General features: G+C 45.6%; 3 protein-coding genes across 3 annotated transcripts; all 3 read right to left on the bottom strand.

Annotated features, from left to right (window-relative positions):
• Nucleotides 1–37,978: 37,978 nt before the first annotated feature.
• Nucleotides 37,979–39,332, bottom strand: LOC123130354 (eukaryotic translation initiation factor 5-like). Its single transcript, XM_044550269.1, has one exon. The coding sequence runs from the start codon at nucleotides 39,281–39,283 to the stop codon at nucleotides 37,979–37,981; it is 1,305 nt and encodes a 434-aa protein (XP_044406204.1). The 5' UTR covers nucleotides 39,284–39,332.
• Nucleotides 39,333–40,214: 882 nt separating this feature from the next.
• LOC123129476 (uncharacterized) lies at nucleotides 40,215–41,546 on the bottom strand. The gene is made up of 2 exons (XM_044549626.1): nucleotides 40,813–41,546; nucleotides 40,215–40,687 (listed from the first exon to the last, which is right to left on the bottom strand). Exons 1-2 carry the CDS (start codon nucleotides 41,444–41,446, stop codon nucleotides 40,215–40,217), a joined length of 1,107 nt encoding a protein of 368 aa, XP_044405561.1. The 5' UTR covers nucleotides 41,447–41,546.
• A 1,294-nt stretch (nucleotides 41,547–42,840) lies between these two features.
• Nucleotides 42,841–58,657, bottom strand: LOC123132210 (phosphoglycerate mutase-like protein 4). Its single transcript, XM_044551985.1, has 7 exons — nucleotides 58,370–58,657; nucleotides 57,358–57,490; nucleotides 44,882–44,932; nucleotides 44,585–44,695; nucleotides 44,303–44,434; nucleotides 43,618–43,693; nucleotides 42,841–43,213 (listed from the first exon to the last, which is right to left on the bottom strand). The coding sequence occupies exons 2-7, from the start codon at nucleotides 57,457–57,459 to the stop codon at nucleotides 42,990–42,992; spliced, it is 696 nt and encodes a 231-aa protein (XP_044407920.1). The 5' UTR covers nucleotides 57,460–57,490; nucleotides 58,370–58,657; the 3' UTR covers nucleotides 42,841–42,989.
• Nucleotides 58,658–72,089: the final 13,432 nt, after the last annotated feature.

Raw genomic sequence — 72,089 nt, 5'->3', positions numbered from 1 at the left:
ACAAACGCGACGTTATCGGAACCAACCCGAAGAAGCAACACCGGAAAGAAGCACACAACATAGTAAACAACCAACACATGAACATGGTATGATATGCGAGATGCGGTATGTGATGCATATGCATGATTTGGAAAGGAATGATTGAACCTGGCCTCAACCTGGAAATCCAAGAGTTCCACTGGAAAGGTGAGGTGATTTCGGTCAAAATCGATATAAAGATCACCGGAATCGGATGCACGGTTTGGAAATGGCAAGCAAAACAAATATGGCACCGGTCTGCGATAAACAACAAGTAGCGAACTAAATATGGCGGGGATCCACTCAAGATGCTTGAAAAAATATGAACACTGAGATATGGCTAATACACTCATTAACAGGTTCAATCAAGCATGGAAAAAGTGCAAATGATAACAGGTTTCAGACTTAGTGAAATTAACACAAGTCTGGAATTTATCATCAGGAAGCACACTTTAGAGCATGAAAACTACATGCTACAGGAACATATCATGGCAAAGCAAGGCATGACATGAAGCTACTCTAAGCACATAACAAAAGTCCCTTAGTGACCATGAGCCAAAAGGGATCAGAAAATACAATTGCAAGCATGTGAACATAGCGAAAACATAAACAGATTCAGACTTAGTGAAAAACTGGAGCATGCAAAACAGATAACGAGTAGGCATGTTTACGAGCTCGATGCACTCACTACAAAGCATGGAATTACAAACTAAGCATACACCCATCAAGAAGACATGGCATAGAAGCTAGACATGGCAAGAACAACATCATAGCGTGCACGGATCAATAGCGATAACCTCGGCAAAATCGCTAAACAAGTTAACAATCTTCCAGGAACATTTTATAGCAAAAGTAGATCTCGATTGACTCACGCTAGGGTGCTCCATAATTTCAAACAAAGATATGGATGGATAGAGCACCACAATATTAACAAAACATCCTTACTGGTCATCCTCAAAAGAGGCACGAATCACTAGGAAATAACATGAACATATGGCATAAAAACAAAAACAGGACAAGGACTTGGTGAAATTCTAAGTCCCTGAAATCAGCATCATCGAGTAAGCTACTTTGCATGCTTGTGCTAGTCACCACAAAGATCACAAAAATACATGGCATACACCCCTGTAAAGATGGCATGGCATTCTACAAAGTACATGTAGAGCTCAGGATCATAGCATGCGCACATTAATCATGGCAAAAATGACAAAAGGCCATTTGCTGAAACAGATCTGACATAATCATCACATAGCCCTCTTCCAACAACATTTCGGGCATCAAGATGAGCTCAAATGAAAATGATGCAATGAGATGAAATGATGTACTCGTCGAGACGAACATTTTGATATGCTATGCGCATGAAATGGAGTAGTATGCAACAAGTTATGGACATGACAAGATGCACACATGATACTGGAAACTTCGGGGACTTAGTAAAATTCCACGTCTGCGGGTGAGCGCAACATAGTAACAATCGCCCACGGCGATGGATAAGGGAAATGGCGGGGCCTCACCTGATTGGGCTCGGCCTAGGATGAAGGAGAGGTAGGCCGAGGCTGAGGTGGGTCGGACGGGACCCGCGCGGTGCGGTGGGCCGAGGCTGACATGGAGGCCCACACGCGGAGGGCAGCGAGCAGGCCGCTGGGTGGCTTCGTCCCAATCTCTCGATCGAGATAGCGGCCTGGCGACGGCGTACGGCACCGGCGGCGGGAGGCGGAGTTTGCGAGGAGCGGGGACGAGGCCAGATGAGGTCGGGGCGGAGTGGATCTGGTCCGTGGCTGCGAGATCTGGGCGCGGAGTCGCCGGATCTGGGGCAACGGCGCGCCGGACGGAGCCTGCGGCGGCACTGCACAAAGGACGGCCATGGCGGGGCAGCGGCGTCGCGGTTTCCCAGTGAGGAACCACGGTGGAGGACGAACGGCGGCTTGGGCGTGAGGCTGTGGGTGCGGGCAGGCGCCTGCGGGAGGCGGCGGCGGCGACCGGGCCTGCGCGGGCCCGCGATGGGCTCGGTGGGCCGCGTAGTGGAGGGGGAGTGGCGGCGACAGGTGGCGCAAGGGGAGTGGTCGAGCGAGGCGGCGGAGTTGACGTGGCCTCTCCTGATTGGACGGAGTGAGGTGGCGGTGGGATTTCGTCCGGCGGGCGCGGACATGTCCGGCGGCGGAGTGGGAAGTTTAGCTAGGGTTTCATCTGCGTGGAAATTTCGGAGGAGAGCACATATTTATAGATAGAGGGAGCTAGGAGGCTCCAAATTGAGCACGGTTTTCGGCCACACGATCGTGATCGAACATCCGAGAGGATGGGGGAGGTTTAGGTGGGTTTTGGGCCACTTTGGAGGGGTGTTGGGCTGCAACACACACGAGGCCTTTTCGGTCCCTCGGTTAACCGTTGGAGTATCAAACGAAGTCCAAATGGCACGAAACTTGACATGCGGTCTACCGGTGGTAAACCAAGGCCGCATGACAAGTCTCGGTCCAATCCGAAAACATTTAACGCCCGCACACGAAAGAGGTAGAAAGGGACACCGGGTGACATAGGAGCGCCGGAATGCAAAACGGACAACGGGGAAAATGCTCGGATGCATGATACGAACATGTATGCAAATGAAATGCACATGATGACATGATATGAGATGCATGACACGCAAGCAAAGACAAGGCAACAACAGCGAATAACTGGAGGACACCTGGCACATCGGTCTCGGGTCGTTACATAGCCTTGGAGTGATGCTAACAGGAGACACGAGCATTTACTTAGGTTCAGGCTCACTTGAAGAGATAATACCATAAATCATGCTTGGTCGTATTACACCAGTGCAGAAAAGCCTAGTGTCGGTGTGGCAAAAAGGGCCTTGGTGGCCTGAACACCCGACGCCACCAATATGGCGCATTGTTAAAATATAGTGGTGGCAAGTTGATCTACCACGAGATCGTGTGTGTTTATAAGAGTTGTCGTCGTCTATGGTCCTCACCCCTCGGCTTATATAGATATTAGGGGTGCCTATGGTTTACACATAGGTTGGTTATCTAAGGGTAATCATGACGATGACCACTAAGTCTTGGAGTAGGCGCCATGTCTTCAGAACCTTCCATCTTGGCTCTCCTTGGCCCGATGAACGTAGCCCACTGGTTGATAATCTTAGGGGTCCTCTGCACGACCCATACGTCAGGGAGCCGACATGCCTAGCACCCCCTAGTCCAGGACACCATATGAAGGAAATATGCCCTAGAGGCAATAATATAGTTATTATTTATTTCCTTATATCATGATAAATGTTTATTATTCATGCTAGAATTGTATTAACCGGAAACATAATACATATGTGAATACATAGACAAACAGATTGTCACTAGTATGCCTCTACTTAACTAGCTCGTTGATCAAAGATGGTTATGTTTCCTAACCATACACATGAGTTGTCATTTGATTAACGGGGTCACATCATTAGGAGAATGATGTGATTGACATGACCCATTCCATTAGCTTAGCACCAGATCGTTTAGTATGTTGGTATTGCTTTCTTCATAACTTATACATGTTCCTATGACTATGAGATTATGCAACTCCCGTTTACCGGAGAAACACTTTGTGTGCTACCAAACGTCACAACGTAACTGGGTGATTATAAAGGTGCTCTACAGGTGTCTCCGAAGGTACTTGTTGGGTTGACATATTTCGAGATTAGGATTTGTCACTCCGAATATCGGAGAGGTATCTCTGGGCCCTCTCGGTAATGCACATCACTTAAGCCTTGCAAGCATTGCTACTAATGAGTTAGTTGGGGGATGATGTATTACAGAACGAGTAAAGAGACTTGCCGGTGATGAGATTGAACTAGGTATTGAGATACCGACGACCGAATCTCAGGCAAGTAACATATCGATGACAAAGGGAACAACATATGTTATTATGCGGTTTGACCGATAAAGATCTTCGTAGAATATGTAGGAGCCAATATGAGCATCCAGGTTCCGCTATTTGCTATTGACCGGAGACGTGTCTCGGTCATGTCTACATAGTTCTCGAACCCGTAGAGTCCACACGCTTAACGTTACGATGACAGTTATATTATGAGTTTATATGTTTTGATGTACCGAAGGTTGTTCAGAGTCCCGGATGTGATCACGGACATGACGAGGAGTCTCGAAATGGTCGAGACATGAAGGTTGATATATTGGAAGCCTATGTTTGGATATCGGAAGTGTTCCTGGTGAAATCGGGATTTTACCGGAGTACCGGGAGGTTACCAGAACCCCCCGGGAGGTAAATGGGTCTTAGTGGGCCTTTACAAAGAAGAGGAGAGGCGGCCAGGGCTGGGCCGCGCGCCCCTCCCTCGTAGTCCGAATAGGACAAGGAGAGGGGGCGGCGCCCCCCTCCTTCTCTCCCTCCTCTTTCCCCCTCCCGAATCCTACTCCAACTAGGAAAAGGGGGGAGTCCTACTCCCGGTGGGAGTAGGACTCCTCCTGGCGCGCCCTCTCCCTGGCCGGCCACACCCCCCCTTGCTCCTTTATATACGGGGGCAGGGGGCACCCCATAGACACAACAATTGATCTTTTGATCTTTTAGCCGTGTGCGGTGCCCCCCTCCACTATAGTCCACCTCGATATATACTGTAGCAGTGCTTAGGCGAAGCCCTGCGTCGGTAGAACATCAACATCGTCACCACGCCGTCGTGCTGACGAAACTCTCCCTCAACACTCGGCTGGATCGGAGTTCGAGGGACGTCATTGGGCTGAACGTGTGATGAACTCGGAGGTGCCGTACGTTCGGTACTTGATCGGTCGGATCGTGAAGACGTACGACTACATCAACCACGTTGTGCTAATGCTTCCGCTTTCGGTCTACGAGGGTACGTAGACAACACTCTCCCCTCTCGTTGCTATGCATCACCATGATCTTGCGTGTGCGCAAGAATTTTTTTTGAAATTACTATGTTCCCCAACAGTGGTATCAGAGCCAGGTTTTATGCGTAGATGTCATATGCACGAGTAGAACACAAAGTGAGTTGTGGGTGATATAAGTGAAAGTGCAACTATCCCTAGGTGGTTTTGGTAATTCCTAACAACATATAGCTCATTGAGCTAATGATATTCCAAGATTAATATTTCAGGAAAAGCTCAATGAATGGCATGGCATGGATGAGGAAAGTGGACCCCTCAAAATACTAAGGACAAAAAGATTGGCTCAAGCTCAAAGCTCAAGACTCTACATTTTATATTTTAGTGATCCAAGATCACATTGAGTCTATAGGAAAAGCCAATACTATCAAGGAGGGATAAGGTGTTGCTTGATGAGGTTCTTGCTTCATAGTGCTTAGTGATATGCTCCAAAACCCTCAACTACCTTCCCACATCCACATATGACCTAAACCAAAAGTCAAACTCGGCCCCACCGATTCTTTCTATCCGGCGCCACCGAGTTCAGATGTCATAGCCACTGCCACAAACCCTAGGCAAATCGGTCTCACCGATAGGGATCTCGGTCACACCGAGATGGGGTTGTAATCTCTCTGTTTCCCTTCGTAACGTTTCGGTCCTACCGAGATGAGCGATCGGTCCCACCGAGATTGCAATGTAAACTCTCTGTTTCCCTTTTGTAACATTTCGGTCCCACCGAAATGAGCAAATCGGTCCCACCGAGTTTACCTGACCAACTCTCTGGTTAGCTTATTACCAAAATCGGTCCCACCGAGTTTGTGTAATCGGTCACACCGAGATTACGTTATGCCCTAACCCTAACCATATCGGTCCTACCGAGTTGCATCTCAGTCCCACCGAAAATCCTAACGGTCACTAGGTTTGCTAAATCGGTCCGACCGAGTTTCTCAATTCGGTCTCACCGAGATTGGTAAATTGTGTGTAACGGTTAGTTTTTGTGTGGAGGCTATATATACCCCTCCACCCACTCTTCATTCGTGGAGAGAGCCATCAGAACATACCTACACTTCCAATACACATTTTCTGAGAGAGAACCACCTACTCATGTGTTGAGGCCAAGATATTCCATTCCCACCATATGAATCTTGATCTCTAGCCTTCCCCAAGTTGCTTTCCACTCAAATCTTCTTTCCACCAAATCCATATCCTGTGAGAGAGAGTTGAGTGTTGGGGAGACTATCATTTGAAGCACAAGAGCAAGGAGTTCATCATCAACACACCATTTGTTACTTCTTGGAGAGTGGTGTCTCCTAGATTGGCTAGGTGTCACTTGGGAGCCTCCGACAAAGATTGTGGAGTTGAACCAAGGAGTTTGTAAGGGCAAGGAGATCGCCTACTTCGTGAAGATCTACCGCTAGTGAGGCAAGTCCTTCGTGGGCGATGGCCATGATGGGATAGACAAGGTTGCTTCTTCGTGGACCCTTCGTGGGTGGAGCCCTCCGTGGACTCGCGCAACCGTTACCCTTCGTGGGTTGAAGTCTCCATCAACGTGGATGTACGATAGCACCACCTATCGGAACCACGACAAAAACATCCGTGTCTCCAATTGCGTTTGAATTCTCCAAACCCTTCCCTTTACATTCTTGCAAGTTGCATGCTTTACTTTCCGCTGCTCATAGACTCTTTGCATGCTTGCTTGAATTGTGTTAAGATTGCTTGACTTGTGCTAAGATAGCTAAAATCTGCCAAAGACTAAAATTGGGAAAAGGATAGATTTTTAATTGGTCAAGTAGTCTAATCACCCCCCCTCTAGACATACTTTCGATCCTACAAGTGGTATCAGAGCTTTGGTCTCCATTTGCTTTGATTTCCATAGCTTTTGGTGGTCATAGCCTTGGTTTCACAACCTAGGAGAGTATGGCGTCTAGCGAGGGAAATTATCACCGTAGAGGTCCTTACTTTGATGGTACTAATTTTGCTAGTTGGAAGCATAGGATGAAAATGCATATTCTTGGACATAACCCCGCCGTTTGGGCTATTGTGTGTGTTGGCTTGCAAGGTGAATTCTTTGATGGGAGAGAACCGACTCGTGAAGCCACCGCGGAAGAGTTGAAGATGCTGCAATACAATGCTCAAGCTTGTGATATCCTCTTCAACGGATTGTGCCCCGAAGAATTCAACAAAATCAGCCGTCTTGAGAATGCAAAGGAAATTTGGGATACTTTGATTGATATGCATGAAGGTACCGACTCCGTCAAGGAATCCAAGTTGGATGTGCTTCAAAGTCAACTTGACAAGTTCAAAATGAAGGATGGTGAAGGTGTCGCTGAAATGTACTCTAGGCTTGCTCTTATCACAAATGAGATTGCCGGCTTAGGAAGTGAAGAGATGACCGACAAATTCATCATCAAGAAGATCCTAAGAGCCTTGGATGGAAAATACGATACCGTATGCACATTGATCCAAATGATGCCAAATTACAAAGATCTCAAGCCAACGGAAGTCATTGGAAGAATTGTTGCTCATGAGATGTCACTCAAGGATAAGGAGGAGCTCCATAACAAGTCAAGTGGTGCTTACAAAGCCTCATGTGAAGCCCCCACATCATCAAGTGAGAAACAAACCTTCAATGAAGAATTGAGCTTAATGGTGAAGAACTTCAACAAGTTCTACAAGAATAGAAGCAAAGAGAGAAGTTCCAAGTCAAGGTCCTACAATGACAAAAGATCTTCTAGTCGAGAGCGAAACTGCTACAATTGTGGAAGACCCGGACACTACTCCAATGAGTGTACGGCTCCCCACAAGAGAAGAGAAGATTCTCCCAAAAGAAGAAGTAGAAGAGAAGAATCACCATCAAGGGAGAGAAGGAGTAGGGATGATCGATATGAACGAAGACCCTCTCGGAGAAGCAAGGATTCGGAAAGGAAGGACAAGTCATCAAGGAGCTACACAAAACGAAGACATCAAGCTCATGTTGGTGAATGGGTATCCGGCTCCGACTCCGACAATGACTCCGAGAGAAGCTATCACTCCGACTCCGAATATACTCAAGATGAAGGTGTTGCCGGTCTAGCACTTGTGTCAACCAACTCCTACGACATATTTGATTCACCAAATGAAGGAATTGGAAGATGCTTCATGGCCAAAGGTCCAAAGGTATCACACCCCGAGTATGTTGATTTCAATAGTGATGAAGATGACTTGTTAGGTGATGATGATTTACTTGTTGACAACTATAGTGATGAATACTATGATGAAACAATTAATCATGCTATCAAGATGAAACGAATGACAATGATAAGGAGAAGATTGAGTCTCTAACTAAAGAACTAAACACTCTTAAGTTAGCTCATGAAACTATCTTAGGAGATCATCGAGAACTTTTAAGGACTCATGAGAAATTACGTTTTGAGAAGCTCAACCTTGAGCAAGAGCATGAGTTCTTAAAGGCAATCAATGATGATCTTCGCAAGAAAAGTTCTTCTTACATTGCCAAGCGTTTACTCTTATCCACTTACATGCCTCAAGTCAAGTCTAGTAACAAGAACAAGAAAGATTCTTCTTCTAGTAGTAACAATAATCATGCTAAATCCAATATTGTTGCTTCTAGTAGTTCTCTTGATTCCACTAATGATTCTCTTAGCCAAGTTACACTTGAGCAAGAAAATAGCTTATTGAAGGGAATCATAGAGAAAGGTGTTTACAAGAGCCTTGCCGGGAGTAAGAAATTCGAGGAAATTGTACGCAAGCAAGGAAGGCACCGGAAGAATCAAGGTATTGGTTTTGAACGAAAGTTCAATGCCAATGGAGTTGAGTGGGAAGAAGATCAATACCCCAAGACGAAGTTTGTTCCTCAACAAGAGAAGTATGATCCTACTTCTTTCAAAGGGACACAAGCTCAAGATGATCTTCCACCACAAGACCACAAGCAAAAAGGCAAGGACAAGCTTCAAGAGGAAATTGATGCATTTGAAGAAGCTCCTAAGGCCTTGGTCAAGTGGGTTCCCAAGACTACATCAAGTTCCACTTCATCAAGTACAACTACAACTCCGAGGATTCCCATCAAGATGGTGTGGATCCCGAAGAAGAAGAACTAGAGAGTTCTTGAGGGTGACTCCGCCAACATACTTCACTCTTATCATTTTGGCAAGAACAAGTGCAATCAACTTCCACATCTTGCACTAGTTCAAGGAGTCACAAACCCTCTTGTTGGTAAGACAAGGGACAAGGTAACCTAAAGCTCTCATAGACATCATCTTGTGTGTGCATCACTCTATGTCTATGGATATCCTTGTTTGTTCCTTGTGGGACTAACCCGTGTAGGTATTGAAAGTGCAACTCACTCCAAAGGATAGCTCCGAATGATCTACATCAACTTAGAGCATCCACATCTTCAACACCTACATGAAGTCATCATCGACAAAACCCAAGGTTAGTTCATCCCTCTTAGGGGGGATCTCACATCTAGGGGGAGCTTTACTCTAACAATTGAGTTAAAGCAACTCTAATGGTGTGAACACAACAACGCTTTATGTAAAAGTGGTAACCCCACTTGTGCTTAAACGATGAGTATGACCTATGATCAAATGTTCTCATTTGACTCCTAAGTCAATATACTCATATATAGATGACCTAGTCATCGCCAATTGCTTGATAGATGCTAGAATTGTTTGTGCATGCTTTGCCACATATTTCATTTGTCATTTTATTGTGTGAGCATGTTGGTTGCATAATTTACTCATTCGAGGACATCCACTTGTTGTTTTGATTGATTGGTTTCCTTTTCTTTTGGCCAAGTGGATGGACAAGAATGCCTAAGAACCTTCTCTAGCTATCTATGCTTTTCTCGTCTCAAACTCTATTCATGCTGCATCACAAAATTTGATCAAGTCAGATTCGAACCACTCTGTGTGAGGAGCACTCGGAGTCCCCGATTCGTCATAGACTTAAACTTCCAAAACTTCTTTGTGTGTTTCGGTCTGACCGATTCATCCATTTCGGTCATACCGAGATCACTAAGTCGATCTAGGTTTTCAATCTCGGTGCAACCGATTTCGAACTTTTCGGTCACACCGAGTTTCAGTAACTGCTTGCAGTTATGAATCTCGGTGCCACCGAGTTGTTCCACTCGGTCACACTGACAGGGTCGGGCTATATATACCCACGGGTCAAATTTTGGAAATTTTCTCCGAACTCTTTCACCCGCGCTTAGCCTGCTCTGCCTCCAGGGTCTCCGGATCGTCCTCCTCGTCGCCAATTTCCTCCTGCCACTGGTCTCCGCCGCCGTCAACGGGAATCATCCCCGCCGTTGCCACCGTAGCAAGTTCATCGCCGAACTAGGTGGACTTGAAATTTGTGCTGTTCTAACTCCGATTCCCCAGCACATTGCTTTGCCATGAATCTTGTCATGATTGAAACCATTCTATCCATCGAAAACACTCCGTAGTTTAGTCGTGAATTGAAAATTTAGGGTTAGGTTTCCGCTGAAACCATCTCGGACCGACCGAGTTGATGAAATCGGTTCCACCGATTTGGCTCAGGCCATTGCACATGTGATTCTCGGTCTGACTGAGAATTGCAAATCGGTGTGACCGAGTTCAGCACTTTGTGAAACCCTAGCAGTCTCGATGCCACCGAACTGTGACTCGGTCTGACCGAGTTCACTAGTTTAGGTTCCAAAAGCTGCTTCGGTATCACCGAGTTTGCAAATCGGTAGATCCGAAATGCTTTCTGTGGAAAAGTAAAACTAAGTTTTTAATTCATTCTTTTGCAAAAACCTCTGTATTTTGTGATGCTCATCCACTCTACCTCATCTATAATCTATTCACAGGGTCAGCTGTCAGTGTTTGCATTATGTCAGATCAGAGTGACAGTCAGAACAAGTCAGAGGAGCAGGTTCACTTGAGTGAGGGCACTAGTCCCTCTAGCAGCTCAGATGATGGCAGCAGGAGCACACCAAGCAATCTGCCAAAGGCTGCCACCAGGGCCAGCAAGAAAAGAACCTCAGAGTCAGAGGATGAGGACTATGTGGCTAAGGAAGAAGAAACCACCTCAAAGAGGAAAGTCCTGAAGAAGGAATATGGCACAGCTGCTGCCACCAAGCCAGGAATGAAGCAAAAGGTTCCTGCCAAGAGAGCTCCAATGTCTAAAGCCAGAGCATCTACTCAAGAGACTTTGGGATCTGCACCCAAAGAGCAGGTTGTGGCAGAAAAGAAAAGGAAGGAAAGGGTCAAAAAGACCACTGCCAGAGTGCTTGGGAGATCTTCAATCATGAAAGACTCTGAAGAAGGAAGAGGAAGAGGATGCAGCACCAGCACCAAAGCTCAAAAGCTTATGGGAGATGCCATAAGATCCGGGGCTGCTCAATCTAAGCCCAAAGGAACTTCTAAGCCAGCTGCTCCAAAACCCAAAACTGCACCAAAGAGGAGTACCAGGAACATTCCAGCTGCTGAGAAAAACAAGGCCCCAGTGCCTGAAACTGTTGCTGAAGAAGAAGATGATGAGACACATGTTTTGAGGAAGTTAAAGCCAAAAATTCCAGATCATAATGATGCTCATCCTGTAGCAGAAAACATGAAGATCAGGAAGGACTCAGGATTGAGGCTATGGAGAGAGTCAGATCCATATGCCACCAGAAGGAGAACTGCTGTGGACTACAGGTTCCATACCAAAGAACAACAGGATTTTTATGAGACAGTGTTGCTTGACAAGAAACCAATAGTATGTGACATGAGATGGGTCAACTGGGAGTACATCAAGGAGAATGAAGAACATTATCCAGGAGTATATGACAGTTTCAAGGCTTGTGGAGTTGATGAGTTTGTGGCTCAGAAGCTCACAAAGTGGAATGATGAGCTTATCATGCAGTTCTACTCACAGCTCACTTCTACCCAGATGGCAAGATAGTCTGGATGTCTGAAGTAACTAGATACCAGTCAACAGTAGCAGAATGGGATCAATTGATCAATGCTCCTGAGGAGAATGAAGATGACTTGGATGTCTATGCCAAGAAGAAGAAGGATCACAACTCCATGGCTAGCATGTACAAGGAGATTCCTGATGCAGATCTTGAGACTCACCAATTTGGATCAGTGAAACACCTGCTGTCAGGACTGCCTACTATCAATTGGATCCTCAGGCACACTCTTCTGCCCAAGTCTGGTGATCATAGAATGATCAGAGGCCACTCCATCAATCTGCTACATATATTTGATGTGCCACAAAAGTTCAAGGTCATGAGTCTTATAGTTGAAACTATCAAGAGGACAGCTGCTGACCAAAAGAGAAGCTGTGGGTATGCACCACAGATCCAGGAGTTGATTAACTCCAAGATGGGCACTGGCACATACTTTTTGGACAAGGAGCACATGCCTATCTATCCAGACTTTGAGGACAACCAAGTGGTCATGAATGAGGATGAACCATCTTCTGTGCACATTCAAGCAAAGAGGGAGAAGGCAAAGGCTGAGCAAGCTACAAAGATGCCAACCATGGAAGAGGCATCTCAGTATCTTCTGAAGAGCAAGCAAGATCAGCTTGGCTACTTGATTGCATCCACTCTAAGGATTGAGAAAGGGCTGGCCACCCTGACTCAAAACCAGGAGAGCTTGGAAAGGATCGTGGAGCAGAAGTTCTATGACATGGATGTGAAGGTAACTGAGATCCAGTCTGTTGTGGAGCAACTTCAGGATGATATGCAGGAGAGAAAGGGCAAGACAACCACTGATGCATTTGCCAGAGTGCCTAGAGCTCAGAGATCTGCTACAGTGCATGTTCCAGATACCAGAGCAACTTCATCTGCACTAGCTACAGCTTCAATGCCACCAGCTCTAGCACCTACTCCACCAGCTCCATCTACATCGACTGAAGCCTTCGTTCTTGGAGTTATCCGGACACCACCACCTGAAGACCAAGCCTAAGAGACGACTTAGTGCTATGCATTTTCTATGAACTTTTTGGTAACTTGTTGCCAAAGGGGGAGAAAAATGTATAAATCATAGGCTTCGAGAGAGAGTGCTGATTTTTTATTCTCTCTTGCTTTGGTGGTTGAACTTTATTTGCTTTGCTTGATTGAGATACTTTCTGTCTGTGTGATACTTGGATGATCATGTGTGTTTGATCTATACATTTTTTATCCCTATATGATCATTCACTTTGCTTGGTATTGAGTGCATGTATTTAATTATTATCATTTTGAGCGCTCCACCAAGATGTATGTGACATGGAAGAGTAACCCATGAGCCTAACTCTCTGTGCACTTGCAGTCCAAAGCAAATCATAAACTATGCACAAATTTAGGGGGAGCTCTTGCTTTTCACATACTTCTCAAAGCGGAAATGTTTTTCACTCTTATTATCATTTGTAGAAGCTTTGATCTATATGTTGTCATCAATTACCAAAAAAGGGGAGATTGAAAGTGCAACTATCCCTAGGTGGTTTTGGTAATTCCTAACAACATATAGCTCATTGAGCTAATGATATTCCAAGATTGATATTTCAAGAAAAGCTCAATGAATGGCATGGCATGGATGAGGAAAGTGGACCCCTCAAAATACTAAGGACAAAAAGATTGGCTCAAGCTCAAAGCTCAAGACTCTACATTTTATATTTTAGTGATCCAAGATCACATTGAGTCTACAGGAAAAGCCAATACTATCAAGGAGGGATGAGGTGTTGCTCGATGAGGTTCTTGCTTCATAGTGCTTAGTGATATGCTCCAAAACCCTCAACTACCTTCTCACATCCACATATGACCTAAACCAAAAGTCAAACTCAGCCCCACCGATTCTTTCTATCCGGCGCCACCGAGTTCAGATGTCATAGCCACTGCCACAAACCCTAGGCAAATCGGTCTCACCGATAGGGATCTCGGTCACACCGAGATGGGGTTGTAATCTCTCTGTTTCCCTTCATAACGTTTCAGTCCTACCGAGATGAGTGATCGGTCCCACCGAGATTGCAATGTAAACTCTCTGTTTCCTTTTTGTAACATTTCGGTCCCACCTAAATGAGCAAATCATTCCCACCGAGTTTACCTGACCAACTCTCTGGTTAGCCCACTGAGTTTGTGTAATCGGTCACACCGAGATTACATTATGCCCTAACCCGAGATCACAATGTAGCTAGATTATTGACTCTAGTGCAAGTAGGAGACTGCTAGAAATATGCCCTAGAGGCAATAATAAAATGGTTATTATTATATTTCCTTGTTCATGATAATTGTCTATTGTTCATGCTATAATTGTGTTATCCGGAAATCATAATACATGTGTGAATACATAGACCACAACATGTCCCTAGTGAGCCTCTAGTTGACTAGCTCGTTGATCAACAGATAGTCATGGTTTCCTGACTATGGACATTAGATGTCATTGATAACGGGATCACATCATTAGGAGAATGATGTGATGGACAAGACCCAATCTTAAGCATAACACAAGATCGTGTAGTTCGTCTGCTAGAGCTTTTCTAATGTCAAGTATCCTTTCCTTAGACCATGAGATTGTGCAACTCCCGGATACTGTAGGAATACTTTGGGTGTGCCAAATGTCACAACATAACTGGGTGACTATAAAGGTGCACTACGGATATCTCCGAAAGTGTCTGTTGGGTTGGCACGAATCGAGACTGGGATTTGCCACTCCGCATGACGGAGAGGTATCTCTGGGCCCACTCGGTAAGACATCATCGTAATGAGCTCAATGTGACTAAGGGTTGGTCACGGGATGATGTGTTGCAGAATGAGTAAAGTGACTTGCCGGTAACGAGATTGAACGAGGTATTGGGATACCGATGATCGAATCTCGGGCAAGTAACGTACCGATTGACAAAGGGAATTGAATACGGGATTGATTGAATCCTCGACATCGTGGTTCATCCGATGAGATCATCGTGGAATATGTGGGAGCCAACATGGGTATCCAGATCCCGATGTTGGTTATTGGCCGGAGAGTTGTCTCGGTCATGTCTGCATGGTTCCCGAACCCATAGGGTCTACACACTTAAGGTTCGGTGACGCTAGGGTTGTAGAGATATTTGTATGCGGTAACCCGAAAGTTGTTCGGAGTCCCGGATGAGACCCCGGATGTCACGAGGAGTTCCAGAATGGTCCGGAGGTAAATATTTGTATATAGGAAGTCCAGTTTCGGCCACCGGGAAAGTTGCAGGAGTCATCGGTATTGTGCCGGGACCACCGAAATGGTCCCGGGGGTCCAGCGGGTGGGGCCACCTATCCCGGAGGGGCCCATGGGCTGAAGTGGGAAGGGAACCAGCCCCTGGTGGGCTGGTGCGCCCCCCATGGGCCTCCTCCTGCGCCTAGGGTTGGAGACCCTGGGGGTGGGGGGCGCCCCACCAAACTTGGGGGCAAAGTCCCCCCCTTGGCCGTCGCCCCTCCCTAGATGGGATCTACAAGGGGGCTGGCGCCCCCCTGGCCCCTATATATAGTGGAGGGGAGGGAGGGCAGCCGACCCCAAGTCCCTGGCGCCTTCCTCCCTCCCGTGACACCTCTTCCTCCCCGCTTGTGCTTGGCGAAGCCCTGCCGGGATCCCGCTACTTCCACCACCACGCCGTCGTGCTGCTGGATCTCCATCAACCTCTCCTTTCCTTGCTGGATCAATAAGGAGGAGACGTCTCTCCCAACCGTACGTGTGTTGAACGCGGAGGTGCCGTCCGTTCGGCGCTCGGTCATCGATGATTTGGATCACGACGAGTACGACTCCATCAACCCCGTTCTCTTGTACGCTTCCACTTGCGATCTACAAGGGTATGTAGATGCACTCCTCTCCCTCTTGTTGCTAGATGTCTCCATAGATTAATCTTGGTGATGCGTAGAAAATTTTGAAATTCTGCTACGTTCCCCAACAGTGGCATCATGAGCCAGGTCTATGCATAGTTTCTATGCACGAGTAGAACACAAGTTGTTGTGGGCATTGATTTTGTCAATTTACTTGCCGTTGCTAGTCTTATCTTGATTCGGCGGCATCGTGGGATGAAGCGTCCCGGACCGACCTTACACGTACGCTTACGTGAGACTGGTTCCACCGACTGACATGCACTAGTTGCCTAAGGTGGCTAGCGGGTGTCTGTCTCTCCCACTTTAATCGGATCGGATTCGATGAAAAGGGTCCTTATGAAGGGTAAATATAAATTGGCATATCACTATGTGGTTTTGGCATAGGTAAGAAACGTTCTTGCTAGAAACCTATAGCAGCCACGTAAAACTTGCAACAACAATTAGAGGACGTCTAACTTGTTTTTGCAGCATATGCCATGTGATGTGATATGGCCAAAAGGATGTGATGAATGATATATGTGATGTATGAGATTGATCATGTTCTTGTAATAGGAATCACGACTTGCATGTCGATGAGTATGACAACCGGCAGGAGCCATAGGAGTTGTCTTAATTTATTTATGACCTGCGTGTTAACATAAATGTCATGTAATTACTTTACTTTATCACTAACCATTAGCCATAGTAGTAGAAGTAATAGTTGACGAGACAACTTCATGAAGACACGATGATGGAGATCATGATGATGGAGATCATGGTGTCATGCCGGTGACGGCGATGATCATGGTGCCCCGAAGATGGAGATCAAAAGGAGCAAAATGATATTGGCCATATCATGTCACTATTTGGTTGCATGTGATGTTTATCATGTTTTACATCTTATTTGCTTAGAACGACGGTAGCATAAATAAGATGATCCCTCGCAATAATTTCAAGAAAGTGTTCCCCCTAACTGTGCACCGTTGCTAAGGTCCGTTGTTCTGAAGCACCATGTGATGATCGGGTGTGATAGGTTCTAACGTTCGCATACAACGGGTGTAAGTCAGATTTACACACGCAATACACTTAGGTTGACTTAACGAGCCTAGCATGTACAGGCATGGCCTCGGAACACGGAAGACCGAAAGGTCGAACATGAGTCGTATAGAAGATACGATCAACATGAAAATGTTCACCGATGATGACTAGTCCGTCTCACGTGATGATCAGACACGGCCTAGTTGACTCGAATCATGTATCACTTAGATGACTAGAGGGATGTCTATCTGAGTGGGAGTTCATTAAATAATTTGATTAGATGAACTTAATTATCTTGAACATAGTCTAAAATCTTTCCAATATGTCTTGTAGATCAAATGGCCCACGCTAATGTTGCCCTCAACTTCAACGCATTCCTAGAGAAAACCAAGCTGAAAGACGATGGCAGCAACTACACGGACTGGGTCCGTAACCTGAGGATTATCCTCATAGCTGCCAGGAAAGCATATGTCCTTGATGCACCGCTAGGTGAAGCACCTGTTTTCCCTGCAGAACAAGACGTTATGAACGCTTGGCAGACGCGTAGTGATGATTACTCCCTGGTTCAATGCGGCATGATTTACAGCTTAGAACTAGGGCTCCAAAAGCATTTTGAGCAACACGGAGCCTATGAGATGTTCCAAGAGCTCAAAATGGTTTTCCAAGCTCACGCCCGTTGTCGGTGTCAAAACCAGCGGATCTCTGTTAGGGGGTCCCGAATTGTGCGTCTAAGGCGGATGGTAACAGGAGGCAGGGGACACGATGTTTTACCCAGGTTCGGGCCCTCTTGATGGTGGTAAAACCCTACGTCCTGCTTGATTGATATTGATGATATGGGTAGTACAAGAGTAGATCTACCATGAGATCGGAGAGGCTAAACCCTAGAAGCTAGCCTACGGTATGATTGTATGTTGTATATGATCTATCGACTAGCCTGGCCTCGGTTTATATAATGCACCAGAGGCCTAGGATAACAAGAGTCCTAGCCAAATATGCCGGTGGGGTGGAGTCCTTGTCTTGATCGCCAAGTCTTGTGGAATCTTCCTTGTATGCGGCAGCTGTCCGAACTGGCCCATGAGTATACGGCCATGGGGGTCCTCGGCCCAATCTAACAGATCGGGGGATGACGTGGTGAGTACCCCCTAGTCCAGGACACCATCAGTAGCCCCCTGAACTGGTCTTCAAGTTAGGGACGCTCCTCGATTCTTCCGAACCGTTCTTCATCTTCGGTCATCAGTCTTGAAAACTGGTTCAACAAATCTTCTCATCTTCGATCTTGAGGATCGCCGAAATGCATTCGACGACTTTACACGTCGGCTATCCGATGATCCCTTTTAAGTTTCCGTCCTTTATTAATGCCTTGTTATTTTTATGCCACACGTCAGGTTTGAAGTTGTTCCCGGGCGGCAGCGTCCTCTTGCGTCCGAGCTCCAACGCCGGACTACATTCGAGGTATCTTTTGCAGCCGAGCACCAACGTCGGACCGCTTCCCAGCTCTAATGCCGGAATGTATCCGAGCTCCAACGCCGGACTATGTATCCGAGCTCCAACGCCGGACTGTATCCGAGCTCCAATGCTGGACTATGTGTCCGAGCTCCAACGCCGGACTGTATCCGAGGTGTCGTAAATCACCTTGGTTCAAAGAAGTTTGAAGGAGTTTAGCCGAGCTTAATGCCGGAAATGCCCTCTATGGAGCCAGCCACTAGCGCCCGAGCTTTATGCCGGACTGCTTCCGAGGTGGTGCACCACCCCGAATGTGGGCCGATTTTTGTCAATATTTTTGATTGGTGCAATTTATTCTCTGCCGAGATATATAGCCAGTAGCCCTCAAGGTGGGTATCGGTCTAAAACTCGAGATGCACATGAAGGATGACATAAGACCGTTGATCCCAGTAGCCGCTGAGACTCAGGTTGATTTGCAAAATCGGTCTGAGGATCAAGTCCTAGCTCGGCAGAATACTTCGGGACACAAAAAGCGGCGTGCTCAGTCCTCAAGACTCAGGTTGGGTGCGGCCAACCAACCTGAGGATCAAAATCTCCTCGGAAACTGTATTACACTTAAAATTTTCTGCATTGGACAGGCAATGCAGTAGCCCCCGAGACACTGGTCGGGTGGCAACACCAGATCAGGGGATCGATGTGCCCCTTTAATATTTTTTAATAATAAGCCCGAAGCCCAGTAGCCCCCGAGCCTTAATGCGGGCACGGGTGGCCGAATTAAGGATTGATTTCCATAGTAAAATCACAAATTATGTGTAATGACTCTGTGTATCCAATAACTTTACGTCATTAATGCTCGGATCCGCATACAAAACTTTGTTGACCGACCATCGGCTTCCACCTCTGTTTGTTCTACTTTATAAAGCCTTTATGAGGGCAAATATTTACAACAAACAAGGCAATCTAGCCATATGGTTTTATAAACAAAGGTACGTAGAGAGATATGTTATATTACTGTTTAACATAAGAAATGTCTTGCAAAGAAAATAGTCCCGCTATCGGTTCCTTTCTTTGGGTTGTCATGCTAAGCATGATCATGAAACCTCAGCTCTAATGTAAAAGCAAAATATCGAGGATTTAGTTTGGGAGGCCAGTTAATAGCCCCCGGTAGTGTTCGGCGACAGTCGAGGTCGAGCCGTAAACACTTCGGCCATTGTTATGAGTGGCCCATCGTTTTAACACAGTCATCGGATCGCTGACCAGTTTATGCTTATTGTGACAGTCAGTTTTCGGCTTTCTCCACTGAGGTGCTTAACCATGTGAGCTGGAAGCACAATCGCAGTGGTTCTCCCTTTGCACGCCTAGCCGAACAAAGCGGAACGTAGGAAGCAAGTGCAGGAGCCGGGCAACCCAACTATTGACCGAAGACACAATTCGAAACCGATGCATATATAGCAATATCCGAGAATATTTTTGCCGAATCTATAAAGGTGTCTGGCATTGCACTACGAGACTTATGCTGAAAACACACAAATAGTTTAAAAGTGCCATGAGCTTGGAAAACCAAAAAACATCAGTAAAAACTTGATGTCCGAACAAGATCAAGTGTTCGGTGTCAATTCGAAAATTGGTCTTACAAAAAAAGAGTGCTTTTGTCATGCTTTAACATTACACATCCGATCTCAAGACTTCAAGCAGGTCAGCCTACGGCTGCAGCCTCCTATCCCGAAGGCGGAGTGCTTCTCGTTAGACCAGTTTAGCGAACTAAACTCGAGCGGTCACTAGAGAGAAAATGGGTTAAATGGCTATTGACCACACACTCATATCAAAAAAGGAGCAATAGAAAAAGACTTTGCAACGACCAAGAAGAAAACACATTTGCTATAAAATAGCTCATATAAATTTTAATAGCCCCCAAGTGACTTGGGTAAAAGGTTTTATGCATAATGATTGTATGTATCGAAGTACTTATATCATATCTTTGTTCAACCGAACTTTAAACGCGTCTTAACCGACCGTCGGCTTCTCCCTCTTCGGTCAAGGACCGAAAAGTGTTATGTACTCCACCTGTCGAGAATATCAACAATGTTTCCGATAACCAGGCAACCAGGCCATAAGGCTGTAACAGACAAAGCGCGCTCAGGGAACTTATGCTATATTACAGACGAAGTGTAAGAAGCATCTTCGAAGAAAATAGTACCCCCACCGATACCTTTCTTCGGTGCTCATTATTATTATGAGACTTGTGCAATAGATTTTTTGTACTCATGAGTTCCGTTGTGTGCCGACCATGATTGAAAACAATAAGAGCGCTAGCTTTCGGCTTCACCCAGTCTGAGGTCAGAGCTCGGAGGACCCGGTCGTGACAATCGCAGAGGTGCTCCCTTTACTCCCTAGCCGAACAATCGGGAACGTAGGGGTAAGCACAGGAGCCAGGCAACCCAGCTTGCAAATCGCTTAAGTCAATATGGTGCATATTGTGGCGTAATACACGAACAAGGAACGAAGCCGTACAAGTATAATCATATGCAAGAGGAAAAGCTTCATAAAGGAAGCCCCCAAATAAACGGGGTATTTGAATATGTGTGTCACAAACAAAGTTTGGACAAGGAAATTTTTTACAAGCAACTTTTTTCCAAAAAAGTATAATGCTTGGTCGAACCGAACACAAGTTAAAAATTAAAACTTTGAGCATGAAAGCGACTTAGCTGGTTAATGTATTCGGCATTGATGACACGGTCCGAGCTTGATGCGGGACAAGGTTCCATCCCCCAAGCCGGTCCCGAGGTGGCGGAGCGGAGAGCTCGACACGCCGAAGTGGTGACATAGCACGGTCAATGCAGACCGGCAGAGTGACGCCGAAGTCCCCGGATCATTTTCCTGTGCACAAAAAATAGTGCAAACCGGAGATAATAGTAATAATAATAGTTAAAAAAACGTTGCATAATAAATAATTTATGCAAAGTGAGTAATAAAAGAAATATGGCCTGGCGCCGAAGTCAATGTCGACGCAGGACATCGGCATGATGCGGTAAAGGTGTGGCAAAGCCTGAATTCACAGGTCGGTCCAAGTTCCGGATGCGGCGTTCGCCAGACTATGTACGGAAACTGACTGAACCACCACACGACCGTCGTTAATGCGGCCACCATTTGATAGACCTGTGTACATATGATGGACAAGCCAGAGTAATAATTCCTTGGGAAAAATGAACCCAAACAAGCAAAAAATATTGGGATTAATAGCACCTAGTTTATTTGTTGTAGCAATCTGAAGGAAGGTGATTCCCAAAATTGGGACTCGATCCGCATTGCCTGATGGGCGATAAAACGACGGCATGGCAATGCTGTCAAAGGTAGGCTCGCCGAGGCAAAGTCCTCGGTCCAGCTAACGTGACGGGGCTGGTCGGCTAGTGACGCCGAAGTGTCCGGAGTAGGTTGATGAAGAGATGGCGAAGCCCCCGGTTCAGCCAAGACGTCGAAGCCTCGATGTCAGCCGATGAGTCGAAGTAGGTCGGCGTGATGGACACCAGCTTGAAGAAGCAATAGTGCGGCCCTGTCGATGCAGGTCGTGACGTGGTCGATGCCGGCTTGATGAAGCGACCGTGCGATGATGCCTGTATGCCCGTTCCGTGTAATCCTAGGGTGGCGATGTTGGTGATGATTTATCCTTCGCGATGTCGGACTCTTATTCGGCTTGCCGAGATGATGATCCGAAGAAGTTGAGCTCAGCTCAACAAAGTGACGACGTGTCTAGCACAGGTCGGCAGCCATGGAGTAATATTGTCGGACTGATTTGACACCAGCATGATGTTGAAGATCATGTTCCAAAGATCTTAAAGTTAGTGGGATGTGTTCGGGAACAAAACACAATACCCCATACAAAACCCCCTTCAAAAGGATGTCTGAAATCCCGTTCATAAAAAAGACGAACTCGGGCCGGATTCGTTTTCGCGCAGAAAACAGATCCGAAAAGTGATGCACTAATCAGAAGGTTCCCGGAGTTTGGACGGTCAGATCGAGCTGAAATTTTAAGAGGTGGTAGATATAGGAATTCCTCAGCTGATCAACGGTTGGATATTCCAAAGGAAGGCCGAGCTAGAAGCTGGACACCACGCCCTAAACTCGTCCAGATTCCCGTCCAGATTTGACAGGGCTCCGGTATATCGTGGATTGCCTGAGATTCCTCCATCGGAACTCGATGAAATTTTCCAGGGTTGTTGTAGACTCAATTTCGCATAATTCCACCAAAGCAATCGTTAAAAAGACACTTGAGGAGGCGGTGGCGGCGGACACAAGTTTGTTGTCCAGAAAAACAGCACGGTCGCCCGAGGGCAATGTTGACGTTGAGCCCCCGGGCTCCCTGGATGATTCCTCCATGATCTTGATAGAGATCGGAGTTGATGTTTATAAAGGTCCTCGTCCGAACATGACGACCGGAGGTAGAGCGCAGTCCTTTGTCGAACCAAGGTGACCAGTCAAGCTGGTGACGAAGATGCTGAAGTCGCAGTTGATCTGCAAGCGAGCCATCAACCTTTTGTCGAACACACAGCGGAACTCTCAATGAAAGCACCAATGTTGGTGTCAAAACCAGCGGATCTCGGGTAGGGGGTCACGAACTGTGCGTCTAAGGCGGATGGTAACAGGAGGCAGGGGACATGATGTTTTACCCAGGTTCGGGCCCTCTTGATGGAGGTAAAACCCTACGTCTTGTTTGATTGATATTGATGATATGGGTAGTACAAGAGTAGATCTATAAATCCTAGAAGCTAGCCTACGGTATGATTCTATGTTGTATATGATCTATCGACTAGCCTGGCCTCGGTTTATATAATGCACCAGAGGCCTAGGATAACAAGAGTCCTAGCCGAATACGCCGGTGGGGAGGAGTCCTTGTCTTGATCGCTAAGTCTTGTGGAATCTTCCTTGTATGTGGCAGCTGTCTGAACTGGCCCATGAGTATACGGCCATGGGGGTCCTCGGCCCAATCTAACAGATTGGGGATGACGTGGTGAGTACCCCCTAGTTCAGGACACCATCACCCGGGTCGAGAGATATGAAGTCTCCGACAAGTTCTACAGTTGTAAGATGGAGGAGAACGGTTCTGTCAGCGAGCACATACTCAAAATGTCTGGGCTGCATAACCGCTTGTCTCAGTTGGGAGTTAATCTCCCGGATGATGCGGTCGTTGACAGAAGCCTTCAGTCGCTCCCACCTAGCTACAAGAGCTTTGTGATGAACTTTCAATATGCAGGGGATAGAAAAGACCATTCCTGAGGTATATTCAATGCTGAAATCAGCGGAGGTGGAAATCAAAAGGGAACATCAAGTGTTGATGGTGAATAAAACCACTAAGTTCAAGAAAGGCAAGGGTAAAAGGAACTTCAAGAAGGACAGCAAGGGAGTTGCCACGCCCGGTAAGCAAGCTGCCGGAAAGAAGTCAAAGAATGGACCCAAGCCTGAGACTGAGTGCTTTTATTGCAAGGGAAACGGTCACTGGAAGCGGAACTGCCCCAAGTACTTAGCGGAAAATAAGGCCGGCAATATCAAAGGTATATGTGATATACATGTTATTGATGTGTACCTTACCAGCGCTCGTAGTAGCTCCTGGGTATTTGATACCGGTGCAGTTGCTCATATTTGTAACTCAAAATAGGAACTGCGGAATAAACGGAGACTGGCGAAGGACGAGGTGACGATGCGCGTCGGGAATGGTTCCAAGGTCGATGTGATCGCCGTCGGAACGCTACCTCTGCATTTACCTACGGGATTAATTTTAAACCTCGATAATTGTTATTTAGTGCCAGCTTTGAGCATGAACATTGTATCAGGATCTCGTTTAATATGAGATGGCTACTCATTTAAATCCGAGAATAATGGTTGTTCTATTTATATGAGAGATATGTTTTATAGTCATGCTCCGATGGTGAATGGTTTATTCTTAATGAATCTCGAGCATAATGCTACACATATTCATAGTGTGAATACCAAAAGATGTAAGGTTGATAATGATAGTCCCACATACTTGTGGCACTGCCGCCTTGGTCAGATAGGTGTCAAACGCATGGAGAAGCTCCATGCAGATGGACTTTTAGAGTCTCTTGATTACGAATCATTTGACACGTGCGAACCATGCCTCATGGGTAAAATGACCAAGACTCCGTTCTCAGGAACAATGGAGCGAGCAACCAACTTATTGGAAATCATACATACTGATGTGTGCGGTCCAATGAGCGTTGAGGCTCGCAGTGGCTATCCTTATGTCCTCACCCTCACTGATGACTTAAGTAGATATGGGTATGTCTACTTAATGAAACACAAGTCTGAGACCTTTGAAAAGTTCAAGGAATTTCAGAGTGAGGTTGAGAATCAACGTGACAGGAAAATCAAGTTCTTACGATCAGATCATGGGGGAGAATATTTGAGTCACGAATTTGGTACGTACTTAAGGAAATGTGGAATAGTTTCACAACTCACGCCGCCTGGAACACCACAGCGTAATGGTGTGTCCAAACGTCGTAATCGCACCCTATTGGATATGGTACGATCTATGATGTCTCTTACCGATCTACCGCTATCATTTTGGGGTTGTGCTATAGAGACTACCGCATTCACTTTAAATAGGGCTCCGTCGAAATCCGTTGAGATGACACCGTATGAATTGTGGTTTGGCAAGAAACCTAAGCTGTCGTTTCTGAAAGTTTGGGGATGCGATGCTTATGTCAAGAAACTTCAACCTGAAAAGCTCGAACCCAAATCGGAAAAATGCGTCTTCATAGGATACCCTAAAGAAACTATTGGATATAACTTCTATCTTAGATCCTAAGGCAAGACCTTTGTTGCCAAGAATGGATCCTTTCTAGAGAAAGAGTTTCTCTCGAAAGAAGTAAGTGGGAGGAAAGTAGAACTTGATGAAGTATTGCCTCTTGAACCGGAGAGTGGCGCAGCTCAAGAAATTGTTCCTGCGGTGCCTGCACCAACTAGGGAGGAAGTTAATGATGATGATCATGAAACTTGAGATCAAGTTGCTACTGAACTTCGAAGGTCCATAAGGACACATTCCGCACCAGAGTGGTACGGCAACCCTGTCTTGGAAATCATGTTGTTACACAATGGTGAACCTTTGAACTATGAAGAAGCGATGGTGGGCCCAGATTCCGACAAATGGCTGGAAGTCATGAAATCCGAGATAGGATCCATGTATGAAAATGAAGTATGGACTTTGACTGACTTTCCCGATAATCGGCGAGCCATATAAAATAAATGGATCTTTAAGAAGAAGACAGACGCGGATGGTAATGTGACCATCTATAAGGCTCGGCTTGTCGCTAAGGGTTATCGACAAGTTCATGGGGTTGACTACGATGAGACTTTCTCACCCGTAGCGAAGCTGAAGTCCGTCCGAATCATGTTAGCAATTGTCGCATTCTATGATTATGAGATATGGCAAATGGACGTCAAAACGGCATTCCTTAATGGTTTCCTTAAGGAAGAATTGTATATGATGCAGCCGGAAGGTTTTGTCGATCCTAAGAATGCTGACAAGGTGTGAAAGCTCCAACACTCAATCTATGAGCTGGTGCAAGCATCTCAGAGTTGGAACATTCGATTTGATGAGATGATCAAAGCATTTGGGTTTACGCAGACTTATGGAGAAGGCTGTGTTTACAAGAAAGTGAGTGGGAGCTCTGTAGCATTTCTCATATTATATGTGGATGACATACTATTGATGGGAAATGATATAGAATTCTTTGGAAAGCATAAAGGCCTACTTGAACAAGTGTTTTTCAATGAAGGACCTTGGAGAAGTTGCTTATATATTAGGCATCAAGATCTATAGAGATAGATTGAGACGCCTCATTGGTCTTTCACAAAGTACGTACCTTGACAAGATATTGAAGAAGTTCAATATGGATCAGTCCAAGAAGGGGTTCTTGCATGTATTGCAAGGTATGAGATTGAGTACGGCTCAATGTCCGACCACGGCAGAAGATAGAGAAAAGATGAGTGTCGTCCCATATGCCTCGGCCATAGGGTCTATCATGTATGCTATGATGTGTACCAGACCTGATATTAACCTTGCCGTAAGTTTGGTAGGAAGGTACCAAAGTAATCCCGGCATGGAACACTGGACAGCGGTCAAGAATATCCTGAAGTACCTGAAAAGGACTAAGGATATGTTTCTCGTCTATGGAGGTGACGAAGAGCTCGTCGTAAAGGGTTACGTCGATGCTAGCTTCGACACAGATCTGGATGACTCTAAGTCACAAACTGGATACGTGTATATTTTGAATGGTGGGGCAGTCAGCTGGTGCAGTTGCAAGCAAAGCATCATGGCGGGATCTACATGTGAAGCGGAGTACATGGCAGCCTCGGAGGCAGCACAAGAAGCAATCTGGGTGAAGGAGTTCATTACCGACCTAGGAGTTATTCCCAATACGTCGGGCCCAATGACTCTTCAGTGACAACACTGGAGCTATTGCCCTTGCCAAGGAGCCCAGGTTTCACACGAAGACCAGACATATCAAGCGTCACTTCAACTCCATTCGTGAAAATGTTTAAAATGGAGACATAGATATTTGTAAAGTGCATACGGACCTGAATGTCGCAGATCCGTTGACTAAACCTCTTCCTCGAGCAAAACATGATCAACACCAGAACTCTATGGGTGTTCGATTCATCACAATGTAGCTAGATTATTGACTCTAGTGCAAGTGGGAGACTGTTGGAAATATGCCCTAGAGGCAATAATAAAATGGTTATTATTACATTTCCTTGTTCATGATAATTGTCTATTGTTCATGCTATAATTGTGTTATCCGGAAATCATAATACATGTGTGAATACATAGACCACAACATGTCCCTAGTGAGCCTCTAGTTGACTAGCTCGTTGATCAACAGATAGTCATGGTTTCCTGACTATGGACATTAGATGTCATTGATAACGGGATCACATCATTAGGAGAATGATGTGATGGACAAGACCCAATCTTAAGCATAGCACAAGATCGTGTAGTTCGTCTGCTAGAGCTTTTCTAATGTCAAGTATCCTTTCCTTAGACCATGAGATTGTGCAACTCCCGGATACTGTAGGAATACTTTGGGTGTGCCAAACGTCACAACGTAACTGGGTGACTATAAAGGTGCACTACGGGTATCTCCGAAAGTGTCTGTTGGGTTGGCATGAATCGAGACTGGGATTTGTCACTCCGCATGACGGAGAGGTATCTCTGGGCCCACTCGGTAAGACATCATCGTAATGAGCTCAATGTGACTAAGGGTTGGTCACGGGATGATGTGTTGCAGAATGAGTAAAGTGACTTGCCGGTAACGAGATTGAACGAGGTATTGGGATACCAACGATCGAATCTCGGGCAAGTAACGTACCGACTGACAAAGGGAATTGAATACGGGATTGATTGAATCCTCGACATTGTGGTTCATCCGATGAGATCATCGTGGAATATGTGGGAGCCAACATGGGTATCCAGATCCCACTGTTGGTTATTGGCCAGAGAGTTGTCTCGGTCATGTCTGCATGGTTCCCGAACCCGTAGGGTCTACACACTTAAGGTTCGGTGATGCTAGGGTTGTAGAGATATTAGTATGCGGTAACCCGAAAGTTGTTCAGAGTCCCGGATGAGATCCCGGACGTCACGAGGAGTTCTGGAATGGTCCGGAGGTAAAGATTTGTATATAGGAAGTCCAGTTTCGGCCACCGGGAAAGTTTTGGGAGTCATCGGTATTGTACCGGGACCACTAGAAGGGTCTCGGGGGTCCACCGGGTGGAGCCACCTATCGCGGAGGGCCCCATGGGCTGAAGTGGGAAGGGAACCAGCCCCTGGTGGGCTGGTGCTCCCCCCCATGGGCCTCCTCCTGCGCCTAGGGTTGGAAACCCTGGGGGTGGGGGGCGCCCCACCAAACTTGGGGGGCAAGTCCCCCCCCCTTGGCCGCCGCCCCTCCCTAGATGGGATCTACAAGGGGGACGGCGCCCCCCTGGCCCCTATATACAGTGGAGGGGAGGGAGGGCAGCCGACCCCAAGTCCCTGGCGCCTCCCTCCCTCCCGTGACACCTCTTCCTCCCCGCTTGCGCTTGGTGAAGCCCTGCCGGGATCCCGCTACTTCCACCACCACGCCGTCGTGTTACTGGATCTCCATCAACCTCTCCTTCCCTTGCTGGATTAAGAAGGAGGAGACGTCTCTCCCAACCATACGTGTGTTGAACGCGGAGGTGCCGTCCGTTCGGCGCTCGGTCATCGGTGATTTGGATCATGACGAGTATGACTCCATCAACCCCGTTCTCTTGTACGCTTCCGCTTGCGATCTACAAGGGTATGTAGATGCACTCCTCTCCCTCTCGTTGCTAGATGTCTCCATAGATCGATCTTGATGATGCGTAGAAAATTTTGAAATTCTGCTACGTCCCCCAACAACCATATTGGTCCTACCGAGCTGCATCTCAGTCTCACCGAAAATCCTAACGGTCACTAGGTTTGCTAAATCGGTCTAACCGAGTTTCTCAATTCGGTCTCACCGAGATTGGTAAATTGTGTGTAATGGTTAGTTTTTGTGTGGAGGCTATATATACCCCTCCATCCACTCTTCATTCGTGGAGAGAGCCATCAGAACATACCTACACTTCCAATACACATTTTCTGAGAGAGAACCACCTACTCATGTTTTGAGGCCAAGATATTCCATTCTCACCATATGAATCTTGATCTCTAGCCTTCCCCAAGTTGCTTTCCACTCAAATCTTCTTTCCACCAAATCCATATCCTGTGAGAGAGAGTTGAGTGTTGGGGAGACTATCATTTGAAGCACAAGAGCAAGGAGTTCATCATCAACACACCATTTGTTACTTCTTTGAGAGTGGTGTCTCCTAGATTGGCTAGGTGTCACTTGGGAGCCTCCGACAAAGATTGTGGAGTTGAACCAAGGAGTTTGTAAGGGCAAGGAGATCGCCTACTTTGTGAAGATCTACCGCTAGTGAGGCAAGTCCTTCGTGGGTGATGGCCATGATGGGATAGACAAGGTTGCTTTTTTGTGGACCCTTCGTGGGTGGAGCCCTCCATGGACTCGCGCAACTGTTACCCTTCGTGGGTTGAAGTCTCCATCAACGTGGATGTACGATAGCACCACCTATCGGAACCACGACAAAAACATCCATGTCTCCAATTGCGTTTGAATTCTCCAAACCCTTCCCTTTACATTCTTGCAAGTTGCATGCTATACTTTCCGCTGCTCATAGACTCTTTGCATGCTTGCTTGAATGGTGTTAAGATTGCTTGACTTGTGCTGAGATAGCTAAAATCTGCCAAAGACTAAAATTGGGAAAAAGATAGATTTTTAATTGGTCAAGTAGTCTAATCACCCCCCTCTAGACATACTTTCGATCCTACAATAAGTCATACTGCTTACCAGCATGTCATACTTTGGTTCGACTGTATTGTTGGATGAAGCGGCCCGGACCGACATTACGCGTACGCTTACGCGAGACTGGTTCTACCGACGTGCTTTTCACAAAGGTGGATGGCGGGTGTCAGTTTCTCCAACTTTAGTTGAACCAAGTGTGGCTACGCCCAGTCCTTGTGAAGGTTAAAACAGCACCAACTTGACAAAATATCGTTGTGGTTTTGATGCGTAGGTAAGAACGGTTCTTGCTAAGCCCGTAGCAGCCACGTAAAACTTGCGACAACAAAGTAGAGGACGTCTAACTTGTTTTTGCAGGGTATGTTGTGATGTGATATGGTCAAGACATGATGCTAAATTTTATTGTATGAGATGATCATGTTTTGTAACCGAGTTATCGGCAACTGGCAGGAGCCATATGGTTGTCACTTTATTGTATGCAATGCAATCGCCCTGTAATGCTTTACTTTATCACTAAGAAGTAGCAATAGTCATAGAAGCATAAGTTTGGCAAGACGACAACAATGCTACGATGGAGATCAAGGTGTCGCGCCGGTGACGATGGTGATCATGACGGTGCTTCGGAGATGGAGATCACAAGCACAAGATGATGATGGCCATATCATATCACTTATATTGATTGCATGTGATGTTTATCTTTTATGCATCTTATCTTGCTTTGATTGGCGGTAGCATTATAAGATGATCTCTCACTAAATTTCAAGATAAAAGGTGTTCTCCCTGAGTATGCACCGTTGCCAAAGTTCGTCGTGCCCAGACACCACGTGATGATCGGGTGTGATAAGCTCTACGTCCATCTACAACGGGTGCAAGCCAGTTTTGCACACGCAGAATACTCAGGTTAAGCTTGACGAGCCTAGCATATGCAGATATGGCCTCGGAACACCGAGACCGAAAGGTCGAGCGTGAATCATATAGTAGATATGATCAACATAGTGATGTTCACCATTAAAAACTACTCCATTTCACGTGATGATCGGTTATGGTTTAGTTGATTTGGATCACGTGATCACTTAGAAGATTAGAGGGATGTCTTTCTAAGTGGGAGTTCTGAAGTAATATGATTAATGGAACTTAAATTTATCATGAACTTAGTACCTGGTAGTATCTTGCTTGTCTATGGTTGATTGTAGATAGATGGCCCGTGTTGTTGTTTCGTTGAATTTTAACGCGTTCCTTGAGAAAGCATAGTTGAAAGATGATGGTAGCAATTACACGGACTGGGTCCGTAACTTGAGAATTATCCTCATTGCTGCTCAGAAGAATTACGTCCTGGAAGCACCGCTAGGTGTACCACCTGCGCCAACAACTGCAGACATTGTGAATGCCTGGCAGTCACGTGTTGATGACTACTCGATAGTTCAGTGTGCCATGCTTTACGACTTAGAACCGGGACTTCAACGATGTTTTGAACGTCATGGAGCATATGAGATGTTCCAGGAGTTGAAGTTAATATTTCAAAAGAATGCCCGGATTGAGAGATATGAAGTCTCCAATAAGTTCTATAGCTGCAAGATGGAGGAGAATAGTTTTGTCAGTGAACATATACTCAGAATGTCTGGATACCACAACCACTTGACTCAACTGGGAGTTAATCTTCCTGATGGTAGTGTCATTAACAGAGTTGTTCAATCACTGCCACCAAGCTACAAGAGCTTCGTGATGAACTATAATATGCAAGGGATGGATAAGACAATTCCCGAGCTCTTCGCAATGCTAAAGGCAGCGGAGGTAGAAATCAAGAAGGAGCGTCAAGTGTTGATGGTCAGTAAGACCACCAGTTTCAAGAAGGGCAAAGGGAAGAAGGGGAACTTCAAGAAGAACAGCAAGCAAATTGCTGCCTAAGTGAAGAAGCCCAAGTCTGGACCTAAGCTTGAGATTGAGTGCTTCTACTGCAAGCAGACTGGTCACTGGAAGCGGAACTACCCCAAGTATTTGGCGGATAAGAAGGATGTCAAGGTGAACAAAGGTATATGTGATATACATGTTATTAATGTGTACCTTACTAGAGCTCGCAGTAGCACCTGGGTATTTGATACTGGTTCTGTTGCTAATATTTGCAACTCGAAACAGGGACTACGGATTAAGTGAACACTGGCAAAGGACGAGGTGACGATGCGCGTGGGAAATGGTTCCAAAGTCGATGTGATCGTGGTCGGCACGCTACCTCTACATCTACCTTCGGGATTAGTATTAGACCTAAATAATTGTTATTTGGTGCCAGCATTGAGCATGAACATTATATCTGGATATTGTTTAATGCGAGACGGTTATTCATTTAAATCAGAGAATAATGGTTGTTCTATTTATATGAGTAATATCTTTTATGGTCATGCACCCTTGAAGAGTGGTCTATTTTTGATGAATCTCGATAGTAGTGATACACATATTCATAATGTTGAAGCCAAAATATGCAGAGTTGATAATGATAGTGCAACTTATTTGTAGCACTACCGTTTAGGTCATATCGGTGTAAAGCACATGAAGAAACTCCATACTGATGGAATTTTGGAACCACTTGATTATGAATCACTTGGTACTTGCGAACCGTGCCTCATGGGCAAGATGACTAAAACGCCGTTCTCCGGAACTATGGAGAGAGCAACAGATTTGTTGGAAATCATACATATAGATGTATGTGGTCCGATGAATGTTGAGGCTCGTGGCGGATATCGTTATTTTCTCACCTTCACAGATGATTTAAGCAGATATGGGTATATCTACTTAATGAAGCATAAGTCTGAAACATTTGAAAAGTTCAAAGAATTTCAGAGTGAAGTTGAAAATCATCATAATAAGAAAATAAAGTTTCTACGATCTGATCGTGGAGGAGAATATTTGAGTTACGAGTTTGGTCTACATTTGAAACAATGCAGAATAGTTTCGCAACTCACGCCACCCGGAACACCACAGCGTAATGGTGTGTCCGAACGTCATAATCGTACTTTACTAGATATGGTGCGATCTATGATGTCTCTTACAGATTTACCACTATCATTTTGGGGTTATGCTTTAGAGACGGCCGCATTCACATTAAATAGGGCACCATCGAAATCCGTTGAGACGACGCCTTATGAACTGTGGTTTGGCAAGAAACCAAAGTTGTCGTTTCTGAAAGTTTGGGGCTGCGATGCTTATGTGAAAAATCTTCAACCTGATAAGCTCGAACCCAAATCGGAGAAATGTGTCTTCATAGGATACCCAAAGGAAACTGTTGGGTACACCTTCTATCACAGATCCAAAGGCAAGACATTCGTTGCTAAGAATGGATCCTTTCTAGAGAAGGAGTTTCTCTCGAAAGAAGTGAGTAGGAGGAAAGTGGAACTTGATGAGGTAACTATACCTGCTCCTCTATTGGAAAGTAGTTCATCACAGAAACCGGTTTCTGTGACTCCTACACCAATTAGTGAGGAAGTTAATGATGATGATCATGGAACTTCATATCAAGTTGCTATTGAACCTCGTAGATCAACCGGAGTAAGATCCGCACCAGAGTGGTATGGTAATCCTGTTCTGGAAGTCATGCTACTAGATCATGATGAACCTACGAACTATGAAGAAGCGATGGTGAGCCCAGATTCCGCAAAATGGCTTGAGGCCATGAAATCTAAGATGGGATCCATGTATGAGAACAAAGTGTGGACTTTGGTTGACTTGCCCGATGATCGGCAAGCAATTGAGAATAAATGGATCTTCAAGAAGAAGACTGATGCTGACGGTAATGTTACTGTCTACCAAGCTCGACTTGTTGTGAAAGGTTTTCAACAAGTTCAAGGGATTGACTACGATGAGACTTTCTCACCCGTAGCGATGCTTAAGTCTGTCCGAATCATGTTAGCAATTGCCGCATTTTATGATTATGAAATTTGGCAGATGGATGTCAAAACTGCATTCCTGAATGGATTTCTAGAAGAAGAGTTGTATATGATGCAACCAAAAGGTTTTGTCGATCCAAAGGGAGCTAACAAAGTGTCCAAGCTCCAGCGATCCATTTATGAACTGGTGCAAGCCTCTCGGAGTTGGAATAAATGCTTTGATAGTGTGATCAAAGCATTTGGTTTTATACAGACTTTTGGAGAAGCCTGTATTTACAAGAAAGTGAGTGGGAGCTCTGTAGCATTTCTAATATTATATGTGGACGACATATTGTTGATTGGAAATGATATAGAATTTCTGGATAGCATAAAGGGATACTTGAATAAGTGTTTTTCAATGAAAGACCTCGGTGAAGCTGCTTATATATTGGGCATCAAGATCTATAGAGATAGATCAAGACGCTTAATTGGACTTTCACAAAGCACATACCTTGACAAAGTTTTGAAGAAGTTCAAAATGGATCAAGCAAAGAAAGGGTTCTTGCCTGTGTTACAAGGTGTGAAGTTGAGTAAGACTCAATGCCCGACCACTGCAGAAGATAGAGAGAAAATGAAAGATGTTCCCTATGCTTCAGCCATAGGCTCTATCATGTATGCAATGTTGTGTACCAGACCTGATGTGTGCCTTGCTATAAGTCTAGCAGGGAGGTTCCAAAGTGTCCAGGAGTGGATCACTGGACAGCGGTCAAGAACATCCTGAAATACCTGAAAAGGACTAAGGATATGTTTCTCGTATATGGAGGTGACAAAGAGCTCATCGTAAACGGTTACGTTGATGCAAGCTTTGACACTGATCCGGATGATTCTAAATCGCAAACCGGATACGTGTTTACATTGAACGGTGGAGCTGTCAGTTGGTGCAGTTCTAAACAAAGCATTGTGGCAGGATCTACATGTGAAGCGGAGTACATAGCTGCTTCGGAAGCAGCAAATGAAGGAGTCTGGATGAAGGAGTTCATATCCGATCTAGGTGTCATACCTAGTGCATCGGGTCCAATGAAAATCTTTTGTGACAATACTGGTGCAATTGCCTTGGCGAAGGAATCCAGATTTCACAAGAGAACCAAGCACATCAAGAGACGCTTCAGTTCCATCCAGGATTTAGTCCAGGTGGGAGACATAGAAATTTGCAAGATACATACGGATCTGAATGTTGCAGACCCATTGACTAAGCCTCTTCCACGAGCAAAACATGATCAGCACCAAGGCTCCATGGGTGTTAGAATCATTACTGTGTAATCTAGATTATTGACTCTAGTGCAAGTGGGAGACTGAAGGAAATATGCCCTAGAGGCAATAATATAGTTATTATTTATTTCCTTATATCATGATAAATGTTTATTATTCATGCTAGAATTGTATTAACCGGAAACATAATACATGTGTGAATACATAGACAAACAGATTGTCACTGGTATGCCTCTACTTGACTAGCTCGTTGATCAAAGATGGTTATGTTTCCTAACCATAGACATGAGTTGTCATTTAATTAACGGGGTCACATCATTAGGAGAATGATGTGATTGACATGACCCATTCCGTTAGCTTAGCACCCGATCGTTTAGTATGTTGCTATTGCTTTCTTCATAACTTATACATGTTCCTATGACTATGAGATTATGCAACCGTTTACCGGAGGAACACTTTGTGTGCTACCAAACGTCATAACGTAAATGGGTGATTATAAAGGTGCTCTACAAGTGTCTCCGAAGGTACTTGTTGGGTTGGCATATTTCGAGATTAGGATTTGTCACTCTGAATATCGGAGAGGTGTCTCTGGGCCCTCTCGGTAATGTACATCACTTAAGCCTTGCAAGCATTGCTACTAATGAGTTAGTTGCGGGATGATGTATTACAGAACGAGTAAAGAGACTTGCCGATAACGAGATTGAACTAGGTATTGAGATACCGACGATCGAATCTCGGGCAAGTAACATACCGATGACAAAGGGGAAAACGTATGTTGTTATGTGGTTTGACCGATAAAGATCTTCGTAGAATATGTAGGAGCCAATATGAGCATCCAGGTTCCGCTATTGGCTATTGACCAGAGACGTGTCTCGGTCATGTCTACATAGTTCTCGAACCCGTAGGGTCCCACGCTTAACGTTACGATGACAGTTATATTATGAGTTTATATGTTTTGATGTACCGAAGGTTGTTCGGAGTCCCGGATGTGACGATGAGTCTCAAAATGGTCGAGACATGAAGATTGATATATTGGAAGCCTATGTTTGGATATTGGAAGTGTTCTGGGTGAAATCGGGATTTTACCGGAGTACCGGGAGGTTACCGGAACCCCCCGGGAGGTAAATGGGCCTTAGTGGGCCTTTACGGAGAAGAGGAGAGGCGGCCAGGGCTGGGCCACGCGCCCCTCCCCCGTAGTCCGAAAAGGACAAGGAGAGGGGGGCGCCCTCCCTTTCCTTCTCTCCCTCCTCTTTCCCCCTCCCGAATCCTATTCCAACTAGGAAAAGGGGGGGAGTCCTACTCCCGGTGGGAGTAGGATTCCTCCTGGCGCGCCCTCTCCCTGGCCGGCCACAGCCCCCCTTGCTCCTTTATATACGGGGGCAAGGGGCACCCCATAGACACAACAATTGATCGTTTGATCTTTTAGCCGTGTGTGGTGCCTCCCTCCATCATAGTCCACCTCGATATTACTGTAGCGATGCTTAGGCGAATCCTGCGTCGGTAGAACATCAACATCGTCACCACGCCGTCGTGCTGACGAAACTCTCCCTCAACACTCGGCTAGATCGGAGTTCGAGGGACGTCATCGGGCTGAACGTGTGCTGAACTCGGAGGTGCCGTATGTTCGGCACTTGATCGGTCGGATCGTGAAGACGTACGACTACATCAACCGCGTTGTGCTAACGCTTCCGCTTTCGGTCTACGAGGGTACGTAGACAACACTCTCCCCTCTCGTTGCTATGCATCACCATGATCTTGCGTGTGTGTAGGAATTTTTTTGAAATTACTACGTTCCCCAACACCATCAGCCACCAACACCAGCGCCTCTAGATGCAACATCGCTTGCTATCGACCAGGATTTTTACCACTGGAGCAAGGGGCTTGACGAACCAGTTGATGCCTACAAAGTGCCACCGAATTTGTCTACCATTGCCAACTCCACATGTCTACCGCCTCCAACGCCCCTCAAAACTCCCTGCCACCAGCGCCATCAACTCTGGCACCGCCGCTACCAAGAAAATGGGCGAGGAGGGTGGGAAATTTCTACGACCTCCCAAGTCGCAAACGCCACCAATGAGAGATTGCGCTCATGATACCAATCGCCATGCCCCAAAGCAGTGGGTCGTGGGATTTGGGAATGAACATGAACTAGGGTTTCGATCCAGATCAAGAAAACATTTATACCGGAGTATGTTTAAAGTATAATAGAGTTATCTCCGAAATGGGGAATGAGGGGGGTACAACATATTAAGGCATAGTTTTGTGGTTGAAAGGGGCTGATGCTTTCCCACCTAGCTAGGTTCAAGGTATGGTACTTGTAATTTCGGTTTGTTACACCAATTATATACTATACGGGCATCCCTTACAGTCTATCTGCCAAAAAATGTAATGAGGATACAACCTCACGGTGCCGACTTTTATATAGCCCGACAATGGTAGAAAAAATATAGTACAAGAGAGACGGTGACACGATATAGTTAGTAGGCGAACAAATGTGAGCCATTGGATCTTCATAATTGCACTTGATCTAGTCCGTCCGTTAACTGAATCTAAGTCCGTCTTGACTGAACATGAGGGACAGCTTAACCACCAGCAGAATCCAACGGGGACTAGGAGTATCACTCGTAGCCTTAAGTTTTTTTAGAACAACGTAGCATAAAGTTGCCACTTGTGGGCTGTTAACATGGAATCGCATAAGGCAAAATCTAAAATACTGGTTAGAAGTCTATTTATTATTTTGAAGTTTGTTATGCTTCAAGAATAAAGAGAAAATAATTAAGCATCGCTTCTTCCGTTTTATAATATAAGAGCATTTTTTACAGTGTCGTGTCAAAAGCGCTCTTATATTATGGGACGGAGGGAGTACTTCTCTTTCCTGCTCTTGGAACTAACAAGTGACAGCACCACACAACACTCGTGGTCTGCTTACAAATGTTCAACAACTTATGTTCAGCAACAGCAGAGTAAACGGCACCATTGTTACAACTGTAAATGCAAGCATGATTTTGGAAAACGAGAGTAAGTACAAATTCTGAATAATTTGTTATAAGAAATAGTTGAAAACAGGACACAGCGGATGCAGCAAACCACGCATACCTCTGACACTTCAAATACTGGTCCAAAAATGGACACTTCAAGCACTATCAAAAGACATAATTTGTTATAAAGAAATATTTTAACCGATTCAACACAGAATCAACCATAACAACTCAAGTGTTTAACGTCTGACACTTAAAATACTGATCCAAAAAATGGACACTTCAAACACTATGAAAAGATACCTAAAGCAAGTAGGCGGTAGAAAGAGAAAGCGTATAAACGGGATCAAGCGGCACGGCCTCTTCACTCCTCGTCCGGTTCGGCGACCTGGAGCCACTCCACAAACGGCCTGGCATTCTTCACAACCTGGGAGGCCTTGCCGGCAGCAACAGCTTCATCGTACCACTGGACAATGGCTTCTTCCTCCAGGACGTCGTCATCATACAGGCATTTCAGGACTACCGGCACCTCCTTCAGGGCCTCGGCGCTGCACCTGCCGCAGAACGCCTCGATGGCCTGGAGCAGCAGCATCTGGGCTCCTTCGTCAGGCACGGCAGCAGCAAGGTAGTCATTGTTCTTCTTGACATCCTTTGCAAACCCCTTGCCTGCGCCGCGGAAGAGCGCCTCAAAGAGGGCGCCCATCGCGTCCTTGGCGGCGGGGAGGGTTGAGGAGGACAGCACTGCCTTGATCTGAGCTGCAGTGGCAGCGTTGCCCACGTTGGCCTTGATCTCCTCGACCAGTTCATCATATGGAGTCATTTTGGCATGCTTCTTCTTCTTTTCTGTCTCTTCGGTGGCAAGCATAACCATCTCGGCAGTTGCCGCACTCAGCTGCTCCTCCATGCGCTTTCTCGCAGCCTCTGCTGACGTGTCAGTCTGCCACTCCACACCGTCATCATCGTCGTCGTCGTAGTCGTCGTCTGCAGCAGCTGCAAAGTCCGCAGCTTGACTGTAAGTTGACGAGGTTGCATGTTCTTCATCAGAACCACCAGCAGTAGCATTTTTCTTTGCAGCAACACCTTTTGCAGTGCTGTCCTTGGATGCAGCACCTTTCTTCTTCCCATCCTTCCTGAGTTTCTTCATCTCCTCATCAGCAGCCTCACCTTCCTTGAGCCGCTCCTTCTCAGCTCTTCTCATAGCTTTCTTGTCCTTGCCTCCCTTCTTCAGTTCTGGCGGGTTGTTCATGATGAATGTAGCGACCTTGTCCATGTCAACATCCGAGATGAAGCCACATGCAGCACATTTCAGAGATAGCGTCTGTTTCTTGGAGATGACAACCTCTGTTTCAGGGTTGCCACACTTATAACACTGAACATACTTGTTGATGAAGTTCTCAAGAAGACCGGCCAGCTTTGCAGTGTCATGGGCACCATTGACTATGCAAACCCCTGTCTTGTCATCAAATTTAGACTGTGCCCCAAGCTCACAGCCAAAGTACTTCATTGTGTAGGAAGCAGGCCTGGCAAGCGCTTTTGCTATGCCAACCATGTTCACGATTTTTGTCTTGATGCCATTACCATGGCCTTCTATTTTGGTTAACATTTTGGGCATCTTGTACCTATAGAAGGCGTCATCCTTGTTCGAAGCGCCAATGTTCTGCAGCGCCATCTTGGCTCAAGCTTTCTGATCCTATCAGCCGTGCCCAAATTCAGAAGCAAGAGCCGCCTTTGAGCTGACCTTGAGCAGTGGCAAGTGATGGAAGAGAAGCTTATCCCTTTTTCTCGTTGTATGAGAACACTCTCCCGGCAATCCAATTGATCTGAAGTAGAGCAAGTGTTGTCCAGACATGAAAGAAACTCGGACTTCCAAGCCCTCCACTTTGTCAGATTGTAGCAAAGAGAATCTGCTACCTGCATTAAAACAAGCCAAAGATCATGCATTAGCGATTTTGCATACAAGGTAAGATTGAAAGAAAAAAAATAACTGAATATAGCGTGCTTCCTGAAGCTAGCTTCTACTCCACATAGCGATTTGCCGAGCGTTCTGCACCTCGTAGCTTCTCCCAGCGATTTGGCCCGCTGGGGAGGCTGCTGGCCTGTTCGGCTAGAGCATGGGCCGGCTGGAATCAGCCCAGCTCGGGCCTGGCTGGTTTTATAGAGATAAAAAGGGGCTGGGTTGCAGTAGGCAGAGAACATCTGGGCTGAAAACTGCTGCGTTTTTTTTTTCACAGGGACTAGTTTCTGCGTATTTTTAGTGTATATAGAGGGATGTACAAAGAACCATGCAGTCCGATTCTGGGTGAGTACAAAAATTATCCGAGTATCTATTTTCCTACAACCACGTACTCTGCTATAACCCAATTCTGGGTGAGTACAAAAAATGTCCGAGTATCTATTATCCTACACGAGACGTACTGGATTATAACAATAGGCAATGTACAAATCAGTACGTACAAGTTATGACAAGTTATCCTAGTTAAGACAGGTTATATAATTTAGAATAACAGGTATTGTCCTTTGTCATAGAACAAAAGCTTCATTTGCATATAAGTTCTGCAAATTAAAATGGCCACCCATCTAAAGACATGAACATGATTACTTCACCAACTAAGAGCAATGGCGGTAGCAAGTTCATGCCTAAACAAATCCATATTAGGAGTACTTTCCGCCGATGTTGAAGCATCTGATGCATTTGGAGGAATAACGTATTTCTTGTATCTATCTGGAATAGTTGGAACATAATCCGGATCCCTCTCACACCGAAGAAAGTGGAGATCCTCTTTGTCATGGAGGCGAATGTAGTTGTGTAGTGTCATAGTAGCCGCAACAATCATCTTCTGTGTATTGATTGAGTAGTTTGGCATCTTAAGCAAGATTTGCCATTTCATCTTCCAAACACCAAAAGTTCTCTCTATGGTATTGCGCTTGGAGGAGTGGATCCGGTTGAACTTTTCTATAGGAGTAGTTGGGGGTGCACCTCTCTGGAAGTCGGGGACATGATAGCGTTCTCCTTTGTATGGTGCTAGATAGCCATCCCTGTTAGGATAGCCGGCGTCTACTAGGTAATACTTGCCTATACAAAAAAGAAACACACATGATTGTGAGTTCAAGGTTATGATGCATAAGTTGTAATAACAATAAACATGCATGTGAATTGGAGGATATATTACAGAAGTTGCAATATGAAGAAATGCTAACCCTTTGGAGGATGCGGGAGTGTGGCCTTGTCATTTTCGATTGCATGGAATAACACACTTGTATCATGCATAGAACCCGGTTGTCCAATTGAAGCGTAGGTGAAATGCATATCAAAGTCACATACTGCCATCACATTCTGAGTTGTTGCACCTGTTCTTCCAATATACCTTACTTTTGAAGGTCCTTCCGGAATAGAAGCCCTGACATGTGTCCCATCTATTGCACCAATGCAGTCTTTGAGATGAGGATAAGCCCTTTTGTCACGCTTAATCCTATCATGCACGATGCGAAAATTTGGGTCTTGAGGCCTAATGTAGTGAGATGACATCTTGACCACACATTGTAGAACCTCATGGAACTTTCGGTGGACTGTATCCGCTCCATGTTTGAAACGGTTTTGGGTTCTCCTATTTGATTTGCACCCTCCCAAGGTCCACAAGAACATAGCTAGAGACTCATAAGTGGTAACGAAGCATGTTTCTTTGAGGCCATACTCCCCCACCAACTTGTCATGAAGATCAAAAAACACATTTGCATTCATTCTCAACATTGTGTACGTCTCTCCGGGTGTTCCAATAGTCTCTTGCAACCATTCAAACCCACTCAACCTAGATGTCCTGGGGTCGGCCTTCATGACTCAACTTTTACAATACTTCCCAACTATGGATGACACACCCGAACAACGCATGTCCATATCATGTTGAAATTGGAAAACCATAATTTTCTTTCTTTCATAATTTGTGTCATCATCACTTTCACTATCCGATGACATCTGCATATAAACAACCACCAATATATGAAACAAAAGTTAGCATCAATTGAATCAACATAGACATAATGCATACATAAATAGCGAACACTAGGTTCAACAACATAGACATAAAGATGGTTCCACAATGCATATAATAAATAGATGAAATAGTATCAAGTAGTTCAACAACATAGTCATAAAGAAGGTTCAAGCACTAGGTTTGACATAAAAGACACAAATAGTTTAGATAGCAAAGGATAATCGACCATTACACAAATTGTTAGAAGCTGGAGGAGTTCAGAACAGGCCCTAAGTTACCGGATAATTGCCGTTGTATTGGGAGCATAAACAAATTGTTTTTAAATTATTTGCTGTATTTTGCTAATACTCCTATATAACTGACCGCATATATCATGTGACACGCGGATTAACAATCTTCAAATGTCCCTAAATAAAAAACAATCTTCAAATGATCAAATCATAAAAAAAAACAAGTTGTAGGCGTGGAAGTAGCACCAGATAATTTGGAATACCCGATTGTTGTATTTCGGGGAAATACCGGTATAGCAGCTTGACATCATTGTCCAAACAAAAATATAACTGCCCACAAAAAAAAAGAATAAAAATGTAACTTGATGTGAAAAGTATCTGAATTTATCTTATAAATACAAATATGATACTTCCTTCGTTTATTTTTATAAGTCGTTTCAGACAAGTAAAATTGAGCTGTTTTGCACAGTGTCTGAAACATCTACAAAGCCTTATAAAAGTGAACAGAGGGAGTAGAGAATTTAAAAAATCTGGATGTGAAAGTGGATATTCATATTTCAAGATAAATTATGCTTACAAATTTAAGCAATTCTAGCCCCAAATCTCAATTGTACAACATAAAAGTATAAAAAGTGGTCAAATTTCACTTTTGTATTTGTATGATTACATTTGGAAATATTATGCAAATTGTTGGTTAGGTTCCTTTGTAGCAAAACCTACCCACCTCGGGTTTAAATCTGTTTGAGCGACAGTTATTCCCTGACGGAGGAGTATTATCTATTCATCTGCTCCCTTCATCCATAATGTAAGACATTTTTTGACACACATCTTAAATTATGGGACGAAGGGAGTGTTACGAGTAGATAATTTTGTTTCACACAGTTGCTAACTTAGTGTGCCACATAATACTCCCTCTGTAAACTAATATAAGTGTTTAGTGATCTAAACGCTCTTATATTAGTTTATGGAGGAGTACATCACTAAATTCTAAAATCCATATATGCTCCGAATTGGGTAACATCTGATTCGTGTCCGTATTTAAGTAGCATCCGCTCCATATATCGCATTCGTATGTGTTACAGCAAAATCATGACAGACAAAAATGGCACTGTATCTGTATCCTCTACATGTAAGAACTGCTGCAGGTAGGGTGCTCTTAGGCTGAAGACTTGTCGCCGCCAAAGGCATTCTCCAGAACACCGGTGGCCTCAAGGTGGCTAACATCTCCACACATCTTAACAATGCAGCGGCCAGTCTCACCAGAAACGAGCACGACTGTAACCGACGTGTTGTGTATCTTACCGCGGAGCGGCATGGGACTGGCGTGCCTGTAGAGCTCTCTGATGGTTCCGCCATGAGAGACCAGGATAACTCGCTCCCCTGTTAGTAAATGAGAAAAGCAGGTTCAGAAATGCTCAGAAGGTCATAGCCAAGTAAGCAATCTCATGCATAACAGGTAGTTTTTGTCAGAAATATTTCTCTTTAACGGTTATTTGAAGTTTTAAACATTAACACAGTATTTCCCCCATAGGCCATAGCCCACAAGAACCAAAGGATGCCAATAAGCCAACCCCTTCTTTGAACAGCATTCCTTTTGATAGGTGGTGAGCAAACTCTCAGGGTTTTCTTTTTCGAGATTGAAATATATTTTTTATCCAGGTTGACAAGTTTACAAAATAATAGCCTGATTTACTACCAGTTGTAAGTCAAAGAAAAAAATTGAAGCTCACAGTTTTGTTTCGTTTTGCTTTTTTGCAGGGAAAAGTCTGAAGCCCGGAGTTTACCTCTATGTTTCTCGACTATTTTATACAGGCACGAGACACATCGCTCTGATAGTTGATCAAGACTCTCTCCACCACCCTGAAAGGACAAGCCCCAAAAAATTCAGAACAATAAATCTTTCAAGACAAGCTAACGCATGCGGCTGATACAAGCATACGGCTGGTTAGGGAAAAGCTGTATGAGCATCCTGTATGATAAAAATCGACCTAGAATACAAAACCGTCTTTCATGTACAAACCTATATGAACCTGTTGTGTGTGTAAGTTCATAAGAAATGACAGTTTGATATGGCAGAGTTCTTTGTCTGTTAAGTTGCCCTCAGAAACAGCTGCAAGTCTACGGCAGGGTACCAAAAACAGTGACTTGCATTAATACCTCAATTCATTAGGATTTCAGGAGCACGTCATATTAAGTGAACAATGTTCTTGCCACTGGAAGAAAAATCCATGTTCAACATGTTCAAGCCTACAAAATGGTTGACTACATGCAGGCCATTGAATGGTGCAGTGTCGATGCATATCTACTTGTGACATCTTTAAGACTACGGTTACAACCAACCATGTATTTGCAATATTTCTAAGTACAGCATTCTCCACTGGTCAGTGAACTACTATCAACTTTTAGCTCAAAAAAATAAAATCAACTGATAAAACATTTTCTCAAAAGTAGAAAAATGTGAATGCTTACAGGAATTTGCTGGTTTCTCTTGTGGGACATAAAAGCTTTGTAAGCCTCTGGCTTTTCTTTGACAGCATCTTGAAGCGTCAGGCCCTGCACATCTCCTATGTGCCTTTCTCTAAGTGCAGGATCAAACACAACCTATAATGCAAATTGTTTGCTCATTAATATTATATCAAGCAATTTGTCAAGGTGTGCGGAGATGCAGAGACTGCACAAATTACGTGGCAACAACATGGTGTACGCTCGAGATATTTGAATAACAGAAAGGGTCAAGGTGAATGAACAAACATTTGGTAAATTGCAGATTTTTGCTATTGTTCTTGCAGTCTCTGCCGCCCGCTTCAAATCTGACGAGTATATGGCAGCTGGTTTGGCTTCTTTAGACAGCCGATGAGCAACCTGGGCATTAGAGTCACACAAGTTCCACATAAAAAATGCTACTCCAGATGTCGTGTACTACCTCTGTTCCTAAATATAAGTCTTTTTAGAGATTCTTTTACTCCGTATGTAGTCCGTAGTGGAATCTCTAAAAAGACTTATATTTAGGAACCGAGGGAGTAGTAATATAAGTAAGCCATACAATACCGCAACAGCTTGCTGCCTCCCAATCTCATTCAGCTCTGCATCCAAGTGCCCCTAACACAAGAGTAGGATAACATATCAGATCAGTTGAGGGTTGGGTAATGTGCAAATACGCACCAGAGGTGAAAATCATATCATACCGTTAAATTTATTGCTCCTACCTATTTATTCGGATTATAAAATCGGATAAGGGAAAATGGCCCTAGGAAGCTATTATTTGTTGGCATTTGCTCACACACACTACAAAACTGCTAATTGGCTCAGCACCATCACAAATTCATGGTCATTTGCAAGAGAAAGCTGGAAATACTAAATTACTATAGCTTGCTCAATTAAGAGAAGGCCAATATGTGTTTGTAGCTACCAGGCAATCTAAATCTACACCGAGGAGCAACAGAACATAAATTTTGACATTCTCTCCTTATTCAGGTACAAGTATGAGGAGATGGGTGACTAAGCCAATAGCCACCCGCCAACTGCGGCACTTCACAGACCATGGAAGGCGGCCTCAATCAAGGCCTGCTACATGGCAGGCACATCGGATACGAACCAGGAGGAAAGCGGTGAGGCGGAAGAAATCAATGATGATGACATCGAAGCGATTGACGAGCCGATCTTGGACAACGAGGCCCAAGAGTCTAGCCGGGTGAAATCTTGGCGACCCTCAACAAGGTTAAAGGAAAAGAGACGCTTGGAAAGGAGTGCAGCCGAGTTGCAGAGGTCTGAGGAGCAATTCCAGTCTCGCCACAAAAATCGAAAGACCATGCCGACGGCAGATACAGCCGCCCTAGCTCTCCGAAGCAGAAGGATGGATCAAGCACTCGAGAATGCCGTAGATCCAAGCCCATGTCCTATTGCACGCCGACAAAGAATACGCAGGCAGCGGCAAGGGCCCTCATTAATGTGAGGTTCCCCAACGGATATCCGGACAAGGAGATATCTGAGCTAGGATGGAGCCTCTCAACACAACAATGATCATGCAAGATAATTATGCCTAAGGGAGTCCTAGATTAGGGGGTCCCCAGGTGTCCGGTTTATTTGAAATGGGCCGGACTGATGGGTTGTGAGAGTGCAGCCGAGTTGCAGAGGTCTGAGGAGCAGTTCCAGTCTCGGCCAGAAAAATCAAAAGACCATGCCGACAGCAGATACAACCGCCCTAGCTCTCCAAAGTAGAAGGATGGATCAAGCACTCGAGAACGCCGTAGATCCAAGCCCGTGTCCTATCACACGCCGGCAAAGAATATGCAGGCAGCGGCAAGGGCCCTCACTAATGTGAGGTTCCCCAATGGATATCCGGACAAGGAGATATCTGAGCTAGGGATGGAGCCTCTCAACACAACAGTGATCATGCAAGATAATTATGCCTGAGGGAGTCCTGGATTAGGGGGTCCCCAGGTGTCCGGTTTCTTTGAAATGGGCCGGACTGATGGGTGGTGAAGGCGAGGTAGAAGACCACCTCCCGTGCCCGGGTAGGACTCCTATGTGCGTAGAACGGCAAGTTTGGTGTCCGGGTGTAATACTCCTTTCCTCAGTAAACTGACTTTGTACAACCGTAGGCCCCTCCGTTGTGTATATAAACCGGAGGGTTTAGTCCACAGAGGGCATCAGAATAATCATAGGCTAGACAGCTAGGGTTTGGCCATTACGATCTCGAGGTAGATCAACTCTTGTAACCCCTATACTCATCGAATACAATCAAGCAGGACGTAGGGTTTTACCTCCTTTGAGAGGGCCCGAACCTGGGTAAACACCGTGTCCCCATTGTCCCTTGTTACCATTGATCCTTAGACTCACAGCTTGGGCCCCCCTACCCAAGATCTGCGGGTTTTAGACACCGACAATGGTGCTTTCACTGAGAGCTCCGTTGTGTGGTCACGAAAAGCGATCTATGTCTCGCCTTGTCATCAACGGCGATATCACTTCTGGAAGGAGCCTAGCTTCAGGACAGGTCCTCTAGCTCGGCGGTTTCACCGTGGGTGCCCGCATGGCCATCAAGCCGACAGTGTCCCCCGCGATCGCCAAACACCACCCCTGCATCGGTCTCGAATACTCCGAAAAGATGGATCCAGCGGACATCTCGTCCTTAAACGAGCTGCTAGATTGCATCGCCGCCCTGGGGCTTTCAACGGCCTATGATCGGATCAGGCTTAAACCTGACTAGAGGGAAATCAATCTCCCGCCAATCACCCACCTGGTAGCGGTCGTCGAGGAACGAGCCGAAGACACTTCTTCTCCTGAATTAAGGACTAGCTATGTTCGGACCTCCGAATCCCTTGAGTCGGATACCCTTCCTTTGGGTGGGACTCCGCGCCCCCCGAACTCAGGGTCGGACATAGTGTCCAGGGAGCACTTGGATCTTCCCGGACCCTAACTGGTGACCTCGGAGATTTTACAAGCTCCGGAAACAATTTTACAAGCTATCCAAGAGCCACGCCAGGGCATCTGGTGACTTGGTCAGCACGGCCTCCCATCAGAGCCACAGGTCAAGCAACCACAATCGAGAGCCCCGCAAGCCAAGCACCTATGAACCAGCTCCTCGCCAGTTATATGAGTCATGCAGCAATAACCAGCCTCAAGCAAATCAGGGGATGGCCTCGCAGCTCGTCATGCCACACAGCCCACCCCCGAGAGAAACTCAAGAAAAAGCTTGTTCAATGCCACCAAACCTTTTTTCAAGAGATGGCATTGCCTTCTAGGTCATCTGTCGTCATCTATAGTTAAGCAAGTTGTCAGTCATAATAATCTTTCCATGTGCTAGTGAGTCAGAATAAAACCACTATGTATGATGCATGTCAAAAAGGCAAGAGCCATCAATTGCCATATCCGAGTGATTAGTGAATCCAGTGCTCCTTTAGAGCTTATATTTTTTGATGTTTGGGCCCTTGCATGAGTCTGTTGGACAAATGAAATATTATGTTATTGATGATTTAGCAAGCTCACACGGATTTATCTAATCAAACAAAAATCTGAAGTGTTCGAAAAATTCAACGATTTCCAAGCTCTCATTGAGCGACAATTTAGCAAGAAAATTCTTGTTCTTCAATCTGATTGGGGAGGAGAGTATGAAAAACTCAAACTTCCTTTTACCAAAATTGGCATCTCCCATCATGTTTCTTTCCACACGCACATCAACAAAATGGCTCTGATGCGCGAAAACGCCACATTGTTCAAATAGACCACTGTTAGCTGAAGCATCTATGCATGAATAAATCAGGTTTGTGATAATACAGACGTTCTAGTGGAGTCTCAAAATTGTTGAGTTTACTAGGTACATGATTTATAAGATATGTGGCGGCAATTGAAAGCTTCATCCAAAACTCAAGGAACATGGAAGCTTCAGCTAAAAGAGACAATTTTGTTTCAATAATGTGACGGTGTTTTCGCTCAGCAGAGCCATTTTTTTGATGAGTGTGTGGATGAGAGAGACACCAATTTTGGTAAAAAAAGAGAGAGAGAGAGAGTTTTTCATACTCTACTCCCAAGTCAGACTGAATAGCAAGATTTTTCTTACTAAATTGTAGTTCCACGAGAGCTTGAAAATCATGGAATATTTGGAATACTTCAGATTTGTGTTTGATTAGATAAATCCATGTGAACTTGCTATCATCAATAAAACTAGCATGGTATTTCTTCCATCCAAAAGACTCAAGCGCAGGGCGCCAAACATCAGAAAATATAAGCTCTAAAGGAGCACTTAGTTCACTAATCAAATTACAATATGGTAATTTATGACTCTTGGCTTTTTGACACGTATCACGCATGGTGTTTTTATTCGACTCGCTAGCACATGGAAGATTATTGCGACTAACAACTTGCGTAACTATAGATGACGGTAGATGATCTAGACGACAATGTCATCTCTCCAAAGATGGTTTGATGACACTAAACACGCTTTTCCTTGAGTTAACGAAGTGGCCTGGAGGGGGTATAATCTTCTCGTACCCCTGCCGTGAAGCAAAGTTCTTGTTTCCTAATCCTTGATAAAAAAGAGCAAGGATAAGGGGCTCTTGGTTGCCGCCGGGGCGAGCCCTGCCAATTCACGGGTGTGCCAAATAATTGGCGAAGGAATTGGGCGCCCGCTTCTCGCCAAAACGTTGGCGTGAAATTGAACTGAGAAGCCAAGCGAGCGGGGGCACGCCAATTTATCGGCATCCAACCAAACGCGCAACTAACTGCTCAATCAACGCCTATTTTTTGGCACGGCGGCTCGGGGCTCTAATCCAAACAGCCCCTAAATCTCAAGAAAGCCATTGTTATCACGTGCAAGTCTGCTAGCGGATACAAGGCTTTCTACTATCTTGAGAAACATGAAGAATATCTTTGAGGTGGAGAGGACGGTCTGTGTTAGTTGTGTAAACCTGTTGTAATATGGTCGTGGTAAAACCTGGAAGGTGCCCATGTGTTGGTGCACTGTGGGTGAGTGGAGTGATGGTGAACTGCATCTGTTGCAACCATCAGTTCACGTAGTGGGTGTACTGAGTGTGTACCCAAGTATTGTAGCAGAGTGTGGGCTGTGTGCGTGCACTGGTATGGCTACAGTGGTGTTGGTTTCTGTAACTGGACATCAAAAGAGTAGAGCCGGAGTGTGTCGCTGGTTTAGTAAATGGAAAAGGGCATTCGTTGCCTGGAAAACCAACCTGTGTGTGCTGCTCTGCTCCTCCTCTGTTTTTGCTTGTGTCCATTTTGCTCGAACAGCTTGCGTGCGTGTGTGTATCCACCCAGAACTAGGCGAGAGAGAGAGGCTCTTGCCAACAATTGGCACCAGAGCCAGCGAGGGGTGATTGGCGGCCATGGACAAGACGCCGGAGGCGGCGTTCAAGGCGGCGGAGGATGCGCTAAAGGAGGCGGCGGCTGCGCGAGCGGAGGCGGACGCAGCCAAAGCCGAACTGGCGACGCTAAAGGGGGAGATGGCTGGTGCAGAGCAGAAACCGGGGGAGTTGATGCCGGTGGCCCAGGCGCTGCCGGTGAGGCCCCGAGGTCCCATCAACTACCCGCAGCTCACCCGCACCAACTATACCCTCTGGGCGATGCAGATGCGGGTGGCGCTACAGTCAGCCTGCGTGTGGGAGGCAGTCCACTCCGACAAGGTGGAGTTCGAGCTGGATCGTGACGCGCTCCTGGCAATTTATCAAGGCGTGCCGGAAGATGTGCTCGCGTCGCTCGCCGGCAAGGACACGGCGAAGGCGGCGTGGGAGGCCATCAAGTCTGTGCACGTCGGCCATGACCGCGTGCGCGAGTCGAACCTGCAGGCGCTGCGTAAGGCCTTCGAGGGGCTGGAGATGGGCGACAACGAGCAAACAGAGGTCTTCGCCACGCGCGTGAACAAGATGGTGTCATCCATCCGTGCGCTCGGCGATGAGGTGAAGGAGATCACCGTTGTCCAAAAGATGCTTCAAGCGGCGCCAGCGCGGCTAATGCATTTGGTCACCGCATTGGAGCAGTGTGTCGATCTGAAGACGCTCACGGTGGAGGACCTACTCGGGCGCTTCAAGGCGTATGAGGAGCGCATTAAGCAGCGCTTTGGTGATCCTGTTGATGGACAGCACCTCATGCTGACCAGGAAGCAATGGGAAGGTTACGTCGGGAAGAAGAACTGGGGCAGCAACGGAGCAGGTGGTAGTGGAAAGGGAGGCGCTGACCGTGGAAGTGACCACGGAAGAGGCGATGACCAGTCGTCGAGCGCGAAATCTGCTGCAACTCCGAAGAAAAAATTCAAGTGCTATAATTGTGGTGAAAAAGGGCATTTCTCGAGGGAATGCACCAAGCCAAAGAAGAAGAAGCAAGAAAGAGCCATGGTGGCTGAGAAGCAAAATGAAGAACCTGCTCTTCTACTGTCAGAAACCTGTGTAATATCAGGTAACTCAGTAGAAGCAAAGGGCAGGGTGTACCTCAATGAAGAAAAGGTGAAACCACAACTTAGTGATGATGGAAGGTATGACACTAAAATGTGGTATCTTGACACTGGAGCTAGCAACCATATGACAGGCTCCAAAGCAATGTTTACTAGTATTGATGATTCAGTTACTGGAGTAGTCAAATTTGGAGATGGTTCCCTGGTTGAAATTGAGGGCAGGGGTACCATACTTATTACTACAAGAGATGGGGCTCATCGTGGGCTAACTGATGTTTATTACATACCAAAGTTGAGAAGTAATATCATTAGTCTCGGACAGTTGGAAGAGTATGGTTGCAAGGTCATATTAGAAGATGGGTACCTGCAAATATTTGATCAAGGGAGAAAACTGCTAGTAAAAGTACCAAGAGGAGAGAACAGGCTGTATATACTGAATATTAGTTTGGGCATGCCTGTGTGTTTACTGTCATCTATCACTGATTGTCATGGTTGTGGCATGCTCGTTATGGTCATCTAAATTTTGATGCCTTGAGGTCTTTAGCTCAGCATGACATGGTTAAAGGGCTTCCTTTAGTGTGCCACAAGGACAGGGTATGTGACGGCTGCCTCATTGGCAAGCAGCGTCGACTACCATTTCCAAAGCACGCAACTTTCAGAGCAGAAAAAAGTCTTGAGTTGGTGTATACAGACCTGTGTGGTCCAATTACACCTGCAACTCCTGCCGGAAATCGCTACTTTATGCTTATAGTAGATGATTTCAGTCGGTTCATGTGGGGAGTGCTGCTGAAAACCAAAGATCAAGCATTTGTTGCATTCAGAAGGTTTAAAGCAGCTGCAGAGTTGAAAAGTGGGCTGAAGTTGAAAGTGCTCAGGAGTGATAGAGGAGGAGAATTTACATCTGTTGAATTCAATTCCTTCTGTGAAGATCATGGAATTCAACGCCAACTCACTGCACCCTACAGCCCTCAGCAGAACGGAGTTGTGGAGAGACGCAACCAAACTGTAGTTGCAATGGCACGGTGTCTGCTGAAAAGCCAAAATATGCCGGGCTGTTACTGGGGGGAAGCAGTTGCTACTGCCATTTATATCTTGAACCGAGCCCCCACGAAGAGTGTTGCTGGAAAAACACCTTATGAAGCTTGGAATGGCTATAAACCAAATGTTGGCCATCTTCGGACTTTTGGTTGTTTGGCTCACGTCAAGGTAACAGGTCCATCTGGTGGGAAATTAGCTGACAGAAGTATTCCAATGGTATTGATTGGCTATGAGAAAGGCTCAAATGCATACAGACTTGTCAATCCAGAGACAAATCGTGTGTGTGTATCAAGGGATGTAGTTTTTGAAGAATCAAAAGGTTGGCAGTGGTCCAGTGGAGATGATGTCACGATCAGTGATGACACTGATAGGTTTCTGGTTCACTTTGAACCTGAACAAACTGAATCAGTGAATGACCATTCTGCTCAAGAAGGTGAAAATGCAGAAAACAGGGAAGGTACAGAACCAATTACACCTAGGCAAGCAGTGCTTCCAGGGTCACCTGTTATACCTGCTATGGTGACACCAATATCCTCTGTTGCTGCAGAAAGTCCTGAATCATCTGCTCCACTGAAAATGCGCTCCCTTGATGAGATTTTCGATGCTACCTCTCCACACTGGAGTCCAGCTGATTATGACCATATGGAGGAACTTGAGTTGTGTATGCTAGGTGCAGAGGAGCCAACTCACCACAATGATGCTCTGAAGCATGAGCATTGGAAGAAAGCCATGGAGGAAGAGCTGAAATCCATAAAAGAAAATGATACATGGGAAATGGTAACACCACCTACTGGAGTGCGAGCCATTGGACTGAAATGGGTATTTAAATTGAAAAAAGATGTTGAAGGCAATGTGATACGCCACAAGGCAAGGCTAGTCGCCAAGGGGTATGTGCAACGTCATGGCATTGACTTTGATGAGGTCTTTGCACCTGTGGCACGCCTAGAAACTGTGAGGCTACTAATGGCATTGGCAGCAAATGAAGGGTGGAGGGTACACCATATGGATGTGAAATCAGCATTCTTAAATGGAGAATTGGAGGAAGAAGTGTATGTAGCACAACCTCCAGGTTTCATTGAAACTGGCAAAGAAGGAAAGGTACTGAAACTCAGGAAAGCCTTGTATGGGCTTCGACAGGCTCCAAGAGCCTGGAATTTGAAACTGGATCAGACTTTGTTGTCTCTTGGTTTCATTAGAAGTCCTGTTGAACATGCGGTGTACATGAAGAATTCTGGAAATGCACGACTGCTGGTTGGAGTATATGTTGATGATTTGATCATAACCGGTTCTAGTGCAGAAGAAGTGGCTATGTTCAAGGAACAGATGAAAGACATGTTCAGTATGAGTGACTTGGGTCTACTTTCATATTATCTTGGCATTGAAGTTGCGCAAGCTGAAGATGGCATTTCACTCTGCCAATCTGCATATGCACTGAAGATACTAGAGAAGACTGGCATGCTGGATTGCAATCCTTGTCAAACACCCATGGAAGAAAGGCTTTAGTTAAGTAAGAATGGAGAAGGACCCAAAGTGGATCCAACATACTACAGGAGTGTAGTAGGAAGCCTCAGGTACTTGGTTAACACCAGACCTGACATCTCCTATGCTGTTGGCGTTGTAAGCCGATACATGGAGAGCCCAAATTCCCAGCACATGGCAGCGGTGAAACAAATTCTGAAGTATATCCGTGGAACTCTGAACCTTGGATGCAAATACTCTCAGAATAAAGGAGAAAAGCCCAGCCTGCTTGGGTACTCTGATAGTGATCACGGTGGAGATGTTGATGACCGAAAAAGCACAACTGGAGTACTCTATTTCCTTGGCAAGAGTCCAATTACATGGTTGTCCCAGAAGCAGAAAGTAGTTGCAATTTCATCATGTGAAGCTGAATATATTGCTGCCGCTAGTGCTGCTTGTCAGGGTTTGTGGCTTGGACAACTACTTGCTGAGATGGAAGGGAAGCAGCCAGTTCAGGTTGAGTTGTTGGTTGACAACAAGTCGGCTATTTCATTGGCCAAAAATCCTGTTCACCATGATCGCAGTAAGCATATCGATATACGTTATCATTTTATCAGGGACTGTGTGGAGAATGGCAAGATCGGGGTGAACTATGTTCCAACGGGAGATCAGCTGGCAGACCTACTTACCAAGCCCCTTGGGCGTTTGAAGTTCCTGGAGCTCAGACGAAGGATTGGCATGGTGGTTGTCAAATGAAGACAACAAGGTTTAGGAGGAAGATTGTTAGTTGTGTAAACCTGTTGTAATATGGTCGTGGTAAAACCTGGAAGGTGCCCATGTGTTGGTGCACTGTGGGTGAGTGGAGTGATGGTGAACTGCATCTGTTGCAACCATCAGTTCACGTAGTGGGTGTACTGAGTGTGTACCCAAGTATTGTAGCAGAGTGTGGGCTGTGTGCGTGCACTGGTATGGCTACAGTGGTGTTGGTTTCTGTAACTGGACATCAAAAGAGTAGAGCCGGAGTGTGTCGCTGGTTTAGTAAATGGAAAAGGGCATTCGTTGCCTGGAAAACCAACCTGTGTGTGTGCTGCTCTGCTCCTCCTCTGTTTTTGCTTGTGTCCATTTTGCTCGAACAGCTTGCGTGCGTGTGTGTATCCACCCAGAACTAGGCGAGAGAGAGAGGCTCTTGCCAACAGTCTGGTGTTTGAATTGATGAATAATCGATATGACTAATGCCCATACCTGGCGGCTTGGACTTGTTCATTGTCATTGTAGCGGTCACGAGTGTTTAATTGGTTGAGATTGGCGGTGATGTGGAATGTGTCTCCCGTGTCCACTTACCAATTCATGTCAATAGCGTACAATGTTGTGGTTGCCCCATGTTCTTTTTTTATCCACCATAGGAGCAACCATACCTCCTCAACACTTCCATGTAGGGTGGCCCTAGCGACAAATTTGTCACTAAACTTTGGAGAATTGAGACAAGGTAATTGTTGGCATAGCCTTGGCCCCGTTGTTCTTCCTTTGGGTGATCACCGCCTCCAGAGTGGCCGTGGGAGCCGACAGAGTTGTTGTTAAAGTTATCGCCCTTGTTTCTTTGGCCCTGTTGTCAATGCAATACACCGGAGGTGTCCTCCGGGAAGGGGGGATGGCAGCAGGCCTGCCTTGAGGCCCATGATGCTTGATAAAGGTCCAACTATAAAAGGGGATCGCGGAAGCCCGTTGCGATGAATCATCTTGGCGTGCAAGCCAAGATGGCAACAACTTAGATCAGATTGATCTCCTGTAAAACACTAGCCCCCGTCATCTATATAAGGTGGGGGCTAGGGGCAATCGTTCCCATCTACTTTGGTAGAACCACTCTCAGTAATCTCATACTTCATCCTCCATTGTAATCCAACACAAGGTACTCCACCATGAATACAAACCAAAAGCAGGACGTAACGTGTTACTCCTCCCCGGAGGACCGAACCTGGGTAACTTCCTCGTGTGACATCCGATCTGGTACTTCCGGGCTTCCGGCCACTTTTGTCACCGTGCCTGGCGCCAACTGACGGTACATAAACCGGTCAGTACCGTGGCGAACGTCGCCGGAAGTATCAGATTGGAGATCACACGAAGAAGTTACCCAGGTTCGGGACTCCGGGACGGAGTAACACCCTACGTTCTACTTTTGGTTTGTATTCATGATGGGGTACCTCGTGCGAGAATTACCATGGAGGATGAAGTATGAGACTATGGTTCTACCAATGTAGATGGGAATGACTACCCCTAGACCCCACCTTATATAGACGACGGGGGCTAGGGTTTTACAGGAGATCGATCTGATCTAAGTTGCCGCCATCTTGGCTTGCACGCCAAGATGATCCATAGCAGCGCGTACGGGCTTTCGGTATCCCCTCTTGTAGTTGGACCTTCACCAAGCTTCATGGGCCCCGAGGCAGGCATGTTGCCGGGCTCCCTTCCAGAGGCCACACCGTGTATTGTACCGTCAGGGTGATCACCTCCTCTAGAGTTGCCATGGGAGCCGACAAAGTTGTTGCTAAAGTTGTCGTGGTGGTGGTTGTTGTTTCCATTACCACCACTGCGTGCTTGCGGTGGTCCTTTAGACTTGTGGTTTGTCAGGGCGCCGCGGGCAGCGGCGTTTGCAGAGGGTTGCGACCTTCTGCCACGCATGGATATGGCGTCTCAAAACTAACAAGTTGGTCGTACAGCTCACTAACCAATATAAGCTCCACAAGCGAGCACGTCGCCGAGACTACCGAATCAAATTCGCGTTTAGGCAGTTGGGAGACAACGTCCTCATCATCCAATTTCTCGCCGATCACGTGATGTTGCAAGCGCTCGACATGCAAGGCTGATCATTGTTTCATTTTCTAAGCCGGGCCACCGTGCATCGATGTTGCACGACGTTGCAAGCCGGACACACGCCGCTTCAAGGACAATTGTCGCTACTGCAAGTTGGAATAGCGATGCTGAAATGCCTAGCGGGTGATGCTGAAAATCGAGACGCTTGGCGTTGCATGGTGGGCAGCTGTTGTTGCAAAGCTGGAATAGTGACGTTGCAAGGCCAGACCAGCGATGTTGCAGATCAAGACACATGACGGTGCAAAACGGTGCCATCGATGCTGCAGAACCGAAATCATGGCATTGCAAGACCGGATCGGCGATGCTGCAAGTCGAGACACACGACGCTGCAAGGTGGGGCCACCGCTGCTGCAAGGTGAAATTGTGACATTGCAAGGCTGAACTAGCGATGCTACAAGCCGAATCACGGAATGCTGCAAAGATGGACCAACAATGCTGCAATAACGCGCACCGCTACAAGGATGGATGATGCTGCTGCAGCAAAGCCGGAATTGTGATGCTAGGAAGCCATGCTACCGATGTTGTAAGCCAAAGTCATGACGCTTGAGGGGCAAAATCATGCTTGCTAGTGACCAACTTGGAAGAGCATGCCCGACACGGGTGCTAGGAGAGGGCGCTGGGAGTGATATCCTGGCCGATGGATAGTTGGGCCAACCAATCCTAGCGTCGCACGTGGCATCGACGCAAAAAGTGGTGTCGAGCACTTTTCCGCACAAGTTAAAATATTGTGTGCAGGGACTGGTTTTCCGACCGGTTTTACCGTTACTGAAAGCATGTAATTAGGGCTCAATATAGAAATAGAGTGTTTCGGTGAATTTTTTATTATACAATATTTATTTTGTTTTCTATCATCTATGTAAACGTCTAGAGTTGGACATGCTCTGAATTTACAAGAAATAGCCAAGAGCTCAATGGCATGCTCGTAGAGACAAAGACAAACCCTGTTCCATCCTATGCAAGCTTTTCGTGTGTAGTTTTCATGTTGCAAAGGGGCACCCGTATAGAACCAGGGTTCCAGGCCAAAGAGGACGAAAAAAGTCAAAAAATGTATGCATGCAACTGAGCATGGACTGTAACAGAAGAAACAATACGACATATATAAGCTGCATCCTGGCCTTTAGAAGGGGGTTGATCCAATGTCCCACGAACCGGCTGATCCGCAGGCCAGATCAGCCGGCTGGCTCGCCTATCTTTTAACAGTACATAGTACCAAGCTCTAAATTCAATGAAAAAACATACGGGAGTATTCAGCAATTGTGATCACCTGTATGATGCGCGAGGCATTCCAGGAAGTCTCGCCATGCCGCACTACCACAACCTCGGTGAACTCGCCATCCTTGCCCTCTATTGTGGAAGAGGACGACATCCCTAAAGCTGTAGCGAAGAGATTCTGACACCTATAGATTAAAACAAGTCAAACATCATGCACTAGCGGTTCTGCATACAAGGTAAGACTGAAAAAAACAATTCAGCCAAAGGTATTTGCCAGAAAGGGAACACGGGATTACACTATCAATCTATATGGCACCAACTGCAAAATCAACAACTTTCCATACAGCAACGGTGTGGTCAGTATAAAAACCAAATCAGATAGTGCCTAGAAATTACCAATGGTTCCGTGCAAACTATAGAAAGATGCAATGCAGAAGCAAATCCACTAGCAAGTAGCAACGTGCAAAGGACATTTAACCGCAAGTGCAACTCCCAAATTTTGATTGATCGCCAGGTATTCTTTTATCAACACTCAAATAAAGATACTGAACTACTCAAGTACAAACTAATAGGCTAGTACACAGGCAGTCATACATCTTACCCATGTCACCATCCTTGGGTAAATAGCCCAATGAATGTGAATGTATTCACAATTTCACATGATTGGCCTCGGTTCACAATGAGAAGGAAGCAATGCTCAGGATGGCAAATCAACAGGTATCTAAAACTGAAAAGCAAAGAGGATGATGCCTACTTATCTGCCTTCAGGTATTATTAGGTCACCAACAAAATAATCAACAACGGGCCATGACAATCACTACAAACACTGGCATAGTTTTCCCTTTTTCTTCCTAAAAAAATCAACTACAACCTGGAAACAAAACAGAGAAACAAGCGCCACAGAGGATTTTTAATCTAATCTGAAGTCTAAACTCGTCTCGCTGAATCAACCAGAAGTAGCAGCATAGGGCCCCAGGTCCATCCCGATACGTCGAGCACAAACGGATACGGCGAACCGAACTAACGGCGGAACTGGAGGAGAGATGACGGACGAGATTGCTCACCTAGAGCAGGGAATTCGGCGCCAGCTGGGAGGAACCGAGCAGAGGAGGCTGCGGGCGAGGCGCTGCCGACCAGAGGCGGGCGACGCGGGGAAGCGGAGCGCGGGGAGAAGGGCCGGGCCGGCGAGCGCGGGGAGAAGGGCCGGGCCGGCGAGCGCGGCGCGCGCCGCCGCTGCTGCTGGGGCGCCGCCCTGCTCCAGTGCCGTGGAGCGACCGCGCTAGGCAATGGGGCGTTGGGCCGACGTGTTGGCGATGAAGCGAGAGCTGGCTGCCTAATGGCTCGATTCGACGACGGTCGCTGGTAACTTGGGTTTGAGCCAGGCCGACCAACTTGACGCGCACGTTTGAGTGGCCAAAGCCCAAAGGGAAGTCTTTAGATCCGGCGCACCGGCTGAAACTTCGGCCGGCTCCTGCCTCGTCAGAGAGCTCCTATCTGCCGCTCTTTGCGGCAGAATGTCGACCGGACGCACAGGCGGGTCTCCCGACTGGGCCGGCCCATAGCGAGAGCTGGCTGCCTAATGGCTCGATTCGACGACGGTCGCTGGTAACTTGGGTTTGAGCCAGGCCGACCAACTTGACGCGCACGTTTGAGTGGCCAAAGCCCAAAGGGAAGTCTTTAGATCCGGCGCACCGGCTGAAACTTCGGCCGGCTCCTGCCTCGTCAGAGAGCTCCTATCTGCCGCTCTTTGCGGCAGAATGTCGACCGGACGCACAGGCGGGTCTCCCGACTGGGCCGGCCCATAGCGACCAGCACGGAACGAAAAATGCAGCGCTCGAGAAGAAATATGCTCTAAGCAGGGTTCGAACCTGAGACCAGACGCTTCAAAGATATACAGCTAGCCAGTTCAGCTAGAGAGATTCCTGGTTTTAACGCAGCACAACATATTAAGAATAAAACCGAGTGCATATCCGAACGTCTTTTAAATTTTGTACGCAAAATGTTATTTTTGAGAAAAAGACGTGAAGGTTGTATGAAACAGCGAACACTTATAGAAATTCTGAATAGAATTTGAAAAACTCATAAATTCAAAAAATGCAAACATTTTTTGAGAACGGGAACATTTTTGTAAAATCTCCCAAAAAGAGAAAACGTGAAAGTTTTCTGTGAAAACCCGAACATTTTTCAAATTTTAAAATAGTTTTTGGATACTCGAACAATTTTTAAATTTGGGAACATTTTTCGAAACTCCTGAACAAAACTTGAACACATGAAAAGTTTTTAAAACTTGCGTACACTTTTTGAAACTTCCGAACAAAAATTGAAACATGAACATTTTTTTGAATTTGCGAACAATTCTCTAAACAGAAACATTTATGGAAACTCCCAACAAAATTTGAAAACATGAACTTTTTTTGAAATTGTTGAACAAATTTTGAAATTGGAAGATTGTTTGAAGCTCCCAAACATAATTTGAAAACATGAACATTTTTTGAACTTACAGACATTTTTTGAAAAGCGAACATTTTATATAAGATGGGAACATTTTTTAGAAAATGAAGAACATTTTTTGAATTTGTAAACAAAAATCAATAACAATAACATTTTTGAACTTCGGAACATTCTTAGAATTTTGGAAAAGAATTTGAAATTCTTGAGAACAAAAAGAAATAAATAGAGAAGAAAAAGGAATTGAAAATGAAATAAAGAAAAAGAAAAACAAATAAAGAAAAAGAAAAAGAAGAAAACAAACAGAAAAACCAGTGAAAACCCGGTTCAAGAACCTTCTAGAATGTTCCCAAAACCGGAAGCTGTAGCGTGTGCACTATTTCGTAATTGGGCTAGCCCGTCTTGATCGCTAGTTTGGTCACCTCTGTGCGAAGCCTCGACAATTTAATGCAGCGAGCGTCCGTTAGGAAATTCCGCCTCGTCACGCGGAACACAACACGTATATATAGCAACTTTTTCCCGATGTGGACCCGTGCATTTTATCGATCCTCTCTCCCGTCGTGCCCACGCAGTCTGCGCGCGCCCACGAGCCGCACCCCCGAGCTCCGTCGCTCCGCCGCCTCGCCGGCCGGTCGCCGGAGGGCTGCGCGCACCCGCGAGCCGCGCCCCCGAGCTCTGTCGCCCCGCGCCCCGCCGCCTCGCCGGCCGGTCGCCGGAGGGCGCCGCCACCGTTGGGTCTCGACCACATCCACCACTGTTTTTCCAGCTACTCAGAGCGCCGACGGCGAGAATCAACGGGATGAGCCACTACCTCGAACGGCAGCCATGGCGGTGGAGCAGACAAAAGCTACAACCGACTGGGGAGGGAGCTGCAATCGCGTACTGGTTTTGCTAGAACCAGTAACGGGCGGCCGCGCGGACGTACTGGTACTGCAGCTGCAAATGGCAATGCTCGTGCTACAACCATGAATGCAAAAAGCTACATCTAGTAGATAAAAAAGCTTCAAACCAGACTCGGAACACATGAAGAGCTGCAACCGTTTTAACAAAAGCTTCATCCCGCAGATGAAAAAGCTTCAACCAGAGATTGAAAATCTTTAGCCAGCCATCGCAAAAGTTTCAATCGCTTTTTAGGTACACATGAAAAGTTGCAACCGTTTAAAAAAAGCTTCATCTTGCAGATGAAAAAGCTTCTACCAGAGACCGAGAAAGCTTCAACCAAAATGCTGGAACCTGCGACGATGCCATTTTTGCTGGAACCAGCGACGTCGTTTGCTACAACCAGCGACTCAATTTGTAGGGACCCTTCACGGCGAGCTACAACCAGCGACGATGACGGCAACGCGTTTTTGCTACAATAGGCGGCGACCAGGAGCGACAAGGACGTCCACCAGAGGGGAGCAGCGCGAGACGGCTAGAAAATTTGCTACATCCATTCATGGACAGAGATACGATGTAGTCGAGGCAGCAACGACGACTTTTTTTTTGCTACCACCGGTGTTCTTTTTGCTACAAACCACGTTGCTTTTGTGCTACAACCAGCCTCTTTTTTTGCTGCTAACCCACCACCCGGTGTTGAAACATTTTGTTGTGGTCAAGCATAACCCACCACCCGCGAGGCCCGCGCGCCCCGCCGCCTCCCGGCTCGCCTCGCCCGCCGCCATCCGCCGCCTCCCCGCCGGTGTTCGCCCGCTCCTCCGCAGGCGGCCGTCACTTCGCCGGAAGCCGGCGCCGCCCGCTCCTCCTCCGGCGGCCGGACCTGCCTCGCCGGCCACCGCCATCGCCACCGCCACCCCGGTCGTCTTCTCCTCCTCCGGCGGCCTCCAACGAGCTCCTACGTCGTCCCCGCCCCCGGTGAAAAGTCCTTCCAGCAATCCTCGTAAACCGCGCCCGGCCGGATCTAGATCTGAGATTTGTCTCGGGTTGACTTTTTGCCCGAAACCCTAATTATTTGGCTATGTTCATCGCATTGTAACTTTGCATCCGTAGCTCCGTTTTGGACATATAGCATATCAAAATGTTCATCTCAGAGAGTACATCATTTAATCTCATTGCATCATTTTCATTTGAGTTTATCTTGATGCCCGAAATGCTGTTAGAAGAATGCTATTTGAGATATTTGTCAGATATGCTGCTCCAATTAGATATTTGTCATTTTTGCCATGATTATTGTGTGCATGATATGCCCCTGAGCTCTTCACGAGTTTTGTTATATGTTTTGCCATCTATCCAGAGGTGCAACCCATGTATTTTTGTGATGTTTGTGGTGACTAGCACAAGCTTGCAAAGTGGTGCATTCGTTAAGGTTGATTTCAGGGACTTAGCATTTCCACTAAGTCCTTGGACTGTTTATCTCATTATGTCATATGTTCATGTTGTTTCCTAGTGATCCATGCCTCTTTTGAGGATGATCAGTAAGGATGTTTTGTTAATCTTGTAGTGCTCTATCCATCCATGCCTTTTTTTGCAATTATGGAGCACCCTAGCTTGAGTCAATCGAGCTTTAATTTTGCTATTTCGTGAATCTGGGCAGATTGTCTACTTGTTAGCGATTTTACCGAGGATGTTGTAGTTGATACGTGCATGCTATGTTATTGTTCTTGCCATGTCTAGCTTGTATTTTGTGTATTCTTGATGGGTGTATGCTTAGATTGTCATGACTTGCTCTGTAGTGAGTGCATCGAGCTCGTAAACATGCCTACTTGATATCTGATTTGCATGCTCCAGTTTTTCACTAAGTCTGAGAACTGATTATGTTTTTGCCATGTTCACATGCTTGCAAATGTATTTTCTGATCCCTTTTGGCTCAAGGTCACTAAGGGACTTTTGTTAATCTCTTTGAGTATCTCCATGCCATGCTTTACTTTGCCATGTTCAGGTCCTGTAGCATATAATTTTCATGCTCCAAAGTGTGCTATCAGATCTGAAATTCCAGACAAGTGTTAATTTCACTAAGTCTGAAATCTGTTTACCAAATGCCTTTTTGCTATGCTTGTTTGAACCTGTTCATGGATGAATTGGCCATAGCTCAGTGTTCATCTTTTGTTAAGCATCATGAATGGATCCCTGCCATGTATTTTGTTGCCATGTTTGAGTGTTGTAGCATGTTCATCTTGTTGCATTTAGATGACTACTTGCTGTAAATCGCAGACCCGTGTCATATTTGAATTGCTTGCCATTTCCAAACCGTAACTCCGATTCCGGTGATCTTTATATCGTTTTCAAGCGATTTCATCTCATCTTTCCAGTGGCACACTTGGATATTCCAAGTTGAGGCCAGGTTCATTCATTCCTTGTCAAATCTTGCATATGCATCACATATCGCATCCCGCATAGCATACCATGTTTGCATCATATTGTTTGAGCTTTGCACGTGGTTGATTGTGTCCTTGTTGCTTGTTTGTCTTGTTTGGGTAGAGCCGGGAGACGAGTTAGCTAACGAGGAGCCCATTGAGTTTGCTTTCGAGGATCCAGTCAACTCTAACAACTTTGCAGGCAAGATGATCATACCCTCGAAATCACTACTATCTTTGCTTTGCTAGATGCTCGCTCTTTTGCTATGCCTATGCTACGATGCCTACCACTTGCTTATCATGCCTCCAAATTGCCATGTCAAACCTCTAACCCACCATGTCCTAGCAAACCGTTGATTGGCTATGTTACCGCTTTGCTCAGCCCCTCTTATAGCGTTGCTAGTTGCAGGTGAAGATTGGAGACCGTTCCTTGTTGGAACATTATTTACTTGTTGGGATATCATTATATTGCCTTGTTATCTTAATGCATCTATACACTTGGTAAAGGGTGGAAGGCTCGGCCTCTCGCCTAGTGTTTTGTTCCACTCTTGCCGCCCTAGTTTCCGTCATATCGGTGTTATGTTCCCGGATTTTGCGTTCCTTACGCGGTTGGGTTATAATGGGAACCCCTTGATAGTTCGCCTTGAGTAAAGCTTTTCCAGCAATGCCCAACCTTGGTTTTACCATTTGCCACCTAGCCTCTTTTCCCTTGGGTTTCCAGAGCCCGAGGGTCATCTTATTTTAAACCCCCCGGGCCAGTGCTCCTCTGAGTGTTGGTCCACCTCGTCAGCCGCCGGTGGCCACCAGGGGCAACTCTGGGCTGGCCTACCGGAAGTTTGGACAATCTGAGTGTGCCCTGAGAACGAGATATGTGCAGCTCCTATCGGGATTTGTCGGCACATTTGGGCGGTGTTGCTGGATTTGTTTTAACTTGTCGAAGTGTCTTGTAGAACCGAGATACCGAGTCTGATCAGAATGTCTCGGGAGGAGGTCTATTCCTTCGTTGACCGTGAGAGCTTGTCATGGGCTAAGTTGGGACTCCCCTGCAGGGATTTGAACTTTCGAAAGCCGTGCCCGCGGTTATGGGCAGATGGGAATTTGTTAATGTCCGATTGTAGATAACTTGAACCTTAACTTAATTAAAATGAATCAACTGTGTGAGTTACCGTGATGGTCTCTTCTCGGCGGAGTCCGGGAAGTGAACACGGTGTTGGAGTAATGCTTGCCGCAGGTTGCTCTCTAGTTACTCGTTCGCGCCTTGCCCTCTCTTCCCGCTCTCTTTTGCGAACAGGTTAGCCACCATATATGCTAGTCGCTTGCTGCAGCTCCACATATTTTACCTTGCCTTACCTATAAGCTTAAATAGTCTTGATCGCGAGGGTGCGAGATTGCTGAGTCCCTGTGGCTCACAGATTACTATTAAACCAGATGCAGGGCCTGATGACTCCGTTCCAGATGACGCGCTTGAGCTCAAGTGGGAGTTCGACGAGGACTCACGCGTTACTATGTTTCTTTCCCTGATGATCAGTAGTGGTGCCCAGTTGGGGCGATCGGGACCGTGTCGCATGTTGGGTTGATCTTTTATTTTGGCGCCGTAGTCGGGCCATGAGTGTTTGGATGATGTAATGCTATTTATGTACTTTGATTGACGTGGCGAGTGTAAGCCAACTATGTATCTCCCCTTTTATTATCTATATATTACATGGGATGTTGTGAAGATTGCCTAACTTGCGACATTGCTTTCAAAGCGGTTATGCCTCTAAGTCGTGCCTCGACACGTGGGAGATATAGCCGCATCGAGGGCGTTACACAACCCTACAACCAAATAACAAAGAGTCTCTTGTGTTCCCAACACACCCAATACAATGGTAAATTGTATAGGTGCACTAGTTCGGCGAAGAGATGGTGATACAAGTGGTATATGGATAGTAGATAAAGGTTTTTATAATCTGAAAATATAAAAATAGCAAGATAACTAATAATAAAAGTGAGCGTAAACGGTATTGCAATGCGTTGAAACAAGGCCTAGGGTTCATACTTTCGCTAGTGCAAATTCCCTCAACAATACTAACATAATTGGATCACATAACTATCCCTCAACATGCAACAAAGAGTCACTCAAAAGTCACTAATAGCGGAGAACAAACGAAGAGATTATGGTAGGGTACGAAACCACCTCAAAGTTATTCTTTCCAATCAATCCGTTGGGCTATTCCTATAGGTGTCACAAACAGCCCTAGAGTTCATACTAGAATAACACCTTAAGACACAAATCAACCAAAACCCTAATGTCACCTAGATACTCCAATGTCACCTCAAGTATCTGTGGGTATGATTATATGATATGCATCACACAATCTCAGATTCATCTATTCAACCAACACAAAGGACCTCAAAGAGTGCCCCAAAGTTCTACCGGAGAATCACGACGAAAATGTGTGCCAACCCCTATGCATAGATTCATGGGCGGAACCCGCAATTTGATCACCAAAACATACATCAAGTGAATCACGTGATATCCCATTGTCACCACAGATATCCACGGCAAGACATACATCAAGTGTTCTCAAATCTTTAAAGACTCAATCCGATAAGATAACTTCAAAGGGGAAACTCAATTCATTACAAGAGAGTAGAGGGGGAGGAGAAACATAAGATCCAACTATAATAGCAAAGCTCGCGATACATCAAGATCGTGCTAAATCAAGAACACGAGAGAGAGAGAGAGAGAGAGATCAAACACATAGCTACTGGTACATACCCTCAGCCCTGAGGTAGAACTTCAAGGTACTGTAATGAACTCATTCTTTATTTATATTGGTGTTAAACCTAGTGTATTACAACTCTATGGTTTATAAACTATTGTACTAGCCATAGATTCATCAAAATAAGTAAACAACACATGAAAAACAGAATCTGTCAAAAACAGAACAGTCTGTAGTAATCTGGATCAAACGTATACTTCTGGAACTCATAAAATTCTCAAATAAATTGCCAGACCTGAGGAATTTATCTATTAATCATCTGCAAAAAGAATTAACTAAATATCACTCTCCAAATAAAAATGGCAGCAATTCGTGAGCGCTAAAGTTTCTGTTTTTTACAGCATGATCAACAAGACTTCACCCAAGTCTTCCCAAAGGTTCTACTTGGCACAAACACTAATTAAAAGCATAAAACCACATCTAAAAAGAGGCTAGATGAATTATTTATTACTAAACAGGAACAAAAAGTAAGGAACAAAAATAAAGTTGGGTTGCCTCCCAACAAGCGCTATCGTTTAACGCCCCTAGCTAGGCATGATGATTTCAATGATGCTCACATAAAGGATAAGAATTGAAACATAAAGAGAGCATCATGAAGAATATGACTAGCACATGTAAGTCTAACATACTTCCTATGCATAGGGATTTTGTGAGCAAACAACTTAGGGGAACAAGAATCAACTTGCATAGGAAGGTAAAGCAAGCATAACTTCAAGATTTTAAGCACATAGAGAGGAAACTTGGAATTATTGCAATTCCTACAAGCATATGTTCCTCCCTCATAATAATTTTCAGTAGCATCATGAATGAATTCAACAATATAACCAGCACTTAAAGCATTCTTTTCATGATCTACAAGCATAGAAAATTTACTACTCTCCACATAAGCAAAATTCTTCTCATGAATAATAGTGGGAGCAAACTCAACAAAATAACTATCATGTGATTGAAAATTAAGATCAAGATGACAAGGTTCATTATTATTATTATTCTTTAAAGCATACGTGTCATCACAATAATCATCATAGATAGGAGGCATGCTTTCATCATAATAAATTTGCTCATCAAAACTTGGGGGACAAAAAATATCATCTTCATCAAACATAGCTTCCCCAAGCTTGTGGCTTTGCATATCATTAGCATCATGGATATTCAAATAATTCGTACTAACAACATTGCAATCATGCTCATCATTCAAATATTTAGTGCCAAACATTTTATAGATTTCTTCTTCTAGTACTTGAGCACAATTATCCTTTCCATCATACTCACGAAAGATATTAAAAAGATGAAGCGTATGAGGCAAACTTAATTCCATTTTTTGTAATTTTCTTTTATAAACTAAACTAGTGATAAAACAAGAAATTAAAAGACTCGATTGCAAGATCTAAAGATATACCTTCAAGCACTCACCTCCCAGGCAACGGCGCCAGAAAAGAGCTTGATGTCTACTACACAACCTTCTTCTTGTAGACGTTGTTGGGCCTCCAAGTGCAGAGGTTTGTAGGACAGTAGCAAATTTCCCTCAAGTGGATGACCTAAGGTTTATCAATCCGTAGGAGGCGTAGGATGAAGATGGTCTCTCTCAAGCAACCCTGCAACCAAATAACAAAGAGTCTCTTGTGTCCCCAACACACCCAATACAATGGTAAATTGTATAGGTGCACTAGTTCGGCAAAGAGATGGTGATACAAGTGGTATATGGATAGTAGATAAAGGTTTTTATAATCTGAAAATATAAAAATAGCAAGGTAACTAATGGTAAAAGTGAGCGTAAACGGTATTGCAATGCGTTGAAACAAGGCCTAGGGTTCATACTTTCGCTAGTGCAAGTTCCCTCAACAATACTAACATAATTGGATCACATAACTATCCCTCAACATGCAACAAAGAGTCACTCCAAAGTCACTAATAGCGGAGAACAAACGAATAGATTATGGTAGGGTACGAAACCACCTCAAAGTTATTCTTTCCAATCAATCCGTTGGGCTATTCCTATAAGTGTCACAAACAGCCCTAGAGTTCGTACTAGAATAACACCTTAAGACACAGATCAACCAAAACCCTAATTTCACCTAGATACTCCAATGTCACCTCAAGTATCCGTGGGTATGATTATACGATATGCATCACACAATCTCAGATTCATCTATTCAACCAACACAAAGGACCTCAAAGAGTGCCCCAAAGTTCTACCAGAGAATCACGACGAAAATGTGTGCCAACCCATATGCATAGGCATTGTTGAGGAAATCGTTAACTGGTAGCTGCTCGGTTGGCTGGCAAGTACGGGATTAATCGGTGAATCGACAAGTTAATCGGCCATTTAATCAATTAATCGGGCGATTTTACAGCTTATCGGCTACTCGGTGACCCTACAAGTAGGGATTAATCGGCAAGTTAACTGGTTAATCGGATGAATTCTTGAACAGGGTGCATAGGTTCATGGGCGAAACCCGCAAGTTGATCACCAAAACATACATCAAGTGAATCACGTGATATCCCATTGTCACCACAGATATCCACGGCAAGACATACATCAAGTGTTCTCAAATATTTAAAGACTCAATCCGATAAGATAACTTCAAAGGGGAAACTCAATTCATTACAAGAGAGTAGAGGGGGAGGAGAAACATAAGATCCAACTTTTAATAGCAAAGCTCGCGATACGTCAAGATCGTGCTAAATCAAGAACACGAGAGAGAGAGAGAGAGAGAGATCAAACACATAGCTACCGGTACATACCCTCAGCCCCGAGGTAGAACTAGTCCCTCCTTGTCATGGAGAGCACCGGGATGATGAAGATGGCCACCGGAGAAAGATTCCCCCTCCGGCAGGGTGCCGGAACGGGTCTAGATTGGTTTTCGATGGCTACGGAGGCTTCTGGCGGTGGAACTCCCGATCTATTGTGCTCACGGATGTTTTAGGGTATATGGGGATATATAGGCGGAAGAAATACGTCAGGGGGGCCACGAGGGGCTCACGAGGGTGGAGGGCACGCCCAGGGGGGCCTGCCTCATGACCTTCTCATAGGTTCCCCGACGTGCACTCCAAGTCTTCTGGGCTTCTTTCCTTAAAAAAATGAGTTCCGTGAAGTTTCAGGTCTATTGGACTCCGTTTGATTTTCCTTTTCTTCGAAACCCTAAAATAGGGTAAAAATAGAAACTGACACTGGGCTCTGGGTTAATAGGTTAGTCCCAAAAAATGATATAAAAGTGCATAATAAAGCCCATAAACATTCAAAACAGTAAATAATAAAGCATGGAGCAATAAAAAATTATAGATACGTTGGAGACGTATCATGTAGCCAGTGAGAAACGCAAAAGACGACGCCGGCGAGGTGCGACGTCCAGTGGCGAGGGACGGTGGCCGGCGACCGGGGAGGGGGGGAGGGCGGCGATGATGATGGCTACCACAGGGGAGAGGAGGTGCGCACCGAGCGGGAGATGCGATTCAGCGTGCGGAAGAAGAAGCAGCGGGCCAACCGCTTTTTTCGCCAGATCCAACGGCCCACCCGACTCAAGTCCAATGGCTACGACACGACCGGCCGAACGGTTGGGCTGGCGCGCCGGCATAGATTAGTGGCCAAGCCCAAAGGCCACCCCATAGCCAGCCCTGTTGCTTTCCTTCATCAAAAGTTTTTTTTGTCTACAAAAATCTAAAGTTTTTTTTGCTCAAAAAAATCTAAAGTTATTTTTTTGCTCAAAAAATCTAAAGTTATTTTTTTGCACAAAAAAATCTAATACAAAGTTTTTTAACATGTTACAGACGCGGATGCTCATATATACGCACATACACTCACTCCTATGAATGCATGCATGCACGCATATCCTATCCTTATGAGCATCTCCGAGAGACTGAACCGATACATCACCTTGGGATTGACATAGTCACCACATGCCTCTTCGTAGTCGACGGAATGTATACTCCCACCAAACGAACACCGCCGAAAAGTCTGAAATAAATCTAGAAAAATACGAGCATAAGTGCCAAGTCTAGTAATTGAACCCTGATGAGTTGGATCCACCACAAAGAATCTAACCATCTGAGCTATGTCAAGTTCACTTTCGAATATGTATTGACGACATCAATCTCGAGGTGTTCTTGCATCTACAACCATCCGACATGGTTGTGAATATGAGGAAAAGGATTGTGGGTGTTTCGGCCCGTTTAGTTGTTTGTGTTGAGCCTAAATCTCAGTCGCACGATATTTAAAGCACCTCCAAACCTGGCTGAGTAGGAATGCTTGAATCGGCCATTTTTTCACAGCCAGGCCCGAGCAATGCAACTCGAGGCACGTGGACGTACGAGGTCGCACGCGAGGAGCCACGCTCAGATGTCGCATTGCTTCCTGAAGCGTCATCATAACTCCCGTCACCCTCTCTCACCGTTACTCTCCCCTCCCTCCACTCCCACACTTGCGGCAGCAAGCACAAAGATCTAGATGAAGGAAATATGCCCTAGAGGCAATAATAAAAGTTATTATTTATTTCCATATATCATGATAAATGTTTATTATTCATGCTAGAATTGTATTAACCGGAAACATAATACATGTGTGAATACATAGACAAACAGAGTGTCACTAGTATGCCTCTACTTGACTAGCTCGTTGATCAAAGATGATTATGTTTCCTAACCATAGACATGAGTTGTCATTTGATTAACGGGATCACATCATTAGGAGAATGATGTGATTGACTTGACCCATTCCGTTAGCTTAGCACTTGATCGTTTAGTTTGTTGCTATTGCTTTCTTCATGACTTATACATGTTCCTATGACTATAAGATTATGCAACTCCCGTTTACCGGAGGAACACTTTGTGTGCCACCAAACATCACAACGTAATTGGGTGATTATAAAGGTGTTCTACAGGTGTCTCCGAAGGTACTTGTTGGGTTGGCGTATTTCGAGATTAGGATTTGTCACTCCGATTGTCGGAGAGGTATCTCTGGGCCCACTCGGTAATGCACATCACTATAAGCCTTGCAAGCCTTGCAACTAATGAGTTAGTTGCGGGATGATGTATTACGGAACGAGTAAAGAGACTTGCCGGTAACGAGATTGAACTAGGTATTGAGATATCGACGATCGAATCTCGGGCAAGTAACATACCGATGACAAAGGGAACAACGTATGTTGTTATGCGGATTGACCGATAAAGATCTTCGTAGAATATGTAGGAGCCAATATGAGCATCCAGGTTTCGCTATTGGTTATTGACCGGAGACGTGTCTTGGACACGTCTACATAGTTCTCGAACCCGTAGGGTCCGCACGCTTAAAGTTCGATGACGATTATATTATGAGTTTATGTGTTTTGATGTACCGAAGGTAGTTCGGAGTCCCCGATGAGATCGGGGACATGACGAGGAGTCTCGAAATGGTTGAGACATAAAGATCGATATATTGGACGACTATATTCAGACATCTGTCACACCCTAGCTAGTCATGCATTAGAGTGTTGCATCATGTTTACTCATTCATCAGAAACTTGAAATGGGGATGACAGAACCCCCAGTCCCCTCTGAAACCAACTAGGGATACTAAAATAATTTTTCAATGAACCTGAAATGCCCTTCTAAAATGCCCATCATTTTTGTCTTGGTTCAGAACCTCTGCCAAAAGTGGTGCACATTTTCCTAGGCCATCCTAGGGTTTTTGGTTTAAATCATAAATATTTGAATTTGGGCATTTAAAATAATATAAAATATTTAAATGCTCAAATATCTCCAAACTAAAATGTTTCATGTTGGAAATAATCCAACTATGGGCCAGGAATAGTTTGGTGATTTTTGAAGTTGCCTAGGTATTTTATTAAATTCAACAAAGTTGCAGATATATTAAATAAAAACAGAAAGAGAAAATAAGGGGGAAAACCTACCTGGCGCCACCGCAGGCCCACCAGCCAGCCCACCTGGCCGGCCCAGCCCGGCCACCGCTCCAGCGAGCTGCTTGGCTCGCCAGGCAGGCAGCCAAGGTGCTCGGCGGCGGCACCGCAGCTCGCCACGCAGCTGCTCGCCGCCTCGCCGCCTCCCTCGCCCGGCTAACGCCGTGGATCGGCCTCTCTCTCTCCCCCGAACCCCCCAGACACCCCCTCTCCTCTCCAGCTCCTTCCCCTCGCACGCCCCAGCCATGGCCGACGCCATCGCCGCCACCCCCTCGCCGTAGCCACGCCCTCCGACCACCCCACGCCGTCTCACCGTGTCCAGGAGCTCCGCTGCTGTCCACTTCATCGAGCAGCCGAGCCCCGAGCGCTCGCAATGCCCGAGACCAC

Source organism: Triticum aestivum, chromosome 6A (assembly GCF_018294505.1).
Source record: "Triticum aestivum cultivar Chinese Spring chromosome 6A, IWGSC CS RefSeq v2.1, whole genome shotgun sequence".
In the NCBI taxonomy this organism is placed as follows: domain Eukaryota; kingdom Viridiplantae; phylum Streptophyta; class Magnoliopsida; order Poales; family Poaceae; genus Triticum; species Triticum aestivum.
The sequence above is the reverse complement of the archived record's forward strand: the minus strand, read 5'-3'. Positions and strand labels throughout refer to the sequence as shown.

What these genes read in the sequence shown, in the direction of transcription:
- LOC123130354 (XM_044550269.1), bottom strand. Translation starts at nt 39,283, where the DNA reads ATGGCGCTGCAGAACATTGGCGCTTCGAACAAGGATGACGCCTTCTAT.
- LOC123132210 (XM_044551985.1), bottom strand. Translation starts at nt 57,459, where the DNA reads ATGTCGTCCTCTTCCACAATAGAGGGCAAGGATGGCGAGTTCACCGAG. An exon ending in AGAGAAACCAGCAAATTCCT is followed by an intron (nt 43,694 to 44,302) that starts GTAAGCATTCAC and finishes TTGTCCTTTCAG; the next exon opens with GGTGGTGGAGAGAGTCTTGA. An exon ending in AATAGTCGAGAAACATAGAG is followed by an intron (nt 43,214 to 43,617) that starts GTAAACTCCGGG and finishes ATTTACTAACAG; the next exon opens with GGGAGCGAGTTATCCTGGTC.
- LOC123129476 (XM_044549626.1), bottom strand. Translation starts at nt 41,446, where the DNA reads ATGAAGGCCGACCCCAGGACATCTAGGTTGAGTGGGTTTGAATGGTTG. An exon ending in ACTCCCGCATCCTCCAAAGG is followed by an intron (nt 40,688 to 40,812) that starts GTTAGCATTTCT and finishes TTTTTTGTATAG; the next exon opens with GCAAGTATTACCTAGTAGAC.